The sequence below is a fragment of the Numenius arquata genome, chromosome 5, assembly GCF_964106895.1.
Source record: "Numenius arquata chromosome 5, bNumArq3.hap1.1, whole genome shotgun sequence".
NCBI lineage: Eukaryota > Metazoa > Chordata > Aves > Charadriiformes > Scolopacidae > Numenius > Numenius arquata.
Window position 1 is genome coordinate 53,923,513 of NC_133580.1, and position 60,948 is coordinate 53,984,460.

At 41.6% G+C, this 60,948-nt stretch overlaps 1 protein-coding gene across 2 annotated transcripts; it reads right to left on the minus strand.

Annotated features, from left to right (window-relative positions):
* Positions 1-29,123: 29,123 nt before the first annotated feature.
* Positions 29,124-60,520, minus strand: LETM1 (leucine zipper and EF-hand containing transmembrane protein 1). Of its 2 annotated transcripts, none has more exons than XM_074147084.1 (14): positions 60,338-60,520; positions 55,811-55,868; positions 52,700-53,156; positions 47,848-47,991; positions 46,598-46,735; positions 43,441-43,644; positions 42,811-42,930; positions 42,071-42,202; positions 41,299-41,478; positions 40,521-40,676; positions 37,413-37,547; positions 36,641-36,831; positions 34,488-34,626; positions 29,124-33,091 (listed from the first exon to the last, which is right to left on the minus strand). In XM_074147084.1, exons 1-14 carry the CDS (start codon positions 60,414-60,416, stop codon positions 32,942-32,944), a joined length of 2,283 nt encoding a protein of 760 aa, XP_074003185.1. In that variant the 5' UTR covers positions 60,417-60,520; the 3' UTR covers positions 29,124-32,941. The 2 variants fall into 2 exon arrangements, with proteins under 2 accessions (XP_074003185.1, XP_074003184.1); XM_074147083.1 differs by having other exon boundaries at positions 32,942-33,091; positions 34,488-34,644.
* Positions 60,521-60,948: the final 428 nt, after the last annotated feature.

Here is a 60,948-nt window from a genome sequence, read left to right on the forward strand (position 1 = left end):
TTGCGTGTCCCCAGACGCTCCGTTTCCAGCTCTGCTCCTCCCAAAGCCCACCTGAAGCCTGGTCAGAGCTCAGCATCACACACAGCCTTTCTGTTTTGGGTCAGGCAACCTTTCCCCAGTCTCAAAGAGTTTTATTGCCCCCCCCGAAGGCTCTTCTTTCCCCCTGGGGAAAGGTCGGTTTCCTGGCCCTTCCCTCTGGGCTCAGCTGATTGAGACCAGCTGCACTTGTATCAGCTGCTCAATGCTTCCCCCTCTCCTAAGCAAAAACATCCTTTTCAATCCCCCCAGCCCATCCTCCGGTGGGGCCCACAGCTTCTGTGCACGGCTCCAAAAAAAGCAGCTGCTCACTAGATAATAGCAACGAATCGCTCTAGCTGGCAGAGGGTGGGAGGCGGTGCTCCTTCCCCCTGCCTGCTCCCTAGTGGGTTATTTAAATCATCCTAATCAAGCGATGGCACACCATCACTCCCCAGGAGCGGTTTTCCCATTTCCCTTCTTCCCCCTCCTGAAGCCCAGGCCTTTCTGCAAGAGGGTGCAGAAGTGTTGGTGCATCGACGCTTGCTCACCTGCCACGCAGCAGGCACCAGGCATACTGATACGGCCAAATTAAACAGACTTAATGACTCCTGCAGCAAAAGTGCCAGGGCCCCGCGCACGTGCCCTGCTTCCGGAACCTAACGGGGAGAACCTCTCTGCCACTCAAAAGGCAATTTTTCCCCGTCAATTATGATAAAAGCTCAAGCTGGAGATGAGCTACAGAGATCAGGCTGGGTGGTTCAAGGGTTGATAGTCAGATTAGAGGAGTGGCTTCTGCTGGGAGGAACCAGTGCAGACAGAGTGTATCAGCAACCAGCTGTCCTCTGAGGTCTTCTCATTCATCCCAGAGTCTCTGCCTGTGTCTCTACCAAGATTTCCTCCAGCTGCAGGAAAGGAAGGCTTTGAGAATAGAAGCCAGAGGAACAACTGTAGGCATCATCTGGTCTCCAACACCGCCTGCTAGAAGTGCAGTTTCTAGCATGTTTTGGTTTATTGACTAAATTTTCACCGGGGTTGTGGAGGCCTGCAGAGGGAAATGAAGTCCTGGAAGCCTCCAGAAACAACACACGGACATGCTAAGGACCACGCACTAGCATGCTGTGAAGGACAAGCTGTAGCTCCAGCCACAGAGTGGACTACTGGCAGGAATGGTGGCATCAAGGCATTTTGGCCAGTATCAGACTCATTGCAAAATATTTTTTTTATTTAAAAGTCTATAAGTCTCCTCTTTCCCCTCTAAAATACCGATTTTGCTTATGAGACCCTTGCAAGCAACCAGCAAAATGAAGAGGCATTGAAGAGACATGGGACACAACTGAACTGCTGGTGGGGAGCTATCACACTGTTCTGGAGACTTGAAGGCCACTGGAACCAGGTGGCCCATGCCACCACTGGCCATGTAAAACTCCCAAGCCCAGCAACTTGCCAGGTTGCTGCTCCCATCTGTCCCACAGCTGCAGGCCCACACACTTTCCCCTGAGCTGAAGAAACTGCCCTTGGCAGCACCCTGAGACACCTCCAAAGGACACTTCACAATTTAAGAAAAAAAATCAATTCTTTTCAGAAGCGAGCAAGCAGCACCCTGAGATGTGCCCACAGAGCCCCAGCCCTGTTATTTTATTGCCATCCTAATCATTTTATCTGCTCTGGAGAAACAAAATCTCCCCTGACAAGTGGAAAGGTGCCTGGACGGAGCAAGGGGGATGGTCCGGGGACCAGCTGGTCCCTCCAAGCCCTGGTTCTCCTTCACAGGCCCTCCAGCATCTCACTGAGAAACTTTCCAAATTGGGGCATGGTCTACTCTGCCAGGGGCTGCAGGAGAAGACATTCGCTTGCAGGTGGAGGCATGTCAGGAGAACCACCAGGCAAGGTGTTAAGCAACAAACTACAAGCATGCTACAGCACAAAGTGCCCACCAGCTGCAGGCAGGAGTGGTGCTGAGGAGGCAGCTAATGTCCCACAGCTGCTGCGCCTTGCAGCAATCCCAACTCCATCTTTGCCAGTGCCCTGCCTTCCTCTGCCCACATCTTACCCCTCTGTGAAGCTGTGGCTTGGATTTGGAAATCTGAGAGGCAGGATTATCATCTCCACAGAATCACAAAGCAGTAGGGGTTGGAAGAGACCTTCAGAGATCATCTAGTCCAACCCACCTGCCTAAAGCAGGTTGGACAGGAACACATCCAAGTGGGTTTTGAATGTCTCTGGAGAAGGTGACTCCACAGCCTCTCTGCACAGCCTATTCCAGTGCTCTGTCACCCTCAGAGGTGTGGTATCACAGGGCCCTGGAAGTATTACTGTACAAGCAATGGCCAATTTCCTTTGCCTCAACCCAATGTGTGACAACACACTGCCTGGGAGTGGTGCTCATTATCACAGACTCTTCTTGTATCCAAAATCTGGGCACAGGCAGAACTGATGGATGGAGATCAAAGCCCTGCATTTCAGACACAAGGTGAAACAGTCCCTTTGCACCACACCATGGAGGAACAGGCACGGGCTTCAGGCTGAGCAGCCACAACTCTGGTTTACCCTCAAGCTGGGACCCATCATGCTGCAACCTTCAAGGAGCAAGAGCCTGAAACAGGGCAACCCCTGGGTTGCTCTAGTTTGGGCTCAGTGCTGAAGAACGGGTCAAGCCAGATTCAGTTGCTTTTGCCATCTCTTCTCCGTGCCTTTGTTGGGAGCCACATGGCCACTCCAAGGGCAGAAGAGGAGCCCACAGAGGCAGCCACTTGCTGACGGCCCTGCTGTGAGCTGGAGGTCAGACTGGAAACCTCTAAAGGTCCCTGTCAGACTAAATTATCCTGCAACCCTATCAACTCCCCATTACGCCTCCACCCCATACTGCAACCCTCCACAGGAAAAGCCCACCCAGGTGAGGATGGGGGCACTTGGCAGCCCTTTTCCCCACAACATGGGCATGTGAGGCAGACCTTTCATCTCAACCCCTAGTGCTTCGAAAGACTCATGAATTTTTTTAATCAAACACTAATGGTTTAATTTCTGCTCACATATGTATAAACCTTGCCATTAGCCTGAGCTTTTGGGGGGGTTGTTTTGTTTCTTTTTACTTTATAACAACTTTAATTTTACAAGTTCATAAATCAACTCTTCTTTCTTGCTCTGCCCCACACCTCCTGTCTGGGTGTGGCTATAAGCAAATGAGACCACTGAATGAAAAATAACTTTTTTCTTTCTTTTTTTTTTTTTTTCCTTTTCTTTCAAGAATCCCTCATGTCTCCTCACAGCCTCAAATATTTCATGCAGGTTGTGCCATGTATTTCACAACCTAAGCCAAGCAAAACACTGCCTTCAATATACACGGTAAAAAAAAAAAATGTTTTCCAGGGCTCAAAGCATTTCTGTCTTTGGCAGAATCTTTTCTCAAAGCATACTGAAGGAAAAGTATGGAAATGAAATACAAAGAGTGGTTAAAATAATATTTTGGGTAGAGATGAGCCCTAACCAAACCCCAGATTAGAAAGCCAGATACCCCCCTAGATACCATTCCTAAAATGAGGAGGTTTGTTGTGATACTTGGAGAACAACTGGAAACATTGCAGGTCTCCCACCAAGTTTATTTCATTAATTGAACTTATAAACTACTTAACCCCTACTGGTCCTCATAGTTAACACAGATCCTATTATATTTATAGAATAGATCATATTTGCCCAGACTGGCCCTGGGTGGGTTAGACAGAGGGTGGACAGGCTGTGAGGGGACAGATGGGGATCTGGCACAGCAGAGAGGATCCACATGAGCAACAGGGCTTTTCTGAATCCAGGCAGAAGACCCAAAGCTTCCCTGGGCTTCAGTGTGGTTATATCTGCTATTCGGATCCAGCCCATCACTGACGTGGGCACAAAATGCGGTGTAATTTGGGGTTTCAGACGCAGCATTTAGGACTGGATCCAAAACTCGAATGGAAGAAATTTGGGAAAGAGGCTTTTAAGAGCTTAATTTGAAACAGAAAACCCATGAATCTATTTTTGCCCTGGTCTCTAATTGAACTTTTTTTTTTTTTTTAAATCCTCTAGTATGCCCAGGCTGTTCAGACATCCAACAGCAACTTCTCAATATTAAATAGGAGGCTTTATGTTATATGAATGGTGAACGAATGACAAACTCGGCTCTGTGTGCACCCGCTGTTCTAGAGAGGTGAACAAACAGCATGTTATGTCTCAGTGCATTTACCCAACAGCAGCCAAAAGGAAAGCCAACTTTAAACAAAGCCTATCTTGACAACATATTGCAAGAGGATAATTGCACCTACTAATTCATAAATACTTTCAGACACTGATAACGCAAGACAAACACAGAGGCATCTTTACTTTCTGTATCCCAGTAAAGAGTACATGTATGTGACTATAAAATTAAGATGGTTTAATCATGTAAAGTGTGTTTTACTCTCTAGTTTAATGTTTTTTATAAACCTTAAAATAACCTTGAAAATATTTGTCCTAGTACTTGACAGGATTTGGGTTTGTTTCTCCACTGATTTAGTGGTTGTAACACAGGTCTCAAAATAGAGTACCCGGGGGAGGGAGGGCGATTTTTTTCCTCCAGAAGCTGAGTGAATACCCAGCACATCAGCCTGCACCAGCCCCGGTGCAGCGGCGAATGCGGCACCAGCCATCTGGAGCCAAAACTGTCCCAGCTCCCCACCAGTGAAGGGCAGATGTGCCCTGGGCTCCGGTGACTTCTCTGCTCCATCCTACACTGCACCAGGGCTGCTGGGAGCTGGTACCCACAGCACAAGCAGGTACTCAGCCAAATACTGCCCAGCCTTCAATAAGCCAGGTAACCACACCACTGTTCCCCTGCCTCAAAACCAAGGACAAGAATTAGCTGTAGCGGTGGACCTTTGGTGAAGCACACTGGATAGGCGGATGCTACCTGCTACGAGGCAAAATGAAACGTATCAGGCATGAAGGGTCTACAAAAGACACGACTTGTTAAAAATCCTTTTTTTCCATGAGCATCATGCGTTTTTAATGTTTCATGTTAAATCCTTGCCCACCATGGCTTGACAATTTTTGGTCTGAAGGAGTTGTGTCCCACCTTTAATGCATACAGCCCCCCCTCTGCCAGCACAAACCCAGCTCTGCCCCAGCAGTGATGCCAGAACATCCCTGCTCCCCTCCCCAGACCCTCACTGCCATAGATGCACTCCTGCCCCTCTCAGCCTCCCCAAGCAGCTTTGAGAACCACAGGCATCCAGGTTCAAAAGCAAACACTGGAAGCAAGTTTTGTAGCAGACAGTGTTCCTGGACTCCATCAGTAACGTCTTCAGACTCGGTCACCTTTAAAAAAAGCCTGACTCCATGAACATTGCTTGCATATACATACATGCACACACAAAAACACTTATTAGCTTAATAGGGTGAGTATCAAAATGTAACACTAAATTATCTGACATCTTTATTGCTTAGAATGACAGATTCAAACAAAGCTAACCCTTTAATTATGTTTATATAATGTAATTTGGCATAAGTCATAAAGCACCCCTTTGGCAATGCCAGATTAAATATTTTACATTTGCTTGGGCAGCATATTATAAGAGCGAAAGCAGTATTTTTGCCTGATGCTCTGGAGCAGCGACTGCAGTAGTGTAGATGGGAACTCAGCTCAGCACAGAGGCTTTCCACAGCAGGAATTGCTCTGGGCTCACAGGGACCCCAGCCCCACATCCCACTTTGCACAGCTCCCCTTGGCACACTCTCATCCAGGGGACCAGCACCACCGATGATTGCCAAGAAGCAAAACAAAAAACCCTGCTGGTGCCAATGGCACCAGAGGTGCCTCCATTACCACTGGCAGGGTTTCCTGGGGCAGTCACCTTTCTGCCTGCTGGGGCTTCTCCAAGTCCTCTTTCTGTGTACGGAAGTGGGGAGCTTCACAGTTCACACCACAAAAATTTTGGCTAACAGGCTTTGAGAAAGTTCATACCTGAAATTTCAGAGAGAGGATGAAGCACCTTGAGCTTTTCTGCAACAGAGCAGAGAAAAGAGAACAGTCTAAATGTTCAGGTGTTCAGGGCCCATCTTTCTCATCCCATTGGTGTCTGGGTTCTCCTGCAGGAAACTCCTTAAGGGTCCCACATCCAAGCTCTGTGGCCCTGTTCTTCAATGGTGAACTGAAAATGATAGCGATGATCATTGCCTATTTCAAAGGGATGCCAAAGAATAAATGTGGCCCTCACTGCCAGAACAGGTCCCATGAAGGTCCCCTTCCACTGTCAGCACACCAGGTAAGCAGATGAAGTTGAAGTCAGAACAAAGTCACTCGAGATCCAGGATACCTATTTCACTGGTAACAGACTCGTTGACCTTCCCAAGGGTCTGCATTTTTCCACAAGTCACCACCACCACTCTGGGGACTTCAGTCCACTCTCAGCCCTCTGAGATACACCTGCTTACTCTGACCATAACCACCTACTTCAACATACGTAAATAAATCCACCACTCCCAAGGACCAGACTTGTCTAGCCTAACCACATGGGTCCTCCAGAGAGGTTTCTCTGGCCAGGTACTTCTACTACAATTACATGGTATCACAAAACTGATATTCATAAGCAAACATAACACAGTAGGATCTAACCAGTCCAGGAAGAATGTGGTTACCCTTTGTAGATATTTGATTGTTCCGCATTCTTCCATTAACTTTCTTCCATTCTATATACTTCAATGCGCTCTTGTAGAACTAGGAGCTTGAGACCGTGCATCTACATGTTAAAACATTGTAAGTCTCCAAAATTCAACAGAATGCATTCAAATTTGTGTGCAAGACAAACCTTCACTCACCAAATATGGATGTTTCTTGCCCTGCACATCGTTGTTATGCAAGGCTTCTTCCACACTACAAGTCAGGCAACAGGCACCCTACCTTGCTTAGCCCATGAGGCCACACTTCACAGCCCCATCGCTCCAATTGAGTCCATTAACCACACCCATGCAACTTAGCTTCTTTTTCAGATGGTATGTGCACCTCTTACTTTTGTGATACCAATGGGTTGTGATTTACATGGTTTTTCTTCCCATTTCCCAAGTCTGCCTATCTGATGCTCATCTGTCAGCTTTGACCCATGTGGTACCACTTGGCCTCCGCTTTCTACCGTACACCTTGCTCCCCCAGTCTTGTAGTCAAGATGAAGGCTGTAGCTTGTCATTGCCTCTGTAGATAAAGATAGAGAGGATGGAAGACAACATTCTTACCCCTTTCTTATAGAAAGAACACTGACGCCTTCAAAAACCCAGAGATATTAAAAGTTGGGAGGGAAAGATTTTATCCAGCCTCCATCCCAATCTCATATAGCACTGAAACTTCTTAATGTAAAAGCATAAAGGTCACACCCTATAGGAGATGGCCAAAGTGCTTTTGTTTGGTTTTGTTTTTTAATTTTTTTTGGGGGGAAGGGTGTTGAGGGATTTTTTTTGCCTTGTCATTTATGCAATGTGAGATTTTATCAACCCTGGTATGATCTGCATTTTTCTGAAGCTGCCACCAGTACACAAAAAACAGACACCACACTGCTGGGGGAGATGGGAAAAAATAAAGCCAAACCAAAAATGTGTAAGTGTTCAGCTCTGCAAAGAGCTGTCTGCAAACAGGGAGATGGAAAGCCACGTTCACAGTCTGCTGGAGCACCCAGCTGCTGTTACTTTGCTTAAGTACAGACCTTACTGTCCAGAGCTGTCAGACTTTCAATCACACACGTTGTCTACATTATTCATTGCACAATATAAAGTAGGTAGCGGTTTGAACTGCTCATTACACACATCAGTTTGGATACTGCAAGTGGTACCTCTTCACTGTTATAATAAAGCAACAGCTGATCAAGAATGAATGAGGGTACAGCACAGACAACAGGAGCTTGAACTTCTTCAGTAATATCTGAAGCCAAATGATGAAGACTTAACATCAAAATTTAAAAAAAAAATAATAAATAATTCAAGTGATCTCCAAAACAATACATAATGTACAATTCAGAGCAGAACATTGACTAATGGCAGGAGAAGAGACCTTTGGAGCACTAAGCAGAGCAATGGTTTACAAGTGCTGGAGTATGCCATGTTTGCATCAAAGTGTTTTAATTACAGAATGAATAAATCTACCCAGACAAAATTTCCCTAGGTTCTTCAAAGACAGTCTTGACTGTTTTGTCAAAGCACTTCCCCTTTTTGCCTTCATATAAATTATTGTGTGTAAAAAAATAAGTCAATTAAGAGAGAACAAGTTATGAAATACTTCCCTGTGCATAAGCATACAGGCTTGCAAATCTCATTGAAATTCTGTTGAGCTGTATTACCCCCACAACTTGCAACCTCAGCAAAAGCCACACAAAAGGCTTCCTCCCCGTTGTTTACATGAGCATTTTAGAAACGGGGCCTATATTGCTACGCAGAAAGAGAAATAGAGACAGGAGTGAAATGTAGTTTGTTGACTTCATAAAACAGCAAGCCTTCCATTTGTTTCTTTAGTCCTATAGAGCCATTTCTGTTTAAGACTTCCATGCTCCACTGTCAGGAGAGCTGGTGACAAGCATTTTCACTGCAGATTGTTAAAGTGTGTAGGCTAGTTTAGTTTCAACTATGAGAATGGTTCACAGTCATTATTAATGGTTGTGGCTTAATTCATGACTTACGAGGTTGATACATAACAACAAAAGGACAGAAGGCCCTGAAGACACTGGGTGTGCCATCAACCTAGCTAGCCAAATTCTTCTAAAGACTACAGCAACCCTAGAAAAACATGAAATTAATCTGAATTCTGGAGTTTCTGATGTGTGCAATGAGCTTGGCCGAAAGCAATCTAATTATTTTCATATTCCTTTATGTAAAGTTACCAGTACTGTCTAATTACATGACTAATAGCAGACAACAAAGCCTCCTTACACATTCAGAGCCGTGGAAATACTCTTTCAGGCAGCAAGGAATGGTATATATAAAATAATTAAGACGGACATCAATGAAAGCAAGAAGGGGCATGAGCTTTGGGAAATCTGCCAAACCACTGGGGCTTCTGGCAGAACACCCTGAATGCCTGTGATCTACTTGTTCAAATATGGGTGTCAAACATCTTAACGGAGACACCTCATGCAGGTCAGTGGTCACACAAGACCACAGGACAGCAGCTGCTTCCTGCTGCCCTTACAGCAGCAATGGCAGAGAAACTAAAGGCAAGATAAATTCTATTGCAACTAGCTCTGAAAAAAGCTCTCAGAGATGCCCGTTCCCACGTCCCAGGAATTCTAGTTGTTCACATTCTATCCCTCCACCTCTAAAAAGCCTCACAAATCGTTTCTGAAGACGCAGGCAGATACAAATGGAAGAAAAGCCCAAGTGCCCAAGAGTTTCTTCCCCCCCCCCCCCCCAATAATAAGGCAAAATTAATGAAGAAAAAACATCTTTTCTTCACACGTACCCTTAGACCATCATGGCTGCAGAAGCTTAAGGCTACTCTGTACATTTTCAATGTCAACACCAAACCCATTCACTACTCTAAAACCTGCTGAAGGCAAAGGATCACCTTCTGATCAGCAGAGAGGTCTGTGGGCCAGCTCAAAACTGCTTCTCTTGTCTCTTGGAAATTCCAGTTTATCCCCTCACTGTTGAGGGAGGAAGGGGAAAGAGCTAAACAGTTCAATCTAGACCTTCAGTTGATTTCAATAGGATAATGATCATTTACAAGAGGGGATAACGCCACCAACAGGTGAAGTAGTGTTTTTCTTGATTTACACCAGACAGGTATGAGATTCACCATCAGCAGGAAAACCATCAGGGTGTGGATAAGACTTCCTCAATAACCAAGTGACTTCCGTGTGTTTTACTCTCATTTACACCAGAGTAACAGCAGAAGGTACGCTCCTCTGCAAAACCTCATCGTTACATGGTTGTGTGTGCTGGGGGGTTGGGTGAAGCATCCTGGAAGGTTTTCAGGAGAAAGAGTGAGCAAAGATCCTTTCTACAAGAAGAAAGATCCTTTCCCACATGAGCAGGGCTCTAAGCACAGCCCCAAACAAGTGGAAAGCATGTTAAAGTCTGCAACTGAGCTCGTGAAGGTCACTGGAGGTAACTGGGCTGTGCAATCCCTTTCCTAAGTACTCACACACCACCGTGCTCTTCCAATCCAGCCTCAGCAGAAACACCTCCAGTGGAACAGTAGCCAGAGCTAGGTGTCTGAACCAACTTTTTTTTTTTTGGCTCAGTCCTTGACTCAGGGTCAAACCTCCCTTCCCATGCTTTCTCCTCACACATTCACACGTCATTCCCAGCTGGTTTGGTCCACAGCAATCTCAGGCGGGCAGTCACCTCCCGGCTGCAACAGCAGTTTGATCCCGCGCCTGGAGCCATGTGAGCTGCTCGCCTGCAGCGTGCACGGCTCTGGCAGCTCGGTGGCTATCAGGGAATTTGCAAACCACAGCGACAAACTGCATGGACTCTCTGGGGAAGAGTGCTCCTGGCACAGACACACTTACGCAGCTGGAATTAAAATCAGGTTTCATTTCCCTCTCTGTGTCATATGGAGTAAATCATCCTTCGCCTCGTAAGCAAGGAGCCTGGGACAGCGGCTTCCCCAGCAATAAGCCTTAGCGACAGAAATACATACTTACAAAAGAAAGATCTTCTTTCACTTACAGTCCAAGTGTTTTAACCTGGCCCTTCTTCCCACACCCCTGCATGTTTTCTGCTTATAACAATTAATTGCTTTATAGCTGAAGGCAGGGTTTAATCCTGCAAGCATAAATTCATACATAGAGTGATGTGATCAGTGAGGTCTGTGGAATTAAGTCCTTGGGTCCACCAAGGATTTTCACAGGAGTATAATTACAATCAGACATGCAGCTACATGAGTCTTAAAGGTAAGCACATGTGCAATTACTTGCAATTTGTTGCAGTTTTTAAAATCAGAATTGTTCAGCATCAAATCAATGTGAGCTGTCTGGGCAGACAGGCACAGAATAGAGCTGATTAGAAAACTCACTTTTTAAGGATCCTCTTGTTGATTCCTTATTTAGTCCCTTCTCAACCCCCAAATCCTTATGAAGAAGTGACTTTCCTCCATCGGGCTTTACGCTGTTGCTCCTCCTGGGATGAGCCCCTCCTGCCACCTCTGCATTAGGCCCAAACCTGAAGTTTCAGCCAAAGATGCTGAATTTTTCACCTACACATCTCACTGTTTTTTCCTAGCAGCACAAAGGGCAAATAGGCATAAACATGAAGTTATCATTTTGTTAGCGATATGCTTGTTCACCTGAGCCCCTCCCATTAACCCAGAAATTGGGAAGAGGAGATCTTTATGTTATCTCCAAGATGACCTGCCTGGTGCAGTGTCTGTTCAAGAAACAGCTTCTTGCCCTCTGCTGAGGGCATAGGTCTCCCATGCTTCATTCAGCCATGTCCTGTTCCCTCTGCAGCTCAGATGAAACCCCCACCTGAGGCTGCTCACTGCTTACTGAAAGTCACAGACCAAGCAACAAGCTGGCAAGGCAGCAGGAAACACACAGGAGGAATTCACACCAGCAAACTATCGCTTCTCACGCCAAGATCATTAAGGAAACAATTTATAAAAGATGCGTTCCTCAAAGCGGCTCCTTTTGCAAAACCTCTTCAGTCTGACACTTTCCCTTATCGCCTGCTGCTACATCCCGAGCAGCTGCTTCTGATCCGCTCCCCAGGTCTGCCACCAAATCCATCTTTCACATCTTAAATTTCCCACATGACTATCACAGCTCCTGTACTTACAGGAATCTGGCAGTGCCAACCCACGCCCTGCCTGGCCAGCTGCCCGATGCTGCTGCAGTCTCCCACATGCTTTTGATCCACAGTTTCAGATGCTTTAGAGCCTTTCCAATTAAAGGCTGCACCGCAGAAGCAAACTGTCCTGACTACACCCCTAAGGGCTCTGGGGTTTGAAGGGGAGCTTTCTCCAGGTGAGCTCAGTTGCAATTACTGGATGAATAAGAGATTTCAGCTGGGTAGTGCCCCAGCCCCTCTGCTGCTGGGAGCTGTAGCCCTGTTGAATGCTCCCTGAGACCTTTGGCTATTCCTCTAGGCTTTCCTCCAGTTCCACAGCAGCAATCAGATCATTGGGGTTGCACTTGCACCTTAACCACGGCTCTGGACCATCAGCTGTAACCCATGGACTACGTAACCCATATCCTGGTTCCCTTCAAGATGTCTAAAAAATAGCCAGCTGCACCAAACTATGCAAAATTCTCACTGACGAGTAACTTAACTACCAAAAGGTTGCTGCCAGGTGAGACAGACTGAATGAAAGGCACCACAGCTGTACCATAAACAGTGATCCTGCAGAAGCAGGAGGATCTTCTAAAAATGCTGGGAATGTACCTGCATCCTCACCTTGCAGGGTCTGTGCTGTCCCCTTTGACTTCTGGGCTTTGAGCCAGCAGGACAGAAGTGCAGCTCTCGCACCCTGTGCAAGGTTCTCTATGCCACGTATGCCCGTGTGCACACTGACCCGAGCCTGCGTGCACAGCGTCCTGACGATGGACTGAAACCGTCACGAGTATAAAGAAAAGCCTCACTTCGTGGTACAAATTTTGTCCCCTTCTGATGGTACCAGTCATCAGCCTGTTTCATGGGCTACAGGTAAAATCTTTAAATCACAGAGGGAGCCAACTAAGTTTGATTTAATAGCAAGGATTCAGCTTAATGAAACAGAGTGCCAAACAGGGAAATATTATTCACTCCCCTTACTAGAACCATAATACTAATTAAAGCAAGGGTAATAAAAGAGGAAAACACATATTTAACATTTCTCCATCAGTCTGAAAATTAGGCTTATTGTTCTAGACCCTTTTAGAAATATTTGTTCCCTTCAGGTCATGTGTGCTGGGTTTTAAATGAAAATAGACTGAGATAATCAGTGTTTAAACCTCTACATGGAAGGTTTCATTCCAATCCCACAAAAATAGCCTTAAATATTACCCCTCCAGTTATGCACTGCACAATTTTTTTTTCTTTCTTAAAGCTGGAATTACTAATTTCTGTACTGAATGGCAGCTGCTTGCACAGTTGTTTCTAGTGAGAATTTATGCTTGGTCCAGACAGAAGAAAGGAGCCTGGAATTAACCTCTTGCTCTCTGCTACTGGTAATTACCTTTGCCGCAGCGTAGAGCGCGCCAGGCACAGAGCATCCAGACAAGGCTCTGCCATTAACAGCAGTGGCATAAATCAAGATGTGACAGCATGAAGGGACGAATAAATCACCAGGGAAGAGATGACGTGGGAAAGGATAAGAGCTATAAGCAATGCAAGCAGATGAGTACATGGCCAACACCAACAGAGCTGGCACTGTTTTGGTTGGCATCAGTTGAACATCTGGAGTTGAGCTGGGTTTGTGGTACAATCTATGCTTTGGAGACAGAAAAAATGAGACACAGGGAAGCTGAGCTTGAGTTTTCCAAGAGCTTCAGGGGAGCAAGGCACCCTCTTCTGGTTACAGGGGCTCATCTAAGTAAGGTTCCCATGGAGAGTTCATACCACAAGCTAGATACAGCATGAAGGCATCCCAGATCCTCTCTTCTGACATTGGCATGGGAAATTTATTTCATCCTTTACTATTCAAATACATCAGAAGTGCTTCTATAGGAACAATTTCTTTTTTAACTTCTGCTGTTCTTTTTAAAGATTAAAATGATCCTGTGTTAAGATGCAGAAATGTTCTAACAGAAACTACTTTCTTGGAAAGTAATAGACAGAAATTAATGGGAAGGAGCTCTTCCTCTCAAAACTATACATTAGGGTTGGGAGAATGAAGACAAAATATGGTTCTATTGGTGTTTTTTTTCTTTTTTTAGAGGAAGAGAGAATGAGCAGCAGAGAGAAATTTGGCTGTTGAGGGTATCTCATTATAGTAGGTGGCAAAGACATCTCAGTACTCTCTTGTCGTTTTGGTGAGGTGTTGTGGTTGGGAGGAAAGCAAAATGAATGCAGCAGCTTTCCAGAAAACATCTCCCAAAGTTTTGTATTTAATCTCTTTCCATCTGTACTCTGATATGGACTATATTGAGGAAACCCTGAGATCAGCAAAGCAGCCTGTGCTGATGCCGAAGCGTGTAACCACAGCCCAGTCCCACTCAGCAGAAACGACAGCAAATGTCTCATCTCCTCCAGGAGCTTGAGCAGGCTCCTGGCTTTAGCTACGTCTTCACTGCTGCTGATCCACAAACATTGTGCATGGAAATGCCTGCTTTGGGCTACAGGTTCCTCCAGTGGAAAGGATGCAAGTGCAAAGCTGGGATATTTTAACAGGAAAGAACAACTGCCAGGCAGCTTCATAGTCAGGGAAGAGAAACCTCTTCTTTGCTGGAAAAAGTGAACGTACACAAATAAGCTTGCTCAGCAACTCTTCTCTTATCCCAGTCAGGGAATTAACTGGCTAATCTTTATACCATCAAGATGGTTGTTTCTGGTTTGGTTTCTCATCATGAGTTTGAAGACCAGCACACACTTACATGTAGTGAACAGCAAATACTGAAGATCATTAGAAGTACAGAAGCCACATAAGAGGTGGGAAGAAGAAACACAGCAACACCTGAGTAAAGAGAAACCATTAAATACCTGGAGGACAACAGAACCAGGATCCATTAGGAAGCATTAGGCAGCTAACATCATTTAAACTGAAAAAAAAAAAAAAAATTTGCAACGCTTTGTGCAAGACTCGCTTTGGTTTGTGTCCCATAGGACTATTGAGGCCAAGGGCCTGCAAAGTCCTAAAGTCAATCCAGGGGTTTTACTGGTATTAAGTCTCTGCAAGTTTTTGTTAACAAGGAATGGGAACAGAGGGTAGGGGAGAAATTATCTCAAATGTGTGCAAGGAAACACTGCCAGCTGATCTGAAAGTGATAAACCCCAACACCACCCATAGCCAACCCCCAGAGGCATTTCTCTGGGATTCTTCAACACCAGAAATGAGTCAACTGCCCTCCAAAGTGGAGGGATGGTAGATCACCAGTAAAAGTCACGTTGTGCTGAAAGGCATAGGGCTGGTGCATCTCTAAAGCCGCCTTTTGATCTATGAAACCACATTGCTTCAGCATAGATCCTCAAAGATTCAAGTTTTGCTATTTATCCTTTGGTTTGGGGCTGCTGTGGATTTTTTAATTATTGTTACTTATCATATTCAACTACTTTGAAGAACCCATTCCTGAGGATCAGAATTCCCTTGGAAGCTCACAGCAGTTAAGAATCCAAGAGCCAAAATCATGAGGTGTTTCAGAAAATTTTACACTAGCCATGAGGGTCACAAATAATTGCGCTGTGGGGAATATACCAATCATTAATTATGGATAAAAGGAGAATGTAGAGGTAAAGAAATACATCCATGTTATAGACAAGGAAATCCACCACACTGACCTGCCACCCTGCTCCAGGAAAACATTTCTCACACTCCCTCCAACTCGCATTTGATTTTGTGGAATAAAAATCCTGCAAGACTCCAACTTTCTTTGCCCTTCCCCTCAGTTTTTTTGGACAGAATTACAAAATGATGGGGTTAATAGAGTGCAGAGCAGCTGCAATCTATTTAGATTTCACTGAAGGACTTGATACTGTCTCCTGAAACCTTATGCTCCAAATCAATTCAAGTTGGCTCAGGCAGGAAAACACTGTCATGCGATTGAAAGCTGCCCGAGAAGATTGTAAACCCGGGGTAATGACACGTGGCGATGCTTTTGCTGCAGGCACCCCAGGGCCGGAGAGCTGCCTGCTGCAGTTTAACCTCATTGGCCATCCAGGGGAAAAAAGGGGAATCCAAGGAGCACTGATAAAAAGTCACAGATGCAGTGAAAATAATAAGGGGTTGCATCCATTTGGGCAGAGGGAGAAGACTCACAAGGTTGAGAGAGTTAAGAAACATTGATAAAATGAGTCGACTTTTCAGTGGGAAGGGAATAGGAGAAGGGTGGAGCAACCCCATGTACCTGTATGGAGATAGATGAGCGCATAATGTTTAACGGAGGGGAAAAATCCTGGAGACAGCAGTGTTAATAGAGATCTCTCTTCCTCACTCAAAGGCAAGCACAATAATAACACTATTGGATTCATCGACTCGCACACAGCCATCCATACAGCCAGAGGCTGCGTGTGCTGGGTGTGTTCCCACCCGTGCTGCAGCAGAGATTCACAGCTTGCCCACACGGGGAACTTGACCAGAATAGCTATTGCAGAATAAGCTATTCCACAATTGCCATTCTGGAACAGATTCCTGCTCAGACCGCTGTCTTCCACAAAAAGAGTCATTTTATGATGGGATAATTAATGCTCTCCTCCAGAGCAAAATAATTGCTCTGGAATACGCTCCCTCAATAAAGTTCAGATGAGCAGCAGCTCCAGAGCAGCTCTTGCGAAATACATTATTCTGGACAATTATGCCTAGTAGACAAGTGCCAAAATCCAAATGCTGCTGATCCATAAGCAGAAAATCCATGTGGTGACCGAGAAAAGCAGTTTCGTAGCTGATGCTGCCCCGTCAGTGTCAAAAGCTGCTGAGTGCCCGTCCCACCACTCTTGAAATCTAGGGGAATTTTGCTGCTCTAATAAGAGAGGATTTGATTATGGCCAGTTGAATGGTTTTCAAGGAAAAATGGCTTTTTATATTAAAATTTTTTAATTGCTTCCAGATTTATTTGGGGATTTCTTTTTCCATTTAATTTCAACACAATTAAAGTGTTTCAGCTTTGGAAGGGAAGGAAATTTGGACAGAAAGATAACTGAGAAGAGCTTGGGAAAATTTAGGGGAGAGGGACACATTTAAAGAAATATGGCCAGGGAAAGATAGCTTGTGTTTTCCCAAACGCTGTTCATAGTTGTTTTCTTTGACAGCCCTGCTTCCTCACATGCATGGTTTCCAAATTCTCCATCAGAAAATAAAACTACAAGGAATACCCTGGCATCTCCTGCCGAGCACTCTCCAGACCATGTACAAGGAGCTCACCTTCAGACTTCATGGTATTTTGGTTTTACAGCAGCCTGTGTGAAACTCTTCATCTTCTTCCTCCCTGACTTCTAGGAGAAAACCAATGCTGCTCTGGAGGATCAAGCGCCTGCTCCTGCTTTGAAATATTCACCCAATGCAGTGATGGGCATTTCCTGAAGCACTCGGGTGGCTGGGGAAGCCAATCATTCCAAGGGCTTTAAAAAATGGTGTGGTCATTTAGCTGTTGGTGTTCCTCCAATGATTTGGATTTTCCACCCAGAGCTCACAAGAGCAAACTGCGTCCCAGCTCCATCACCTCCCTGTAGGGGGCTGCATGTCCTGGGACGGGGGTTTGGGCACCTGGTACAGGAGACCACTCTGATTGGTATCTCAAAGCCCAGGCTGAAGCCTGATTGAATTCACTGTAGGGGTGATTCCTGTTTCTCCTTCCACGTTCAGAAGCCTCTTTCCCATTTCTGCCCATTCCAAGATTAGGAATTTGGACAAGGCAGAGCCAGCACCGAAGCGCAATGTGGGGTAGGGTGGATCACCCCTTCACCCCTGCACGCAGCAGAGTGGGGATCCTTCACAGGTGAGCCCTCTGTGCTGCACAATGTCCTGTCTCATCACTGGTGTTCACCATCACTCAGGCCTCAATACATGGACATCTCCAGGGTAGAAAAAAGCAACCTTAAAAAGCCTGATTTCTAGTTTAATGCAAACTCCATAAACAGCCAGTCACTGGGGATGTGAGTTTCAACCTCCCCACCTAATGTGGAGCAGATGTCTTCTATTAATGAGCTAATTGTTAATTAGTAACCACTTCATTTCTTTTCCATCAGTTTTATTCTCTAGTTTGGGGGAGGGCAGACTGTGTAAATAAGCCAGTCCCCATAGAAATGTGGGATGTATTTTTGGCATGTAGAGCAATTCAAAGGTAGAAGGTGAGCAAGGCAGTGCCTCTTACCAGACAGGACACTTGATGGGGACGTGGGACTCCTCATTTGCCACTTTGCATGTCTGTTGACTTACCAAGTTGCTGAACCTTTCTGTATTTTGGTATCAAACCCTTGCTCAAGCCTCGTCTGTTCAAATTTTAACACTAAACAAGGGGCATGTCTCCAATTCCAGTGCTTAGGAGAAAGGCGCTGTGATATTTCCTAGCATCTTGGGAGACTGTAACAGGGCAAAATGTTATAGCAGTTTGTCCTTGCTTGCTTGAAACAGAGCAGAGCTGAGTGATGTCAAGTCACAGCCAAACTCCTGTGCCCAGAACAAACTCATACAAAGACAATGTGAATGGGCTTTGAAAGAGAACAAGGGCGAAACCAGACCTTTGCTCAAAGCCACAGGGACAAGTGGGTTAAGATGACATAGCATAAAACTCCATGACTTTTGTTAGCATAATTTTATCACTAAACTAGAATTGCACACCTCCTTGGAGCCAAGTTCACAAAACTTCAAAAATATAGGCCACCGAGGCGTAACTCCATCATCCCATCACCTATGGGACAGTGTGTAGAGACCATGACAATGATACCTGAGTGACTTGGACAGCACAGTGACTGATCACCACATAAGTGTCCTGGACAGAGAGCAGCATCATGCCTGACAACTGGATGGGAAGCGCCCTCTGTTCTTTATTCACCCTGAATTACCACAGGAAACTCCAACATTTGCCCCAAAAGCTTTCTGTTTGAGTTGCATCACTGAGGTGAGATACAACCCTGTGGCTTTGGATGTAGGTGGTAAATACTCCATTCATTGTCCAGAGGGGAGAACATCCTGTTTTCCCAGTGGGGGAAGCAGTAGATCTGGGACAACCCTCAAAGCAAGAGGCTGCAGCCCTCTGATCTGCTTCTCGTGCAGCGTCCTCAACCCTTCGCTCCCAAGATGCTCAAGCAGGAGGGGAGAGCACCCAGCAGCTGGGACACACCACCCAGGACCCCTGAACTTGGGATCTCTGAATTCCAGCCCACAATGCTACATCCCAGTTCAATCAAGAGAGATTATTTCCCTCTGGGCTCTGCATTCAAAAATATGATGCTGCTTATGCATTATTTATAGAAAAGGGACGACATTCAAATTCTGCCTGGGTCCCAGCCACCACATTGCATCTTTCTAACGGTTTCCCAACAGAGACAGATTCCTGTTCTGGCTTCCTGACTCTCCTTTCCCCTTTCCCCCTGATACGAAGGGATCTTAAAAGCTTAGAAAGCCATAGCCACGCTAATTTTGTAATACACTGGAACTCTCATTTTGCATCGTCCTAAGGGGGACTTACTCTAACTTGGTTCTTGGAATTAATTTCTCCCCTCATAAAATACCCCAAATTGTAAACCTTCCAATGAACTCCTTACATTAAGGCATTTTAAAAGTCTTGTTTTAGAAATCATCATAATAAACAACTCCAGTCTTTACAGAGCTCTTCATCCCCAAGGATCCCAGAGTGCTTTCAGCCACTGCGCACCAACTACGGACAGGGATGAACTCATCCCCCCGTAAAGGGGCAGCTGCTCCCAGGGCCACAGCTGGCTGTGCCGAGCCGGGCTGTGCAGGAGAGGCACCCGTGCGAGGGGAGAACAGCATCTCTGTGGCTCAGCCGGCACAGTCACCCCGTTACGATGCTCAAACCTGGCCAAAAAGGGAGTGGTGCATGTCCTCCACCTCTGCAGCATCACGAAATTAGAGCTCAGTAGGCGGTTACCAAGAAACACACTATTAATTGAGGGATTTATTAAGTAATAACTCACGTTATTGATTGCACCATGATAGGGGAGAGGCAATGGACACAAGTTGCAACACAGGAAATCATAATTAAATATAAGGGAAAAAATTCACTATAAAGGTGGTCAGATATCACAAATAATTTGTCCGGGGGGGTTGTGGCATCTCCATCCTGGGACTGAGTCCTTGAATTCAGCTGGACGAAGCCCTGAGCAACCTGGTCTGGTTGGGACCTGCTGTTTGCAGGGCATTGGATGGGAGACGTCCTGTGGTCCCATCCCAAACTCTTCTATGCCGTAGTCTGGCGCAATAACTTAAAGCATGAGTGGTGTTTGTTTAAATTAACATATCAACTGCTGAGTTGCAGCAGCTGTCACAGCTGTTAGCTGCAGGCCTAGCAACCTTCAGCCCACACCAGAAACTGCAATGCCTCAAGTTGCGCCAGTGAGAGTCTGCAGAAACCCCACTGTTCCGGTAATTTCACTGAGAATTATGTTGATTGCTCTCATCTCAGCCCAGCAGCTGAGGAGGAGAAGAGAGCACCGGGCCCCGTGCAGCACACATTTCCAAACTTGGGTGTTGCCTGCTTTCAGTCCAGGATTTTCTAGATTAAAGCCATGCAATGCCGTTAATTGTTCCTCACAGCAACCAACCACTCATTACTCTCATCAATCTGGACCCTCTCCAGTTCATCAGTATTAGTGGTGAAGAGAAATACCCAAACCTGGCTACAATATACTGTGCTTCAGACCTCATTGACATCCGGTGTAGCCACCTCCCTTATCTCATATAGAGCTTTTCTATGAAGCTGGCCCAGAAAGCTCTTACAAGGCAGACAAACGGCGTCACGCTGTCCCACTTGGATTAGAGTCTCCCATAGCTTCCAGATGTTTCTCCGCCGCGCTGCAACCTCACCAGCTGTTGCCTCCTCTTCAGGAATTTGTGCACTGGATCACACCTTCTTGCTTAGGTCTTTGCTGAAATTTGTCTTGCTGACAGTAGGTTTGTGGTTAACTCCTTCTGAAAAGTTATTTCTCCCCCCTCCAAGGAGTTGTGCATCCTATGTAAGGAGTGAAAAATAGACCTTGGTTGGAAGACAGCGAGGCAAGGAGACTCCACCACTGCCTGTGGGTTTATTTCAATAGTTAACTTCCAGCAAACCACTTTTCAGCTCACACTAGATACTCAGGAGGTTTCTGTGTGGGCAAGGCTACAGCATGATGTAAAGACTTGGTAGCCAGACAGCAGCTATAGGCAAAGTCATTGCGTAAATTGAGTCTTCTGGGGCTGGGAGCCAGAGAGTATGGAACTCAATGTGGAAGATATCACTGTATTTTTTGCTGATATCATTATATTTTATATTCTGTTTCATTACAATCTGAAAATACTTCTTAACCCACTGCTCTCGTGGCAATCTGCAGTCCCCCGATTGCCTTGTGACACTGATCCCAAAGGAATCCTTGCCTGGATTCAGGCTCTGCCTGGACTTAGAAATGGTTGGTTCAGGCATTTAATCTGTTTTTTCACAACCCTTAGATACCGTAGGGAAACAAACAACCAAACAGTCCCTATAGCTGTGGAGCACTTTTTAGCAAACAGTAGCTCTGAACTATTGAGGCAGCATTTTAATCACTGCTGTAGGGCAGGCAGGGAGACCTGGGGCAAACAGCATAGATATCTATAGATCGAACAAAAAGACCCCGTAACCCATTGACTTTGGACAAAGGTCTAGTGAGTTCCAGCTCTGCTGCACAGCAGCTTCTAAACTGCAGCTGCCAGCACTGTTAAATAAGTTGAAAAAAATCTATACTGCTATGGTTCACATCTAGAAAACATGTAGGGTAGAAAACATGTGATTCAAAGGTGAATTGAAGAACAACTTTTTGTTTAAAGTTTTACCCTACACAGTGTAAATAATGAATGGGTCATTTACAACTTGTATGACCAATACGTATGAAAATCACATAAATTTTTCAACTAATAATGTTTCATGGTGATAGGAATGCCATTATTCTCATCATCATAGCAACTGAACACACACAGAAATGGGAAAAAGAAAAAAGAAAACTTCTCACCAAAAAGTAATGAAAAGAAAGTTAATTACAGGACTTTTTAAAATGGTAGTTGGACATCAGCCAGAAAGCTTTCTGTATAGACCTGGTTAAGTCTTCGAAAGGGAAGCGTTATTTTTTTTGATGCAGAGGCTCAAGTCTATTTTTAGAACACATCATAGTCGATGAGTTTAGCACTTTCACATTTGAACTAACAGTCTATTAATATTTTTTTTCAGACCTTCTATAATACCACATGGTAGTTTGCTCACTTAATAATAATTGCGTAAATTGTCATCAATTCCATGCCTGGCATTAAACTGGTTTTACCCTGAATAACCTCTTGAATTTGACAGATGAGACTCAACTATTCCACATCATGCATTAACTGTGTGACCTCCTTGTTTCCATTTCAACAATTCTTGTTCGGTGGTGTGCTCAGCAGTGTGTTCATAGTGGTCTTTATGCTGGAGGGGAGGGCTGCCTGCAGAGGACTTCAGCAGGCTGGAGAAGCTGGCTGATGGGAACGCTACGAAGTGGTGTTACAAAGACAAATGCAAAGCCCTGCTCCCAGGAGGAATATCCCCATGGTTGGGGCTTGGGAATCCCATGATGGTCATTGACCAGTTCGATAGCAGAAAAGGTCCTGGTGGAGAAGTTGTCCATGAGCCAGCAAGGAAGACCAACAAACTCCTGGGCTGCATTAGGACATACATTGCCTACAAGTCAAGGGAGGTGGTCCTCTCTCTCCGTTCAGCACTGGTGAGACACACCTTGAGTCCTGGGTCCAGTTCTGGGCTCCTCAGCACAAGACAGACATGAACATACTGGAGTGGATCCAGTAGAAGCCACCAAGATAGCCAGGGGCTGGAGCACATAGTGTATGAGGAGAGGCTGAGCCACCTGGGCCTGCTGAGCCTGGAGAAGAGAAGGCTTCAGGGGGACCTTATTGCAATCTGCCACTACCCAATGAGAAGGTGCGGAGAAGATGGGCCAAACTCTATCAGGGGACACACAGCAATAGGGCAAGAGGCAGCAGACACTAGTTGCAACATCAGACATACCCACCAGATTTTAGGAAAAAACGATTACCATGAAGGTGGTCAGACACAAGGCCCAGGGATTTGTGTAATCTCCATCCCTAGAGATGAGCAAAACTTGACCGGACAAGGCCAGGAGCGACCTGATCTAAATATGGCCCTGCTCTGAGCAGACAGTTGGATGACCTCGGCGTTCCCTTCCAGTCTGAATTATTCTGATTCTCTGATTCATACCTTTTCACCAAGCTACATTTTTTTAAAACATGCCTGAGTCACTTGAAGCACCACATCCAAACCGCTGAATCACATGTGCATAACCCACTCTAACCTGACCCAGCATTTGATCCTAAAAATGCCTCATACCAAAGAAATGAGAATGGACTTTTAGTTTTTGTTAACTAAGTGTTTATAGCACTGAGTAATACGTTTGTTAAGCCCTTGAGACAAGAGCGGAATCTGCCTTTGTTTGTACAGGAGAGCACACCGGCACCACCACTGCTTTTATAGCAACGGGAAAGTGCTGAGTGGGAAGATGCAAACCCGGATTAGCAATTTAAATCATCACAAAAGGACCGTATCTTCAGGGGTGTTTGGATGTCACCTCTAGACGTGGAGTCAAATTGAACGCTCTGCAGCCAAGGTAGGCAAAAAAACCCACAAGGCACCTTGGAACACCTTGATCACCATGTCAATACTGAAGAGTTAATAAGCAAACATTGCCTGTCACCAGCCCAGAGGGAGGGACTCTGGGTAGGGCAGGACACAGGTCACTTACAAGAGAGTCAGGAAACTTTTGGAGGAGCTGTACAGCTCCAGAGTACTCACGTTAATGCAGCCCATAAGCAGCCCCACAAAGAAAATATTGTCAGGGGCTTTTCCACCAAGCCAACCGAAGTGAAATGAATAGAAACCAGCACTAGACAAATTCACTAGGGACAGGTCAGCTTTTTGTTGCTTGATTTTCCAAGGGTGGAGAGTTAATTTATTTTTCTATTTTTAAAGACTTTTCCCCTCTCCCTTCCTCCGCAAAAAAACCTCCACAAACCACAGAGTGATAGCAATAAACGAGTACAAGGGCTCACCAAAGAATTGTGGTGGATTCTCTTTCACCGTCAAATTTTAAACCGAGATCAGAGAACTTCCTAGAATTGATGCTGTATTTTAAAGAGGGATTAATTTTGGAAGTCCAGTGGCTGATTATACCAGACAGTAAAGGTTTATTCTGGTTTGCAAGCTTTATCGTGTTGACAAGCAGAGAGGAGATAAAACATGGGAAGAGGGAGTATCTGTCTTCCTAGGGTAGATATTAGGAAGAAATTCTTTCCTGTGAGGGTGGTGAGGCACTGGAACAGGTTGTCCAGGGAAGTTGTGGATGCCTCATCCCTGGACGTGTTCAAGACCAGACTGGATGTGGCTTTAAGCAACCTGATTTAAAGAGAGGTGTCCCTGCCCATGGCAGGGTGGGGATGGAACCGAATGATCTTTAACGTCCCTTCCAGCTTAAACCATTCTATGCTTCTATGACTGGGGGACTGAGCACAGAACGGGGTGTGGGGTGGGTGCAGAAACACGACCTTGCTTTAACAGCATCCTCAGTGGAAGGAAAGAAAGATTTGAGAAACAACAAACTGAGAGGAAGATCTTGTGAGTGCAGAACAAGAAACCGGGCATAAGGACAAGCTGGGGGAAATCAGGAACAGGACGAAACGCGGGGAAGTAACGCGCTTGGGCAGGCGTCCGGCCGGGAGGCAGGGCTGGGGCCGGCGAGCGGTGGGCGGTCAGGGCACGCCATCTAGTGAGATGCCACCGCTCGCCGGGCAGCCCCGGCAGGAACCCTCCCGCGGCTGGAGCTGCAGCTGCGGCTTTAGATGACCTGGGTGCAGATGTCTGGGGGGGTTATTGCGGGATGGGGGGGTGGGGAGGGTGGGAGGGTGGCGTGTTGGGGGGAGTGTCTTGTTTTGCAGCGTGGATGTCGTTCCTGGGCTGGTCCCTGTGCAAATTCACTCTCCCTCCAGTCTTCTGCAAAACACAGGTGACGTATCTGCTTTATCAGCCCCTGTATTATTCCTTACTTAAAAAAAAAACAACCAAAAAACAGGATTTAAAGACTTCCCCCCCCCCCCCCCCTTCCTTGAAGTGCCCAAGTTTCATCAAGGACTTCAGTAAGAGTATCAAGCTTGGTGGTACAATACATTTCTCTTGCTTGAGGATACCTTCATCTTCATATGTACAAAATTAAAACAAGTACTATAGTACCCTGCTCACTCAAGGGCAAATTATGGGGAAGAAAGTACAGCCAAAATGCTAACACCATCAAATCTCCCCCACAGCTATTTCTGTTCACTGCTACACATCTGTATACGTTTGGGTAGTTGAACTATTTTCTTCATGCCAGATTTCTCTGGGTCACAAAGGTATTAGGAGGTACAAATGAGGTTTTTCTGTTAATGCTTCCTCCCTCATCATTTATTTGAAGAGGTTTTTAGGGGTTGACATTAGTCAGTTCTTGAATTTGCAAGTCCAAAACGTAGATACCCAAAAGGATCACATTTTCAGAGAGGGTACAAAGGACTTTCCAGAGAAAAAGATAACCCAAGTGGCTTATGTACACCTCAGATGAAACCATACCGAGTCACTATGGGACCACAGTGTTAGTTTAATCACAGAATTTGGATGGGTAACTCTGGTTGCAGAAGGTGAGTCTAAAAATAGGGATGTGCATGCCTTCATCTCAATGTCACTCTTGATTTTGAAAACTCATCCTAAGAGCATATTTTCCACGGAAATGCTGTGGTTTATGGAAGAGCATATGCTGTTCCCTGTGCTATGAGCACACAGGATTCAAAGGGAAGGCTAAAAGCATTCTGCTCTTATGAGCACTGCGTGCAGAGACTGCACAGGGACCGTGGTGGAGCTCATGTAATTATGATAGAGGAAGATGAGAGCGGAGCTCGATGAAGGCGACTAATGACTGAGTTTAAGTAGACCAAGCACTTGAAGCCATCTACTGAGGAGACGTTCATCGGAAAGACTGATGGTCGCTAAATTTCAACTCCACTTCCCAACTTTCACCAGTGCAAAGCAAAGTACCGAGAAACTAAAGTACAACAAGGACTCCATAAATTTTCCTACTTAGTCCTGCATTATTAAGTAAGGGATAGAGAAAAGGAAAAGACTGGGGAATATGAAGGATGGAGAAGAAAATCCTGCTGATTTGCTTACTTCTTTGGGATATATTACCTGATTAAATGGCGGGGGGAGGGGAAGGAGGGGAGGGATCTTACAAGTCTGGAGTAGGCTGCAGAGATCTCCAGGTTTTCTGTATAACAGGTTGTTTATCCCCATCTTAATTTAATAAGACTCTTCAGACTTTTTTTTTTTTCTTTTGTTGCTCATCTCCCAGTTGCCCTTCAGCTCCTTGCAGAAACTCTTCTTCAGATAGAGTCTGAAGATCTCACTTGACCAAGGATGTGAAAACATGGTTAGAAAATACTGGAAAGGAACTTGGATGGCTCTCGGGCTGGAGCCAAGACAAAAGGAGGGGGGGGATGGAGAATCTGCAGCCGCTCCCAACTCGCACGGGAGACCTGACATCTTGAACCGCTGGCTGCAGCATTCACTGAGACATAAATCAGACCATTCATGAAGGGCTCTGCTCTGCCAATACACATAAAGAGAAATACTAGACGGAAAGAGGCAAATCTGAATTAGATCCATCTCTTGCATAGCAGAAATCCTTTACGCCAGTTAGATGAGAGAAACTGATGTTTGAAAACCACAGAAGGTTTGGCAAGGGTAAAATTTTACATGCTAATGAGCCCCCAAAGAATTTTGACCTGTGAAGGATATTTAACTACTGAGAAAGATTTATATCCAATAATACGTAAAAATGGAAGTGAGCACAGAGTGCAGGGAATTAGAAACACACTACAAACATCCTCCCGTTCACATCACAGTTGAGAAATAATTCAAGAAAATACCAGAAACACTTTTCAATATATAAGCAGTGAGAAAAGTAAGATTCCTTGGCCAGGGAAACTGTTTGGTACGGTCTGTTGCTGCCTGTATTCAGTATTTAAAAGCTTTATCATGACAAAATCCTGTACTGGGTCCTTGCACGGAGAGACTCTGCTCTGGAGAACTTGTCACCTGCCCAGTCACTGTCAAGGAGGTTCTATGTTACAGGGGTACAAGAACGAAGCGATGCATTAATGAAAGAACAGGCATTAACTGAACACAGGTTTCTCAGTCCTCAGGTCGACGAAAAAACCACAAGACTATCCATCTCTCCCCCACCACTATGCATGCGTATTCAGTCTTTAAATGACATTTCACCAAATTAGTCTGCAACAAAGATCCTTCTATACCAATACTTTTAAGACCACGATTTCAAGAAGTCAGAGGTTTTTCCAACTGGCTTTCGTCATGCCTGTGTTACCAGCCTGATGTACAAGAAGCTTCTACCCAGTGAAGTTGTATCAATATATCTGTTATCTATTATTTCTAATTAGTGAAGTCAGTTACCATTCCCTCTGTGTGTATTTGTGGACAATGCATAAATTCACATGTGTAATAACAGATCATCATTATTTGTCACAAGGGAAACATATGAAAAACTTTTTTTCTTGAGAGTGATCAAATACTAACATAGGTTGTGGTGAGGTCCATCCAGAGAGGATGCAGAGAGGCGGTGGAGTCTCCATCCTTGGAGATGCTCAAACCCCAATGGGACACGGCCCCGGGAAACCGGCCCTGAGCAGGTTCCCCCAGGGGGCTGGGCTACACGACCTCCAGTGGCCCCTTCCAGCCTCAGCTTTTCTGAGACTTGAGTTTGGCTTGTGCCAAACCTATGCACCAACCAGAGCAGCCAGCAGCTCTGCTTGGTCATGGGTACCACTCTTCTGTTTCCCTTCAACATCAGGACAAGAAGTTCCAAAAAACCCCATTTTTACTTTAGATTGTAACAATAATTGTTATAAAGATTTAGAAAAAGAGTATGATTTCTTTGATATAACCAATATAACTCAGCAGCACTGGATCCAGAAGTCAGTCTCTTTCCTGGGCATTCAGGACGTGGGTTACTATGATCAAAAGCACTTGTCAAAGTCCACATTTAATCCACAAACAACACCACAATTTCTGTTAGACTGTTTTATCACACTGCTACACAACAGTCCTTTTCACCCTCAATAAATCTGTCATTAAAGGAAAATTTTAAAGCAAATGCTTAGAAGGAACAAGTTCTGCTTTTTAAGCCATTTATTTGATGCTTGGCTTTAAGTAAAAAAAAAGGAAAAATCTGCAACCCAACCTAGCTGATCTCTTAAGTTATTTTAAAAGCATCTGAAGGCAGGAGGTTGTTTTCAGACATCTGTTGAAATACTCCGACACTACAGAGCAGATTCAGTGTTTGCATGTTGCCAAGTTCCATTTGAAAGCAGGCAGGAAATGAACTACTTGTGTCATCACAGCCCCGTGCAAGAGGACCTCCACATCTTTTCGGCCTGGACCTTCTTTGCCATGCGTTTCTGTAAGCGCCCACCACGGCTGGGCCAAGACAAGCACCAAAGCTTCCCCAGTAGCATCCAAACAAGTGACATTTGAGATCACTCAGTTATTTTCAAGGGACAGAGGTGCACTGGACACCTTGCTGGCTCAGGTGATGCTGGCTCCTCCTTCCCACCCAGGCTGCCGAGGCTTCAGGAGGAAAGCCTTGTTAATAAATCATTAACAGCTTTTAATTGAAAAAGCATATTGTTGGATATGCCCAAGACTTAAAAGTCTGCTGTATGCCAAGACTAATTTTGTGAAGACTATTAGGATTACAGAGGAATACATACAATTTTGCAAAATCAGGGGTGAGGGACACAGCACGGCATAAAATACTCAATCTCTGGGACCATTTCAGACGTGTTTTCTCCCCTAACTTGGACAAAGACCAAGCACGGATTCTTCCTGAGGAGGCTTACTCCTATTTGGAATAGATCTCAACCTTTCCATTAGTTCCTTATCCTAAAGAGTACACTGCTCCCCATTTTCATACCTAAAGTACAATAGTTACTTTAGCCCAGTTCATTCACTACGCCGGGCAAGCAGTCCCACAGGCATCAAGAGAATTTCTGCAAGAATTAACACCCCCCCAAATCCCACCCAGCCCACCAATCCCCTGGTTTAAAGACTTGTCCCTTCACTTGCCCTCTCCCACCCCAAACATTTCAGTTAAAATACTCAGCTCACCACTGTCCCGCTCTGCGACTGGCCTCTCATCTGAACAGCGATAAATTAACACTAAATAATCAAGAGCAACAGAAAAATAATGGAGAGATTCGATTTCAAAATGATACATTTATTATAACTAAACAAAGGACACAAGCTCCAATTAACTTAAAAATCTTATATTGCATTATGGCAAACACAGAACCAGTATGCTCAGAGCACAAACGATCTTCAACTTAAATTTGTAACACAGGCTGAAATTCTTCAACTGAAAAGCAAAACTTGGAATACGTACAAAGAACAGAATATGGGATTATTCTTTCAATTAAATATACCCAATAATTTGATATAAACAATTTAAAAGTATTTAAATACATGCTGAAGTAGCTAAAGTTTAAATTATTAGCAAGGTATGTAGATACAAAGTTACAAGAAGTATTTTGGAGTTGTATAAAAGATGTAACTTTTTCCCCCCAAGACAAAGCCTACATAAGTGCAAGGTCCTATCCTGTCAAGAGAATATTCTCTACCTGCATGCTGTCCTGCTGACAAACTACCCAGTAAATTAGCTTTCTGATACTGAACTTGCAGGCAGATTCACAGCATGCAGTCAGTGACAAAAATTTCAGTAAAAACTATTTTTGGAGCTAACATGAAATAGAAACAAATTTTTCAAAAAAAATAGGTCCTTTAACCTGCTTGTTTTGAAGGGGCAAAGGAAATGACATCCTACTTTACTTTTTGTCCCTGTTGCTACACTAATTTTTTTTAAAAAAGCTTTTTATATGCTTTGCATTTTTCCCCTGAATAGTTTGTAATCAAAATCTGATCTTATTTGAATCCAAAACAACCCCAACAATAGTCTCACCGATTATCTAACTCTGAGCTTAGAGGCTTTGCCTGTGTAAGTCGCGAGGTTGCCGAAATCTCACATATATTTTGTCTAATTATTTAAACAAATATTTACATCTCCTTTTTAAATATTCATTCAGAAATAAGTTTTGACCAGTTACTGTACACTCAGAAGTCATCCCTTCTCTGAAAGCACTGCAGCTTCTGGGTTTTTTTTTTTTTGGTCAACACGCAAGACACAAAGGAGGTTATCTGAAGGAGGTCCTGAGGCCACCGATTTGCGGGAGTTGTCTGTATCGCCTGGACAGAGCTGCTGGGGAAGGTTCAAAGCCGGGTACGTGGGAATCACCAAGGGCTTCCTCCTCTTTTTAAGCTCACAGAACGTGGTGGTGTTCAATTCCAGCTGTTACGGGTTTGCCTAATTTCAACATCAGAAGGAAAACACTCCCCGCGAAAACACGTCACTGTGGTTGATGCGTACCTCCTTTAAACGCTTTATGTAACAGGGGAAACCTGACATTTGTGATTGACATTTAAATGCATTTTATGTAACCTGTTAAAATCTCACAATATTCCAAATTTGAAACAAGTCCAAATGCTAAAAGTGTTCGATAAATGTATCACAATTATTTTAATCAGTACATTCCTCATTAAAAAAAAAAAATCTATTTTTGGCTCCCTTCTTATTTAATCCACAGAAAATTTAAGTGAACAGTAAACACAGAAAAAGAACAGCAGCAAAGTGTCTTAAACTCCCAAATACTACAATCAGATAATTTACCGTAAAGATAGTTAAAGCTGTGTAAAACTTGAATCCATAAATCTTTGAAAACCTTTTTTTCTGCTACTTCCCTGTTTTAACCTTGCATGCATTGAAGAGCACACAGTTCTTAGGTTTTTGATATCGCATGAAAAGTAGCAGACAATTTTAGAGTATCTTTATCATGTTTCAGGAATGTCAAGTAAGATCATTATACACTGTGTTCAAATTGAAGATACGCAACTGCAAAATTTAGTGTATTCTAACTGTAAATTATACATTGTAAAATTAGTTTTTAAATTGTAATTCTGTTAATTAGTTTTACTCCTGCATTTTCATCTAAGATAAAAGTTTTGACCTAAAAAAAAAAAAGCACTCAGTGAAGTCCTATCTTCAAAATCTACAAACTGACTGTCATGCTCCTCCTTGTAAATCTTGATTCACACGGGAGAGAACAGCCCCCTTGTTTCGGGGCATAATAACTACAAAGATTGTACTGATTTGAAATTTCAGCTTTGTCACAGCAATTTTACACTTCAGATACAATTACAGTAATTCTCAGGAGGATGTTACTTACTGTAAGCAGCTTTCTTTGCAAACTGTACAGAATATGAAACTCAATACTTGAACTAAACACTGACCCTTTTTCTAGAATTAATTGTACTGTACATCTTGCTTTGGAAACAACTAAATACAATGGTCCATCATGCGAGCCATGAGACTGTTAAAACTTCTTTTTGTTCCACTAACTTCAAATGAGTTTTTATAAATAATTTAGCCAATCTAGATAAATAGTGAACATGGAATTATGCTGAAATATGCTTGGGAGTCAACATTTTCTAAGAAAATATGCAACTATGACTAAAGCATTAAATACTAACTGCCCACCTCAATATCACTGTGTACAGTGCCATTGTAAGATGTGCTCTCTATAGCATACACAAAATCAAGGATGTTCATGTATTTTATAATACTGGGTGCAAAATAAAAAAAACCCAAACCACAACCCTGCTGGTTCAAGTCACACTATGTGTATTTCATAGCAGATTTTTAAGAAACAGTGGAAAATTCAGGCTACAGGGAATTATGGAACATCCCAGAGTCAGTATTCTGGTTTTTAAAACTTAAAAAATTTACTACTAAGGACAGACATTAATGAGTAAACCTTGACCTACTGTCAGTATTTAATCACACAGTTAAAGACAGTAACTATAAGCAATTAATTAGAAAATCAAAGATGTAATCAGAGCACTGGCAATATTAGACGTGACTTGTTGACTGCACAGTAAGGCCATGAGATGAAAGTATTTATGTACTTTGACTATACCTGGTTAGTGATTTTATACCTGAGATGAAAATTGAGAGGTAAGAGAACTAGTTATGGTGAAAATAATTATCAGATGAAAAAAAAACAAATGTGAAGATAACTAAATTTTTAAAAAATAAATGCAAAAAGATCACAACTGACATTTTCCCCTTATCATTATTTTCATTTTGCTATTTAGACAAACACTTTAACTCACTTTACTGTGTGACAGATTGTGTTCTGAAACTATTTTAAAGGCTCCTGTGATTCCAATGCTTTAGTAATTCATGGAATTTTGAGTAGAAGCGACATTGTCTACTCCCTAGTCTTAAGAACTTTAAGGCACCCATAAGAAGCAAACTTCATGGGAAGTTTCCATTCTAGGGAAAAATAAATCTGTTTTTCCCTTCAACAGAAAAAAACAATAATCGTGAACTCACAAAAGTGATTAGAATGCCACATTCTCTGTCAGTGAGGCAACAGCTTAGTGATATTTAGCTTAAAAAAACCCTCAGTCTAACAAGTTACTACTGAAGCCACAGAATCTTCACTAACAGGTTACAGAATATGTAATATTGTGATGGAAGAGAAAGTTTCTATTGAATTCTGAAAAAACTAAAAGGCAGAAGCAAAGCAAGGTTGGGCCCCATGTAATGATGAAAGAAAATAAATGAGAAGCATTTTTCCATGATAGATACACTTAATTTATACAGCAAACTTGCAAGTTTAATGGATCACTGTACCACAATGAATGCCAATACATGATTTTGTGGGCAGGAGCACTGCTAAAGAAGCATATTTTGTTTTCATCTGTATGGAATGACAATAAATCACTTCTTTGATGAATGGAAATTTCATTCCATATGTCAGAAAACATATCTACGATTTATTACTAGAATCAGCTCAAAATACTTCCCATAATCACAAAAGCTCAAGTAGTATGTAGCCATTAGACACAGAAAGATATACAAGGTTTTGGTTACAATTGAGATTAGCTTCAGATTCTGAAGCTTAATTCTTGGCTTCCGCGGCTTCTTTATCATGCTTTTCCTTTGCTTTCTCTTTTTCTTCCAATTTTTCTTCTTTCTGAAGCAGTGCCATAATCTCAGCAACCTGACTGGTGCCAATATCAATATCTTCTTTGTCTATCAATTCTACTACCTACATGAACATAAAATGAAATTGAGAGAGCATTTAATTTTTACATAATTGAGGCATTTTCATATCATAGATTTTGTTAAGAGAAAAAAATGTAAATCAGTTGCCTGATGTTCAAGAAAACCAGGTTTTTTTCCTACATGAAAACAAAAATCTAAACCACAACCAGTGCCTCAAACATATCGGGAGTATTAAAAAGTCAAATTTAAAACAAATTATGTAGAACTTTTGACCTCAGCACACAGAGTTGCATTAGTGAAACAGACTCGTTTATCCTATCTGTTGCAATGGAAAGCTCATATTCAGTATCTGCTGAAACAGTATTTAGGACAATACTTATTTTACAGGCTTAATTTATCAAAAAGACCTACTGTACTAATTAGGCATAAATTTACAAAAACTTAAGGGGGGGTAGGCCTTTCAGAAAGCAAAGTGAAAAAATAATTTAGCAGGCTCTTCAAGATTCCTTTATTTAGCTTTCTGTACAAATGCATTCTTGCCATAGGCCCTAAAAGTTCCTAGAATTATTCTGCATTATATGCAGAATTGAGAAGTACATTTTGCCCATGTTGCTAAATGTACAATGGCTGTTTAGAGCAACAGGGAACACAACCAGCACCATCGCAACTTCAGTAGAGAAGAAAAATGTGTTTCAAAAGACTGATACTGTATTTTCTAGCTGGCTACAGTGTCCTCACTCCAAGAGCTACTTCCATATTGGTAGGAAAATTAGTAGCAAGGAAGTAAGTTTCAGGACATCTCTACATTTACCAAGTGAAAAACAAACAAGAAAAAGAAGGAGAAATGCAGGGAAAACCTGAGAATGTTCTACAAATGAGACAAAAGGACAAAGCAGGCAAAGAACACAAGTCATTTACAATGGACCTAAAGAACAGCTGATGGTCTGATGTCTTTCAAGCACAGGAAATACAGGCCTCAATGAAATATCTAAGGTATACAAGGAGGCAGAGAAGCTATTAGCTTCTGTTGACATAAAGTGTACCTATAAACATTATGTCAAGACTTTGGCTGAGTAGTGGTACTCCTAAGCAGTTCTTCTAAGGCTCCTTCACATCCTCTCTCCCATTCATAAGCAGCATAACAAATCACCATATTTTACAGAACTTGACATATGCATATAGGAAAACCTACAGCTTTAAAGGCAATTTGGGTAACAGACACAGGATAAAGATTAGTTTTCCCCCCTCCAAAATAGCCCTATAAATTCTGAAGATGCTAATATATGTATTACAAGTTCTATTTATAGTGCATTTCCAAAATCCTCACTGGCATCAAGTAAAGACTCTTGAAAAAGACAGGAATATGAATTTCAGTCAAAACAGGTACAATGTTTGAAGGATGGCTAACCTTATTCTCTTTAAGTAGTCTACAGACTTACCTTAACAACATTATCTATATCAATTTTGCCATCCTTGTTTTCATCTAGTGCCTCTGCAATCCTTGTTAGTTTCTCCTCTGGAATCTTCTGAATTTGTTTCATCACGTTAATTAGCTCAGCAATACTGATGAGATTCTCCCTGAAGAGGAAGCACAAGCTGTATACATGGCAAGCAGTTACTCCAAAGGAGTAAAGTTGACAAAAGGCAGTACTGAAAGTCACTACACTGCAGGTCATTTTTAAAAACATTAATGATTTATTTATAATCCTGAACAGAATGGAAAAAAGCAAAAATGAGTTACTGATCAGCAAATAGATTTCAAATGAATCTTTATCTTACTATCAAATCTCATGCTTTTGGTTTCCACGTGCTTTATTGCACAAATACAGATATATAGTAGCATCTGAAATAAAGTTTGGCACAGTTTCTGTATTTCCCAGACTGTGTATCTAATGCCCTTTGTCCCCTCATCCCCATTTACCAAAGATGCAGGGCCACGCACCTGTCATCCTTTTAGATTTAGAGAGGCTGGCCTACAACAAAATTCATGAACATCACAGGAAAACAAGAGCTGAGAACTAATCGCTTTAGCAATTGAGCTGTTCTGTTAAAATAGGCTTCATTTGCTCATACCAAGGAATAGACTTTGTAGAAGAAAGGACTAAACTTGACATCACAACTAGCAGATTACATGTGTTCCAACTCTCTGCTTACTGATCTCGTGAAGCTAAAGTTGTCTGTCTTCTGCAGCCTAAAGCCTCTGCTATAGCCTATGGAGCTTTGCTAGTTTGAAGAACCATCTTCCAGCACAGGTCAAGCTGAAATGCAGGAGACAGTGAACCCAGTAAATGTTAAAGAGTAGGGCTTCATCAGTATAGTCCCAGCTCCATACCTGTCCCTAACCCCTGGGGCACAGACTGACTTTTATTCCAGGAGCATTTCTCATGCTGCCACTAAATGTCCTGGACTTGTGCTGTTTCTATGATTCTTGATGGCTTGGTAACGACTGCACCAACTTAAAGGTTAAAAAACAAGCCTTTGACAATTAAGCAATATTTAAACTAATAATTTTCAGTTATCCACAATAACCTACAAAATTACCCTAAAAACCATCCATTACATAAAGCATAATTACATTCAGAACAAGCAGATTCTATACCGCATTAATTTACAAATTCGGATCGTTTTGATCAACAACTTCTCTATAGCACCATTCACATGGACGCCTTAATCTTATTACACAAAATCTGAAACAAATGACCGTTTGCCCTGAGGACTGGAAAAAAAAACAAGTTTGGAAACAACAAAAGCAGAATCCGTATTTCTGGTTAGGTTATGGTCTATGAGAGCTGGGAATCTCTCTTAATGAATCACACAAAATGGTGCAAGCATAAACTAGATTAATACAGCACTAATAATGACAAACTGTGAGAATTACAGTCACAGTTTTTAGGTATTTCAGTGTCTCTAATATGTAACATATGACCATTCAACATATGATTGCCTGAAAGACTCTCCAGTAACATTAAGACCTGGACAAGTGTTGATAAATGAATTTTGCAATGGAACTATCAAGAAAGATCTTTCTTTGAAAACCCACAAGTGTGTTAAAGTTGGAATGAAGCAAATTTTCCGAAAGGGATCATGTAAAATGATCTCCTTACTTCCATTAGACCTGTTCCCCCATTTCTCTCCAGAGAAATAATTGCAATTTTTTCCTCACTGACACCTTTGCTACTAAAAAACAATCATGAATGTGCTTACTGTGCTGTTGTGCACCTTTTCAATCAACGACACAGGGCAAATCTACTGCATGAGGAGCCTGACTGAAGGCACGATTTCACCTGCATCACTGTTAGTGCTGCAGCCATGAACAAGACTGTAAGATACTAATTGATGCTTTCACTTTCAGAACCCCCTCAGGACTAGCATCTGGGGATTTATACCTGCTTTTTTTCTTCCTCATTTCAACCATATTTAATATAACTTAGAAGAGAGAAAATCTACAGCACAATTTTGTTCATTTTGTTTTTAAAATAAATTATCTTAACACTCTAGACAACAACTTATTTGCTAATTCTTTTCTAATCACACATCAGAGAAAAGTGAAACTGAAGATGAACAGTCAGGGGGACACTCTCGAGTCACTTACCCAGCAGCAGGACTGTCACCACTGTCTGGCTTTACATCCGCCGACTTTTGACTTGTCTCCAATTCATTAATAATTTTGTCTATCTGACCAATCATTCGGTTCACTCTCTTGGTCAATCGCTTGCTTGCCTTTGACTCTTCCACCACCTCTTCCTGGCCAGTTTTAGAGAGTTCTTTTATCTCTTGCAAATCCTAAAAGAAATGGTCAAGAGAAAAGCTTTTGCGAGTATGAACTTTCAACAACAGACACTACCGACTTCAACTAGCATTTCAAGACAGGAGCCATTTGTAAATGAAATGCAAACGTATTGATATATAAAGCCAAACTGGAATTAGAACAATAAATTCTAATACCGCTGCTTTTTTCACGTGCCCCTTAAATGTTATTTTCCACATCTTTCATAAAATTGGGTAAGATTCATTTTACATAGCTTGAAGTATCTGTAAATACTGACATCTACGCTTGCTAAGAAAGAACTGCAGCAGGCAGCAGTTAGTCAGCACCTGCTAGTCTGGTAACCCTGGGAATAGGAGCAGGAACACCTCCCACATTCTCATCTGGTGGGAACTACTTCAATGATTTTAACTAGGCTTTAAACATGTTGTACAACTGAGGCTCTGCATTCACTCAGCTACCAAGTACAGGTTAAGAGACATCCAAGCAAGATAATATTTAAATTTGTGGATCATTTATGCTAAAACTAAACATGAACAGAAATTTAAAAAAAAAAAAAAAAAAAAAAAAAAAAGAGCTTCCATGCCCCATTCTTCACCTCATTATACTCCTGGACATCACCCTTCAATTCCTCGAGCTCCTCCTTTTCCTTTGTTAGTGATTTTTTCTGTTCCTGCAGCTTGGTGCAAGCGTCACTCAGCATGTCAATCTCCTCCTTAGTGATTTCCTCACCCTGTAACAGAAAATATATACAAATTAGTGAAAGACACGTTTGTGGTTTTCCTCAAAGATTTCAAGTCTTTTACCAGAAAAGACAGACTCAAGATTCTTTTTCCATGTTTGGAGTCAATATTGTCATAGCCATTTTGATGTTAATGCAGAGATCTTAAACGCTAAGGCAATTAGCTTGCTATGGTACGTATTTTTTAAGTGCACCAGTAGTAAGTTCAGGTAATGTGATTCATTATGTGGGTTCTGGCTATTTGAAATTCTGTACTTAGCTGTTTCGTTTAAGAATGTTTTACTTCATTCTTGCTGGGTGAAAAACCCAAACAACTGAGAACCAAATCACTATGTACAGGAAAGATAAATTAGAAAAAAAAATTCAGAAAAAAGTTCAGGAAGCTGAGCTGGAACAAAGTTATCTTCAATAACGTTTGTGAGAATGAGGATGAACATCCGCCGTTTGTGAAGTATATCTGTCACTTGAAAAGCTGAGAATAAAAATCTAACCCACAACTGAATACTTTAAAAAATAAGATCTCAAGATGATTCATTAAAAATGCTAAAATCCCGTAATACTAGCTACAGTTAGCATATTAATCTTACCCAGACATCAGCTTTTATTTTGAATGGCTAAACTCTGAACAGTCACATAAGTACAGTACAGAAAGATAAGTGCAAACAAGGATGCCAGAAACACAAAGCAGAAGGATGACATGCTTCCAAGAAATGGCTACAGGAGAGTTCACAAACTAGGCACCCAGCCCCTTCATCAACTCACAGGGTCTCAGTGTACTGTTAATATCTAGGCACTATCACTTCTGATTTCAATATAGGATCTATAGTTCACCTTAGCCAAAAAAAATAAAAAAATAAAAAAAATTAAAGCAACTCAGTCTGAAAACAAATTCCTCTGCTTCAAAATCAGTCATCTTCAAGAAGCTGGCAGTCTTCCAGCAGCTAGAAGTCTCATTTTTCCTCTAAGAGGCAGAAACGTATTCCACAGTGTTTAAAATCTTTGGAGGCATTTTTAGGGGACAGGCCACGCTGTAACCTTGGTTAAGAAATGCCACGCTAACTTTACTTCTTATTTTCTCTTATCAGTTAGGGCCATTGAAGAAGTCCAACCCGTGGCCCAATCATACCTTCTCACGGTGTCGTGGCAGGCAGCAATGTAAACGCTATGCCAGACGGGGCAGCATCAACTAGCTGCGACATCATGCATCCTTGCTGTTTCCAAACAAGATCACCCCAGCCCTTGCCTGCGCCCTCCCACGGCATTCCTCATGGCGGCACTACCATGCACTCAGCTATGCAGTCACCCGAGTCACAACACCACATGATTTCAAATGTGGATTAGTTCCATTTTGTTATTACCATTAAAACCTTCTTGGCAGCATTCTGAAGTAAACAACGTTACACTAATAGCAGGTAGATAACAATGCCGCCCAGGAAAATAAAAAAATATTTTTCTACTTAAAACTACTTTAAAAAAAAAAAAAAAAAGCGTTCTTATTCTGCAAAGCAACACTGAGACCGAGAAAAATCCTGAGAAATATCCTGACATCTAGCCTTATGGACAAAAATACAGTGCTCAGCTACAAATAAAACTCAAGGTACAACTGAAACATGAAAAGGAAGCATAAAAGAGGTGGAAGCAGGGACAGGTGACCCAGGAGGAATAAAGAGACACTGCCACAGCATGCATAGAATCATAGAATTGTCTAGGTTGGAAGGCACCTTTAAGATCATCTAGTCCAAGCATCAACCTAACTGATAAAAAACCATCAATAAACTATGTCACTAAGCACTATGTCAACCCATCTTTTAAATACCTCCAGGGATGGTGCCTCGACCACTTCCCTGGGCAGCCCATTCCAATGCTTAATAACCCTTTCAGTGTAAAAATTTTTCCTAATATCCAATCTAAACCTCCACTGATGCAACTTGAGGCCATTTCCTTTTGTCCTATGACTTGTTACTTGGGAGAAGAGACCAACCCCGGCCTCTCTACACCCTCCTTTCAGGTAGTTGTAGAGAGCAATAAGGTCTCCTCTCAGCCTCCTTTTCTCCAGGCTGAACAACCCCAGCTCCCTCAGCCGCTCCTCATAAGGCTTGTTCTCCAGACCCCTCACCAGCTTCGCTGCCCTTCTCTGGACCCGCTCCAGCACCTCAATGTCTTTTTTGTGTAAGGGGCCCAAAACTGGTCACAGTACTTGAGATGGGGCCTCACCAGTGCCGAGTAGAGAGGGATAATCACCTCCTGAGTCCTACTACTCCCAATCCAAACCATGGATTGGTTCAGGAAAGCCAAAGCCCACCTGTATTTAAAACTGGTGAAGGACATGAAGGGCAACAAGAAGGACTTCTACAAGTACATCAGGACAAAAACAGACAAGAGAAAATGCAGGCCTGCTGCTGAATGGGACAAGGAACCTGGTGCAAGAGGACACGGAAAAGGCAGAGGTAGTCAATGTCTCCCTCAGTCTTTACTGGTAAGACTGGCCTTCAGGAATCCCAGATCTTTGAGACCAATGGGACAGTCTGGAGCAAGGAAGATCAACCATCCGTGGAGGAGCATCAGGTTAGAGAACTTTTAAACAAACTGAAGACACACAAGTCCATGAGACTTAATGGAATTCAACTACAAGTGTTAACTATACACAGATTAAACGCACACAGATCCATTTGGTCTCCAGCCAGTGCAAGTGCCCCCCAGAACAGGTATGTTAGTTTCAGTAACATAGATAGATAGATAGATAGATAGATAGATAGAGGAGATACACAGAGATGTTTCGTGCTGACTTCAATTTCTGCTTTGGTGGTTAAGAATTTGCAATCTACTAATTAGCTGGTTTTAACTGACAGAATATGGTGATAGGGTTAAAACTGAAGGACAACTGGATAATTTATCATGGCTCTTACACAGATGTTTTGAATCTTTACATTAGAAGGTATAAAAATGTACAGTTATCCAGATTACCTTAATGCCTTCCAATACTGGTGCTGTATCTTTCAGTATCTCCGACTGCATCACCGTATCTGCCCTTGCCAGTTCTTGTTCAGTATCCAGAGCCACCTGACTTTTTTTAACTTGCACAGCAGCTGCTTCAAGATCTACTGCCGATTCCATCTCTTTCTAAATTTGAAAGACCCATGAAGTTTTAATTAAAACAAAGATAACATTATCTGTATTAGAATCAATAAAGAATGACTTCTCAAAATAGAAACAGTTACCAAAGTAGACACAGACATTTTTATGAGAAGACAACATTAAAACACTGCAACATATTGAGTGGTTTTACATTAAAATACCCACTTGCACTTAATGAACTACGCCTGTGAACTCCTGAGGCTTAATTCACCAGTAAAGCAGGCCAGCAGCTTTTATAGTCAAGTATTATACAATGACATTATCAGGTTTACAAGAAATAGAACGAGCCAAAGATATGAACATTTAAAGTATGAGGTGGGGGAAATCAAAAAACAAACAAAACCACCACCTGTACTAAAGGAATACAGGCTTCTCTTATCACTCTAGTTAAGTGGAAGAGAAATCAAAAATACATAAGACCGAGACAGTCTTTTATGTTTCACAGTAAGCCTTTCTGTGTTGCAGTCTGTTTTAATATTCTCCCACATCTTTCATACGTAAAGTCCAGTTTCTGGCAGGCAACACCCAGAGCAGAGGCAGTAACTCGTAACATGCTAGTTTTTACACCACTGACATTTATTTCTCAATAGCTGAGAGCAGAACTTACCATGGCTGCAGCTTGAAGGGTTTCTTTGGCTTTCTCTGCAGCTTCAGACAATCTTTCCATCTCTTTTTCTTCATTTTCTTTTCTGATGGCTTCCTCTTCCTGAAGCGTTGCTTCCAGCCTTGCTTTGTTATCTACCTTTTCACCTTCAACTTCTGCCACTTTGACCTGAGCCTCTTTGGCCTAAAAATAATTTAAAAAGTCTATTAAAATCTATATGGTGTATGTATGTATACGTCTACATAACAAAGAAGTTTATATATCCTTATTGAGATAGTAGTACAGGTATGCTCATGAATACAGTTCAAACCTCCACCAGTTACCCTATTTTTGCATTTCTCAGAAGATTATTTTCCTTCTTTGAAAATGAGAACTTCCCATTGTACATGTTCTTCATTCTCTTTCTCTCAAGACCAATAATCTACTCAGATAATTTCTCTTTCTACACATAGTCAACATTTTCATGTATTAATGTCTTTATATTGCCTAGAGCGTAGATTGTTTTTTTATAGAAGGAAAAAGTATATTCTAAATTTTCTTATGCCATTACTGTTTACTGTCATGCAATGAAATATTGTCTTTTATTTACTTTATTCTCATACTCCTCCACATATAAGCCAACTTCTCCTGTGTTTGAAGGTCACTCAAATAAACCTATCCACGGTTTAGCTTTTCAAGGGAAAGAAAGGAAACCAAGAAGAACATCTACTTCTCTGAATGGATCTTCTGTGATGATACTGAAAGCTGGTTACAGACTATGTACATCAATACTTACAACACTCTCTGGTAGTGTCTGAAGTGTTGTTTTGAGCTGATCAGCTGGAGAAAGTGTATCTGGAAGATACATGGCTCTGGATAAAATAAGCAATGAAGTAGGGATTTCCTGGTTCAGGTGCAGATCTAACCACTGTAAATGCAATACATAAAACAAATCTTCAACTTTTGGATATTTCTCTTTTTTACAGTCAATAAGTCAAGCATACACATGTAAATACTTTTTTTTTTTTTACCAGTCAATATCCTAGCAGGGAAACTTCACACTATAAGCAGCTAAGAACTACAGCAATTGCATTGAAATATATGAAGTATTTTGTTTAAATAAGTATTTCAAGAAGCATTAAATGAATATTTGAAAAAGTGTTTTGTTTCATATGCGTCTTGCTCTAGACCAGGCAACACCAAAAGACAAGGAACTGATCTACTTGGAAAAAAGTTATTTACAGAGCAATAGAAATAATTAACAAGACAAACTGTCAAACTTGCAAACAAATTTGGGATCTGTTTAACTCTAAGAATCTAATTACATCATCAAAACATCATGGCCCTGTCAAAAAACAGAAGCCCACTGCTACTACATACTCATGTACTGACACAGGCAAAAGCTTATTAAGGAGAAAGACTGTTTTAGCCAAGCCTTTAACAAGAACAGAAGCAAAAAGACTTCTCAGAATCATAACAAAAATCAGAGCTAGAAACTGAAGTTAGGTCTGTGTATTCAACCTTGCAAAAACATACCTGTTTAAGCTGTTCCTTGAGACGCTCCTCTGTCACACCAAGAGCTCTCATACCTCGGGCACGACATGCTGCCTGCAGCTCTTTAACAGTCAGGCTATCAACTCCTTCATCAGCAATTAGCTGCACAAAGTGTAAAATAAACTTTAACATGTAACAGCTCAAAACTGAAGAACCAATGGTGCCCTGTCAATGCACAGTCAGAAGTCTGTATTTTCACAACGGCCAGTAGAGGCTGCTGTGATAACACAAAATAGCCTCCACTTTTTAAACAGTGAAGATTATACTGCAATCTCAACAACTCCATAATGGTAATGTCAATCTCTCTCTAAGTTAGTATTTCCATCAGCTCCCTTAAAAATTATAGTTTCATAGAAATGTTTTTCTTTTTAACATCATTACGTTCATTGCAATTATTAGTAGATTAAAAAAAAAGTCAGTTTTTTCCTGATTTCTTAAAATCAGGACACTTCTGATTTTAAGCTCTTCAAGCCTTTTCATTCTAAGTTAGGTCAAAAATAAGATAATTAAGACAAAAAAGGAAAATGCCTAGAAAGACATATATATATCCCCACACACTCATTAGTCTTACACGTCAAAATTATTAACCAGTGCCTAATTAGAATGACTCACTTTGTCATCTGCTTTTATGGTTCTCAACCTCATAGTCAGCTGGAAGCGGAGAAAGTTGTTTGTCCCAATTGACTGAAGTTCCAACAATTTACAAAGTGCCACCAACTGAGGCCTGGTTAGATTGTCCAGAGTCAACTCATCTTCAAATAGTTTAGAAAACCTTAAGATCTCCTCATTACTGGGTCTTTCACCAGTTTCCCTGATCTGTAAGGAAAAACAAACACACACAAAGCTTTTCAAGGCAAATGCTATGGTTGGGCATTATTTTGAACAACAAAAAAATTCTCCTCGTCAAGTACTTTGCATCAATTTTGTGATAGGAAAGAGGACACAAGGAAGACACGAAAGAGATTTAAAAAAAACCTGACTTACTTACTGTAAAAGGCAAAAGAATTGATGATGTTGACAGTTCCCAAGAACATTGCGTAATTACTTAGGATAAAACTAACAGAAATGCATCTGTATACTAATAAGCAGGTCTAACTGAGCTGGCACTGCCATGAGATACCTCAAAAAACCCAAGAAAATCTGAGCAAATAAATAGCTGCTACAGAAGTCAGCTGGCAAGTATTCTTTCTGGTACCATACTTACTAAACATAAAAGCATATTAAAAGCACCACCTTGTGAAGATAAAGCAAGAAGTGTGTCCAATGGCAAAAACTTTGCAATGTTGGTGTCCCTATGAAACACAGATTTGGACACTTATCTGTCTACATTCTCTCTACTTACCTACATACCTACACAACCACATTTGTTACACCACCGTTTTGCTTCCAGTTCCTAGCTGTTCTGTGGCACATCAGTGTAAATGCACTTCAAGTTATTCCAAAGTATAAACTATTTCAGAAAGGCCTCTGCATCCTTCTTGATGGAAGGTTCTATGTAACTTGCTTGTACAAATGCAAACTTAAGCTTTGAAGTTGTGTTGCCAAATGGCACTTCACAGTAATTAATTCCAACTATTGGAAGCAGAAAAAAATCATTCCCTTAGTCTCATCAGGCCATAGTTAAACATTATCACCTGTATAAATGTTGATTTTTCTGTTTTAAGTATACCAGCAAGTGCTTATTAGTGATGATACTGAATCCAAAATCTTACAGAATTTAACAAGTACTCCCAGTGACTTAACACCTTCAGTCTAAACAGTAAGTACATAGATACAAAAACCCCCCACTTTTCCCAATCCCTCTACCTTTTTTTAAGCTCTGTAAAGAAAACATAAACTAAGCGACATCAAGTACAATCTGAAAACCTAATATTACCTATACAGCCTGATTTATTATGCCTACCTGTTTTACTTGCTAACTCAAGTCTTTTAGTGAACAGCTACCGAGTACAGGAAAAGATAAAAATTTGGAAGACAAGATGATCTTGAGTTCATTAACCACCTGGACACTTGTGCAGCAGAGAAACCAACTCAGAGAAAGAAAGGTCAAAGGCCTCGCTGTTCCACTTCACCAGCTCCTTCACTACAGGAGCCAAAAATGGAACTTTAAAATACAGAAAGTATTTTCTTCTTTGTTTAAAGCTGAATTTTGGCAGAGCCAAGCATATGTTTCTTCAGAGCACAAACTGAAACTTTCTAGTACCTCACTAGCTACAAAGCAACACAGATAAATTCTGGAATTCTGAAGCAAACATGTTAAGCCTGTAATCGATGGCACTTGCAGCATCAACTACTACACTGCAGAAGCAGTTACAAAAGAATAGTTAAAAGGTGGGAAACATTTAAGCAGCTTCTTGCTCTGATATTTATTATCTAGTACAGTGAAATGAGAACAATAAAGTTTGTCTCCATGGCACAAATGAGAAATATATAGCTGTAAAAAGCACACCCACACATAAGAAACGCAGGGCTTGAAACTTCTTTTTAGTCAGAGGAACTCGGGACTTCCTCCAGCAAATGTGAAGTAATACGTCATTTATTTCCACATAAATTAACCGCCAAATGTAAATTCTCAGTAGCAGTTCTTTCAGAAGAAAACAAAATGTTCCAAACATGAAGCATGGCAGTGGCACGCTCCCAGAGTCTGCAGAATCAGTGCTTCAGCTACTAACAAACCATTTAAAACGTTCTGCAGATGAAAAAGAACAGAAGCACAGAAGCTTCAAAGTACATGGACTTTGCAAGCAGATACCAACTGGCAAAACCCGCCAACATCATTATCTGAGCTAACCTACACAGCAATAACAACATGATCTTGTTACCCCACCCTTTAAAACTTCATTCTCAGCACTGAGAAGCAGGAAAAGCTCAGGCTAGCTGACAGGACTTGTACAATTCAGGTCTGAAATCCCCAGGCTTACATGCCTTTTTCTGTGCCAACACATACTCTCCCCAAAGGAGGGGACTACACTTTTACTTCCAACAAAGCACCTAGTGATAGTTGTTGCCTTGATCTCTTACTCAACAGCCCCACAATTAAGAGCAATCAGGACTGAGATAGGTGCTACCCTGAGAAGATTTAAGAAGGTATTTTTCATCTCTCCAGGGAATACCTAACCCTTACCTACTTGGTGAAAGGAAACACTGTCAAACCTAAAGGCTGTCAATGCAGGAAGCAGACACTTGACATTTACTCTCCGTCAGCAACTGCTTGTGAACAGAAAAAATTTGCACCAAACACAGCACTCACATTCCAGAAAAACTCCAGACAGTATCACATTCTAGTCAGTATCCAAAAGCACTATAGCAATTGTACATTTGTGTTTTTATAAGCAGAAATAATTTTGACCAAAGAAAGTTTTACTTTTCCCCCATCAAATTTTAATCAGTTAATTAGAAACTAACTCCTTTCTTCCACTTTTTACATCCGATGTTCAAAAAAGAAGTCAAAAACTACGTAAGTAATCACCGAGTGCATAATTAACTTATAACAAAATAAGAGAACAAGAAGAGAATGAACAGAAATACACTGCTTCTAGAATAAAACAGCGAGTGTACATACCGGCTAGAATACCAAAACTAAGAACAGTAAAACTTCAGCACACTGAAGTATTACTTGCAAAAACAAAATATATCCTAAAAAAACCTACTGCATCCTGCTTCTTCAAATCCAACAGAATAAAGGTATCTGAAGATTACCATAGACCAAACAAAACACCAAGCGATTTTTTTTGGTAGGAAAAGAGAATAATTTTTTTAAAACTTTTACCTTTTGAAAGAACGTTGAAAAATCTTTTGTAACATTTCCCTTGGCTGCTTTATTTTTTAAGGCCATCTCCTCAATTGTGTCTTGAAGGAATTTAGCCAGTTCAAGCTTTACCCTCAATTGTTTCTTCAATCTTTCCTCCTGTTAAAAAAATATTTGGTTTTGAAAGTTCTTTCCAAAAATATGCGCACTAAATACCACTTCTGCACCCAGACAAGTTATGTGGAGTACTTCTGAACTTCTGCTGTAACACACACACCACAAGAGGGCATTCACTCTTACCAAAGATCCCCAAATCACACTGAAAAACAGGTTGGTCAGCTCAAAGCTCCATGCAGCATGAGATGCAGGGCCAACAGAGTGAAGTGTAGCATGAGTGGCCTCACCTGCTAAAACTAACAGGCACCCTCTGAATTAGTAACAAAAGGAATATAGAAACTATAGGTTTGGATAATTCCAAACTCTTGTATCCAGCACAGAAATCCTACACTACATCTCATCCAAACAAAGAGGAATTTATCACAGAATTAGAAATAAATGGTTACTCAGATTCAAGTATAAAATCGTGATAGATTATATCTGTGACTGACTGGGAGCTCACTATGCAGAAACCTCACGTAAGCACTTTGTGCTCTGAAAGTGAGAACTTGTGGGACTTTTTGGTGTGTTTTTACAAAGCTCTAAACAATTCCGAGAAAACTTAAAGAAATAAAGTTTAAACAAAACAATGCATAAGAAGCTATTTAAAATATTAAGAAAGCATACAAAAAACCTTGCGTCAAGATTAAGGACTACAAATGTTAAAACAAACATTTTAATTTTTTATACATTATATACTTAGTATATAATTATATATATTATATATTAGTGTATATATATAATATATATACTACTTTAATACAAACTAGAAAAATACATTTTCCTGGCTTTCACTTCTGCTTTCCAAGTCATAGAAAATGGAGATGAGGATAGCAAAAAAGACAAGAGAAGCTTAAAGCTGTTATAGCTAAGCACCTGCACATATAAAAAGATAAACCAGGATGGCACTGGTTCATTATTATATGTTAACAGCAAGATCATCAAAACAACATAAAGAAGATAAAAGCAATCCCCTAATTCTGAAAAAAAAAAAAAAAAAAAAATTTTTTTAGAATCTTCCTAGTTTTTAGAATTTTTATAATCTCTTTCTTTATCAAGGAAAGTTCTAAGTTTTCCAAAACGTATTACTGGATTATAAATCCAGACCTGCTTACCTTTTTAGACTTCGTCTCAAATGTAGATGGAAGCATATTAGGGAACAACTTAAGAGCTACTGGAAGCAAAAATTCCATAAATGGGACAACAAGAAAAACTAGGAAAGGGACCAAGCGGAAAAGATCGGCACATATTCGAAGAAACTGGAAGAAAAGAAAAAAAAAAAGATGTATTTTAAATTTTAAATATTTATTTAAAAAATACTTGATATGATCATATGATCATCTACATTGTCACTTAAGCTTACACATATATTTGCTACAAAGGAAATTTAAAATAACACAGAAAAAGCATGTGACAAAGTCAGTTTTTAGTATCTTTTTCTTCAAGTTGCTATATACTACAGAGTGCCAGAGTTTCACCAGTTTTCAACACTATAGAAAGTATTTCAAAAGCCTCACTGTGTCTCAATAGGATTATTGAACAAGTATCTCATTTAAACCTCTTAAAAGCACCTGAAACCAGGAGGTGGTCATTTGTTGTCGTTAAAGCTGCTTAACTTCTTTTATGCATCTTTATTTGTGCTCCACCACTTCTTACATGCATGAGCTACTATGGACTAAGTAATCAAGAATAAAATGAAAGATCCCTCCCTCTCTGCCTTATAACAATTGTAATGTACATTTAAATCCAGGGTAATGAGCCCAGCTTGGTAGATTCTTTTTTTTATAAAATCACTGCTTTTCTAGAGAAGTAATCCCCTGAAGCAGGCTGAAGCATTAGTTACCGAATCTTGAACTGCATAAAATCAATATTGTCCTTCTGATTCTGTACACCCATAAATGTATATATTAGGCTGTACAGTCTATAATCAAATCCTTCAGTACTTGTTGGAAGCTTAATAATTCAGGTTATAATGGGGAGTGCAGATCTTGCTTGACTACATCATTTTACATAGCAAATAACCAGTTATTGGGAATACTGTCAGTTTCTAACTCGGAGAGGGAAGGTCAGACATACACTACAGTATACAACTGCCACAGCAGTGTCATTCAACATCATAATTCGATAAAAACAGCTACAATTGGGAAAAACTGGCAACATAAATGCTATTACAGAAGTAAACTCGTGCTTCCCCTTCCACCCCCTCCCCACAGCTCATGCCAATCCACGGCAGGAACAGCAGCAACGTCGCTAGGACTGTTTTGCTAGAATACAAAATCAGTAAAACTTCTACCATAATTTTCTCAGCATAAAACCAGCCAAATACTGTTTGAGGAATGCACAAACTCCACAGATCCAAAGTTCAACATTTTTCTTTGTATATAAAAAAAATTCAGTTTCCCAGAAGGGATGCTTTGGTCCATTGTTTACAGGCTCAAAGATTTTTCCATTCATTCCAACAATAGACGATAAATGACTACCAGGGAATTCAAAAACATGTAAGAAAGTCTGGAAGAAAATTTTGTAAGTCAGAAGAACAAGTACGTTTTCCCTAAAAAAAACCTAAGCTCTCAAAAACTTCTATAGAGTGCAGCGCATATTTTCTATTTCTACACAGTATCTATTTTTAGCATGTGCAAGTATTTGTACAAGGCAAAATCCCTAAATACATACCCAGGCAAGCAAGAATGGATCAGTACAAACCAAAAGCTGGGGGCAGGGGGAGGAAGATGTTGGAAAACTTGATTTAAGCACCAAACAGGACGGCTTTTTTCACAGCAGCACCGTGCTGGATCAGCTTACATAAATCACGAAACTGCACCCTCCGCTAACTCAAGGGAAACAACTTTGCACAGGAACCTAATACAATGGTGCATGATTACACACACATTATTTGGCAGCACAGCATGAAAAACTTGTGACTACTCTGTATCTGCTGCTACAGTTCATGTACTCCACTCCTCCCTCCTCCGCAGGGCTGAAGAGTTTGTAAAGCTGATAGACTCGCTGCAACCTCCATAGTGTTTGCCATCTCACTTCCATGTCCTGAGCCATCCTGCCGTAGGAGGCTGCACTACAGTAATTAGTTTCTAACAGCCAGTATCATATTTTGCATGTTATATTTCTTCCTGCCTTCTCTCCTAAGTGTAGATACGTGATCCTGTTGAATCCAAACCCTAGCAGCAGTTTTAAAAGCAGGATTTTGGAACCAACTTTTGGTTTACATAAGCAATAGCTCCCTTGCATTAGCCGGGCTGCAATTGCTTGTTAATGTGGTTAGATTACTTGGGTATCTTTCCATTATTGCCTCCAAAGAGGAAGGAAAGGGCAGGCAGAAATAACTCATTTGTCACTCTGCGTGAAGATAAGATTTCTCTAGGACTGTCAGTTCATATGCAGTTTAATATATTTAAAGCAGTATGCACTAACTTTTTTTTTTAAGTTCAGCAGCAACTTTTGCAAAGTTGTAGCTAATATGGCATCAAAGCTTTAAGACTTCTTTGAACCAGTCAGAATGCTACAAGTTAAGGCTGAACTGATGAAAAATAAACTGTGTTGAAACAAACTTAAAATAAGGTTTAAAAAAAGCACACCTAGAGGGTTTTGCTCAGCTGTAGGCTGGTTTGCTTTTCAGTGACCCTAGGTTCTAAGCCTACCGTGACTCCATTCAAGAGGCAAGACGTCCTCTACCTTCATATAAAGAAAATACAAAAGCTAGATTGAGAAAATAACATTACTGTAGTTCTTCAAACTATTTTCTCTACGTTTTCTACACTGGATTGTACGCTTACAGACACACACACACACATCATTAGGTAAGAGACAGGCTACATCAATGTAAACACTAACTTATACCTGCACAATACATTTCTATTTTATTTAAAATAAGGGAAATGATACTGAAATCGCACATCTGGCACAGAAAAAAAAAATTCAGGACGGCCAAATGCCAGACCACTAAGTAAATATGAGAAAGACAGGTCTATCAGGTATCACTAGCTGATGAAACTAAAGGACAATCAAAATAATAAATCCATCTGTTGATGAAATAATGCATGTGTGTCCAGTGACAACTTATTACTTCTAAAGGTTCATGCCTTCTAGAACACAGTCCTCATCTTTCAAGAGAAGTATTTCCATGATACCCATATTCTACTGTTGTTTGTATAATTTCTCAGCAGTATGGCTCTGTGAACATGAAACAGGCAGGAAAACTAATGGTTCCAATCTTGCCCTCCAGAGGATTTCTGATTCTGTCTTAAACCACGAATTAATTTGCCTCACTTGGTTTTTCCAAGTTTCCCAAAGCTCTCAATAAGCCAGCACAAGCCAGAACTGCTACTTCAAGCAGTCCTGCGGTCCTCACTCCCCTCTATCCTTAGTTACTCTTTCCTGGCACCACATAATCCCCTCTCTTACGTCAGCCCAGACAGTTATATTTATTGCCGAGCAACATTTCAACTGGATCAGCTGCCAAACATACTCTTGTAACAGCATAAGGAAGAGGGCAAAAATAAGTAGCATGAAGATGCTGAGACCAAATACCATCAACCAGTGCTGTTGTAGAAAGAGACCAAATGTAATCACAGATGAAAACTGCTACATGTGCATTTAACTGTTTTTGTTATTTGTCTAATCTTGCAAACATGGGAGAAAAATGTTTGCATACTGCATTAAGATGTGATGTTTTTTAATTACAAACGAAAATGTTCAACCAGGTACCTAATTTTATCAGAAAACAATTAAAACAATGAGCAAACATCCGTATTTTTGATCACCTAATAAAATTTTTGAAGGTAGAGATGTGAACGGACCACATTGCATGTAGAGTGTACAAACTGCAGAGAACCAGACCATGACTGCAAGCAGCACTATTCGCTCCTGCTGCCAGAATACAAACACTTTTCACTCTCCATTTCTTGTAGCACATTTTTTTTTCAGCAAGTTTAAACGCCTTTTTTCTTTTTTTAAAAAGGCAGCAAGACCGACTTTAATATTTTATCTGTATAAACTGCTTAAACATCTTGTCTTTAAGAACAGTAAAATGAGAACTATTAAATCAGTATATTTGACATATTGCTAATGAACTGGTGGAATTGAATACCTTCTTTCAAAAAAGTGTTTTTAAACTATGCCAGTTTTAAAACAGCTTATTATGTAGCAGTCTTTCCATATATGAGCTCATGTCAAATGTTTTTAAATATCCACATCTTCTAATCCCAGTTCAATAAGCATTTTAACCTCATCCACAAACTCAAATTTCTATTGAAATGCATGTATGTTATGCTAATTTGAAAGCACTCTCATTTTGCACTCCAGATTTCATCTCCATCCCATCTTCCTTTTTTTTAAAAATTATCAATTGCATTTTCACAGCTTCACAGATGTAAGCTACATGCCGTAAAGAAAAACAAAAGTACAAAACAAGAACTTTCCTCAAATTATCTTCTTTGGACTAAAATTATCTCAGAAATACATTTATAACTGAGATAGCACTAATATCTGATTATCAATCATGCATTTCAGCCTGCAGCTTTTCTTCTGTTTAAAAAAAAAGAAAAATACAACAGAATTAGCACAAATCCAACCTTCACTAGAAGTGTTTTCCCTCTGTTTTTCCAGCTGGAGTGAAAAAGCAGAGAAAGTGACCACGTACACACATGGATGTAAAGCACATGGATGGGAACTTCAGAGCAAACCACAACTGCTGTCCACATGACAAAACAGAAGAATCCTCTGCTGTTCCAACTAGAAAAACCAAATTTATCTTCAATAATGGGGAACAAGATTAAAACGTTTTGGAGTCATAACCAAAATTTCTAGTGTCCACATAGGGAGGAAGAGGGAAATATGCCTAGCCATTTTAATTCTAACAACAACAGAAGACAACAGAAAGAACCAACTCAGCTCAAATAAAATGGAGCAATTGCTAAGGATACTCAAACAAAATTGTTATATAGTCAGTACCTGTCTCCGTTCTCGACGAGACAAAGTGTTTCCATGAAGTATTCGCCAGAGCATCCTTGCAGCTATTTTTGTGTCAATCCACAGTAACCGAAACCCATGGTAATAGTGCTTCAGTTCGTCCACAATCCTCTGTCCAAGAGATTTTTTCACAACTTCCACTTCTGCTGGACTATATACAGGACCTCCTTCTTCCAACTTCTTGTTTTTGTCCTTTAAGGACTTCAGTGACTTTTCAACTATGGAGTCATCTCGAAGGGGATGTGAAGAATGCCAACATCTAACTGCAAGATACTGGGGACCTAAAATACCCATGGTTGCTACTGGCGTCCATGAGCCAAAAGGACTTGTAAGAGTAAAGTGTATTTGTTCAGATCCTTTAGTCCAACAACAGTAGCGATCTTTTTTGGAGTATGCGTAAACAGGAGGGACACTAGTGCAATATTTAAAGTGTACAGTCCTTCAAAAGAAAAAAGCATTCAAGAATTAGCAATAGATCATAAACTGTTTATACATAATATACTTCTATAGTTACATAAATTTATGTATTTATAAAATGCATAATTTGAGAAATATCTACTGCATATTTAAGAAAAAAACCCAAACCTGTGACTTTCAAGATCAGGATGTCTATACCTGAAAAGAATGCTTGCCTTTACTTCATGACAAAAAATAACCTGCAGGTAATTTTCCATTAAACAACTTCGAAAAGGTAGCTTATTTCACTCCAATTAGATAAAGAGCAGCAACCAGAAGTGATTTCCATTTAGAAAGCTAGATTTGAAAATAAATCTGTAAATCCGTAAGTAACATAAAGCTCCTTCTATTACTTCTCCTCTATGAACAAAATATTCGAGAAAAAAATACAAGTTCTAGACTTGGGATAGGTGCTGAGTTAGAGGAAGAGAATTATCAGAGAAATCCTGTTTCATTAGGGTTCCACTTTTGTTATCCCCATGCATCCAGTTTTCCTTTTTCAGAAGGAACTTTATGCACAAACTTCCATCATGGTACTGAGCTGGGCACACAGAACCAACACTCTCCTACCTTATTCTGAATTGTGTTCTTTTTGCTTAATTAAATGTAAACTGAAGTTAGAAGGAAAGCATTGCTCAAACACCCCAAACACTCATTATACACACAGAAGAAGTACTCACTGTATGCAAGTAGGATTATTCACGCTTTTATAAAAGGATATGACAACATTAAAACAGTAGATAAAATATTTTATATGACTGAGTTCCATTAGGTGTCCCTCAAACTGAAATGCCAGCATTAAGTCGTCTACAGGACAGAAATGACTGGGTTGTTTCTTCAGTGAGCCCTTGTACTACCAAAACAAAACCAGAATGTGTATTTGTCTTCAGCCAGTGAATGGACAGAAAATAGATGCAAGTGGCTCAACAGCTCTGAGCAACACTTTAAGAAAAAAAAGTTTATTGAACATATTAGCCTCACTCAATTTTCAGCAAAAAGGATTTTATATATTTAATTATCACATGCATCCAATGAACTTTTTATTACTTTAATGGTTTTATCTATTTAATGTTATTCAAATGGAGCTTTATATAAAAAAATAAAATACTAAATTATTACTTTTTAAACACATATTAATATTTTTAGCTTAAACTAAAATTTTAAGCAACTGACCATTCGATGGTCAGATGACTGCTGAAACATCCACAGCTACATAAGACATTTTCTTGACTAGCTCGAAAATTACACAGTTGCACAGATATTAACTAATGAGAATTACAGTTCCTTTAAGAAAATAAAGTACATATTCAAAACCAGATTAAAACACTTGCATAAATCATGACTCTAAGTCATTTCCCAAAAGCAGAGCTCCAGGCCTACAGACCAAGTTCCACCTGCATCCATCTACATTCTTCTGCAGGCAGAGAGAAAGGGAGCTCTGCCAACAGAACTGGTTCTGAATCTGCAGGGAAAAAAATTTTCACAAGAAATGTGCCTCTTTGAACACACTTTCACCAGCAGTATGCCAGACATAGAACTTCTATCCCAAGCTGTCCTCAGCACTTGCATCATTATGAGTCCCTTGCTTTTGCATCTGGGTCATGTAAGAGTGTGGGCACTAGTTTGTTTTATTTTCAGCAGCAACTTTACATTAACAGCAGGTTTTGGTAAAAAAAAAACTTCTCAAAAGAATAACAAGAATTTCTGTCCCAATATTCTGCTGCTCATATAATAGATTTAAATCCGTAAGTTTCCATTTTTCTGAGAGAGACCCCGTATAATAAACAACTAAAAAGCACAGATTTGAAAATGCTTTATGTATTAAAAGTCCTCTCATAACTAATTATACAGTAAGTGATAGAGAACTAACTTGACTAAAAAAGAAAGGAATTACTTTATGTTTCGTATCAGAGGTTGAAGTCTAGAGGCACATCCTTATGTTAAAATGGAAACTTAGGAAACTGAAGAATAGTCACTGCTTCCTAAGCACTTAGACCATAAATAAACAAGAGAATACGTATTTTAACATTCCAAGGAAAGGCGTTAGGAAATCCATATCCACAAGCATGCCTTGTGAGCCAAGTCAGGAACAGAGAATGGATTCTCTCGACACCCATTAAGTTCCAAAAGAACACACAGTGGCTGGATTCATTTTCAGAAGAGGGCTCCATCTCCTAGGAAAGCCTTATCCACGGCTGTTAATATACAGTAACTACTTTGGTTTAATAAAGATAGAACTCAAATTATCTACGCTCCTGTCAACTATGTATTTCAAACTAGCTTTGACTGTTTATTCTATAGAACTCCCCAGAGCAAGTATGCAAGAAGCCCATGATATGCCTTGATGTCACCTGAAATCACTGAAGAACAAGATTAACATTCTATTGCTTTCACATCGCAAGTGAAACAAAAAGGGAGGAAGTAGTATAAAAAAAAAAAAAAAAATCATCTCACTTTCCTTCTCCCACACACAACCAAGCAGACAGAGTAATACTCAGACTTCCTTTAATCTGTCAATAATACAAGCTAGTATTTTCACACTTTGCCTAGAAGATTTAAACCTACATTCAGTGATGGTATACCAACTGATGGTTTTGTATAGTTTTGAGTTTAGAAAAAAAGTTGATATTTACTCACATTTTGTTTGCCAGCCTCAGGGATGTACAGCTAAGACATGCCCGATCCCCCAGGTTACCTAGGAAAAATACCAAAAATTAGCAATAATTCTGAAATTCAGGAAGACATTTATCCACATAGTGAACTGTACACAAATATATGATTTAGAATATCAACCTTTACATTGGAATAGCTACTACTGAAAGCACAAAAAAGATGCTGCTTAACAGCAACTTCCTTATGGAGCACTGTCTGTAAGCACATTTACACTTTGGATGATTGTGCATCATAAACAGCCAAGAATGAAATTTTTTTTGCTTTGACAATAACCATGTGAAGTACTGAAACCCAAATACCTCAGCCTATTCCAACAAAAGTCAAAGCACATGCCTTGTCTTGTTTTTCCTATTCTGCAATCCAATCTGCAATCCAAATATATAGGATAAAAAAGATAAAACAGGTGGAAAAGCAATTCTGTAAAGCGGCTGACATCTCCATAAGCTTTCAAGCAAACCGTCTTGTGTATACAGTGGAACTCTGTGTACGTGTGAGGCACTGCTTGCACTTATTCAGTTGCCTGAAAACTGGTTCCCAAGTCCCTCAGACAAGCAATTATATTGCAGAAAAACTTCACTGAAACCAGATGCAATTTTCAAATGGCTCCATGACAACACAGTATTAGATGATCCAAATGGAGCACCTGCCAAGTGTCTAGGATGAAAATTGGGGTTTTTTGTTTTGTTTTAAGCAGGACAACAAATAAAATATGAGTAAGAACCTAAACACACTTGACTAGAGAGGTAGAACCGCAACATCATTTGAATACATTGCTGACCATTTTGACTAGCACCTAGTAAAAATAGCTCTACCCCTGGATCTCTCTGCAAAGGATACAGTCTTGAAGAGCAAGAGACTGACCCAAATAATTTGAAAAGTTAGCTTTCCAGCAAAGAATTTTATTTGAAACACTAACTCAGAATCAGTCCTAATAATAACTAACAAAGTCCACAGGAAGCACTGACACCTATATGCAGGCATCCTCTATCCAGGTACAGAGACAAGCAGCATGCATTACAGAAATAATCTGAGATAATTTATTATTTGATGGTCTCCTAAGTCAGTTCACATGCTTTAATAAAGGGCCATCCTTGAAAGCCTTCCAACCATCAAACACCATGGAAGCACCATCAGCTACACAAAATGCTACCTAGTGGCTGTATGCAATCTACAATCAGTGAAAATCATCCCCAAGCCACTAAAAAAGAATCAATCTCCTTAAAGCCATTAAAAAAAAAATGAAAATCTTATATTGATACCTAGCTGCAATAACTCAGTAGCTAGCTAATACCAAGTGCAAAAAGACTCCTGGACAGAACAAAGGAAGATCATGTGAGCAAGACTCCAAATGCCTTGACTCTTTTTGGCCAATCTTTTCGGAATTCACCGTAACCAAAACAAAAATGGAAGGCTGGATGGAGTAAGCATGCTGTGGTTTGTTTCTCCCATCTGGAACCTACTATTTCTGGTCAATCCTAAGAGAAAACAGGATAGAAAGGTGATTTTAGAGGTTAGTGGGCAACTTTTCCACCATCAAATCTAAGATACAGGCTATGACAGAACCTGAAGTAGACAATTCTATTTGAGAAAACACAGCACCCAATGCTGATCATGAAAAGCCTTACCCAACAAAATATCCTAATTATTAAAGGAAAAGAGATACTTCCAAAATCAAGTGCAGCAATCAGAAGATATGGAAAGGAGGAAGAGGGGGGAAAAAAGATCAAAGAAAAATCTCAATAATCAAGGAATGTCCCGTGCTAAATGGGCTTTGATGTCGCTACAGTAAAAGCTATAGCATTTATCAAGTCCCTGGAAAAGGATTTACCCATCTCAAGTTACATCAAACTCTAACAGGTATTCACTGCCACTGCAAGTAGAGAGGAGAAAAACTGTCTCTTTCTGGCTCAAAAAGTCAAGCTCTGAGAATCTGTGACAGCATACTGATACTCTCCAGTATTAACAGAAAGATCAGTAGCTGAATTTCTTGACCCAAGAGGCCAGCCATCTCAGAAGGATGTCCCTGACTTTAAGGAACAGCTGAGCAAAGCAGAGAAGTACTCAAAACTTTGAGGGATAACTTGCAGCTCAGTAATTTGTTTCTCTCACCTGAATGCCAGGAAGCACACAAAGCCTATGTGCCAAAAATCAGAGTCCTACTAGCAGAGGACATTACCTGCTATGGACAGGTGCTCCTGGGACAAAGAGGGATGATCTGGAGATCAAAACTGGCTTGGAGCATTTTAGATAAAACTCTGTAACAGCAAGACACTTTCACTTTACTTATCTTTAATATTTTTTTTCCAACCAGACTCATTAATGCTAAGGAAGGGGCCAAAGAACAAAATTCCAAGGTTAGCATAAGAAAACATGCTGACTCAAACACTTCTTGTCATACAGCCATTCAGAGTGTGAACAGGCACACAGAAACATCACTTCACCAAAAGATTCTGCAGAATAACTCTTTGTTTAAACTTTGCCAGTTCTGACAACAAGAGCTCTTAAGGTTTTGCAGTGTCTGTTCTAACCATGTACCTAAGAGCAAGTCAGCCCGAAAGAAAATATATGCTTTCTTCAGAAAGGAGAAAAGTCCATCTCTTTGCTTCTGGATAATACAGACATCCATAAGTATCTGAACAAGGTGAATGTAGCTTACCATACTCAACACTGCTCATTTAAGAAAGGCATTAGTACCAGAAAAGCTGTATGTTAACATATCCCTCATGAAAAAGAAGTAACGAGAAACTTTATTTTTAAATTTAATGAAACATCAAAAGCAAAGTTTTAAATGTAGAATAGATGTGTACTATTACTACGTTTAGAATTTTTGAAAAGAATAGGCTAACATGAAGTAAGTCACTACAGAAGTACAAGCTTGCAGTACTTAACAGCCTGAGCTTTACGGGAAGAACTTTAAGATTCTTAGAAGCACTTAGCTTTAACTTAATCTTAGACTACTTACACGTAAAGCAAAGAAGATAAGCTAAGTAAAGCAAAACACTGTATAAAAAAACTATACTATACAATAACGTGTTAATAATAGATTAACATTCCAAATAAAAGCATTGGTTGCATCATAAGCATAGTGCATCACAGCACACAAATTACTTGATTCTATCACAGTATTTCAACAAATGAGAATGGTTACATGGGGTAAGATTTACAGCACACAAAATTGTAGCCATCATTAGCATTTCTTCCTATGCAATGCCACAATAAGAATCAAAGCTCCCATCTAATTTGAAGGTACATGGATGTTTCTTCCCTGCTTTAAATCAACTGGGTGGCTAAGATACCCCAGGTTTTTGTTCAAGTCACTGTACAAGCTCAACCTAAATAAATGCCTTTACAACAGTAGCTAAAAAAATACCAACTACAAGAAGTTACCACACTTGAGTGATTACTGGCAACCAAGAAGACAGCTTGTTTATCAAAATGAACAAGCATCCATAGAGTTGATCAGGCTTGGCAGAATCTGAACATGCAGATACAGATACCCTCTGTTCTCACTGACAGCACCCCAGTGACAAGTCAGGGCTCAGTGTCAGTGACAAACCGCTGCCTGTTAAGCTTTCACTTATTCCTCGCTAAACCCCTGCATTCCAACTTGTGGACGTAAAAAGCAACCACAGGCCTCACACACGTCACAGGTTATCAGCTGTCTCGTGTCATTAAACTTCACTGCCCAAAGATCTTTAAACTGCCAAATTATCTCGATTATTAATGGAAACAGTATCACATACTGTATTTCCTTTTTATCTTCCCAGGCTTTCAAAGCCACTTGAAAAAAAGGCAAATTCACATTTCCTTCCTAATATAGACTAAGAAAACAATCTCTTGTACATTCTTAAAGGGTATTGAGAAGCGTACAATTGGTGGCAACAGGACTTCACAGCCAAGCTACACTGAGAACAAGGCAGGCAGGACTGAACGTGGTAACATACTCCCGTACCGTAATAAAAAACACGGTTTTTTTTTTTCCTTCCTCAGCCAGCTGGCATTTAAGAGAGGCATGTGTCCTAGCTGCCATCAGGGGAGAGCATCCCCTCGGACCACCCCGGCTAGGAAGCAAGCGCGAGGAGACGCGCTGCCCGCCCCCAGTCACAGCGGCCCGGGAGCGAGGGCCCCCCCGCCGGCCCAACAGCCGCTCCCCGCCAGGAGGAGCAGCGGGGAGGCGGCCGAGGCTTGCCGGCTCCGGAGGACGGAACGGCGGGGACTCAACCGGCGCGCCGTTGCGGCCCTTCCCTCCCGCAACGACCTCTCCGCCCACACCGGGAGCCCCCAGAGGCGTCGTCGCCGCCTCCCTCCCTCCGCCCGCCCTCCCTTCCCCCTCCTCCCCAGGCCTTTAGCGCCGCCGGCATCACGGGCCTGGCGGGCCGGGCGGCGGCGCGGCCGCACCGCACCCCAGAGCCGGGCCGTGCCGGGCCGCGGGGGCGGCTGCGCTTCCCTCCCCGCCGCTGGAGCCGCCCGCCGGCCCGCGTAGAGCCTCACCCAGACGGGGCTGGCGGCGCAGCGCTCGGGGCAGGCGGCAGGCCCGCCGGCCGCAGGTCTGTAGCAGCATGGACGCCATCTTGGCGCTGGCGCGCGGCTGGGCGACGGGCTAGCGGCGGCGGCAGCGGGCTACCGGCCTGCTCGTGCCCCGCCGCCCAGGCCCCGCGCGGCGATCCCCGCTACGCCCAGCAGCGCCCAGCTGCCGGCCTCGTTTGCATAGCCCCGCCCCGCGGCGCTGGGCACGCCGGGAACTGTAGTCCTCGGGGGTGCACGGTAAGCCGTTTGCCGGCGCGGGGCGCGCAGCATGCCGGGACCTGTAGTCCTAGGTGGCGTTTGTCGAGGAGCACGGAGGCGGCGCGGCGCGGTGCACGCAGGGAGATGCAGTCCCCCTTGAGGCACGCCGAGCTCACAAGCGTTTCGCTCCCCCGGCGGAGGGGAGTAGCGAGTGGGCGGGCGAGCTCCATGGGGCCGCGCCGGGGTTGTTTACCCGAGGGGACGGTGGAAACGGCGTGCGGCGGGGCCGCGGCTCGCAGCCCGCTAATCCCCCGCCGCGCCGGGAAGGTCAGGCAGGCGGCAGGTGCTGTGGTGAGGGAACGCTTGCTGCCCGAGGG

What these genes read in the sequence shown, in the direction of transcription:
- LETM1 (XM_074147083.1), bottom strand. Translation starts at nt 60,416, where the DNA reads ATGGCGTCCATGCTGCTACAGACCTGCGGCCGGCGGGCCTGCCGCCTG. An exon ending in TCAAGGAACAGCTTAAACAG is followed by an intron (nt 42,203 to 42,810) that starts GTATGTTTTTGC and finishes TTGCATTTACAG; the next exon opens with TGGTTAGATCTGCACCTGAA. An exon ending in ATATAGATAATGTTGTTAAG is followed by an intron (nt 33,092 to 34,487) that starts GTAAGTCTGTAG and finishes ATGTTCATGTAG; the next exon opens with GTAGTAGAATTGATAGACAA.